A 68725-nucleotide genomic window follows, 5' to 3' on the forward strand; every position below is an offset into this window, starting at 1 on the left:
CCATGACCGATGATGTCGCGGCTCCGCACGCAGCAGAAACGCACTCAGAGGCCGGGCCGGCTTGCGATAGGGCGGGGCCGGGACTGGGGGCGTGGTCTCGGTAGGAAGGAAAGGGGCGGGGCTTTGAGCGAGATGGGGAGGTGCCTGGAGAAGATAGGGCGGGGTTTCTTGGGGGAGGGGAGGGGTCTTTGTAGGAAGGGGCAAAGCCTGAAAATGAGGGGGAGTGACATAGGTGGGAGCAGACTATGGCTCTCCGGGAAACGTTTATTGGTATGTGGGCGGGGCTTATACAGATGGGGGCGGGGCCTCTAGCTACGCGGCTTCTCCTGCAGCTGGGTAACCGGTCCCCGCACAGTACACGGGGGTCAGGCTCTGGCTGCTCCACCGGGCACCGGCAGCTGCTCCAGCCCCCTGGGTAGTCCCCTGGCCCAGCCACCCTGGTAGCCGGCCCAGCAGCAGCCATGCACCTAGTCACTGTACCAGGGTTAGTGGGGGGCAGGACTTTTCTGGCTTTTGGGGGGGCAGGGGGAAGGCCAGGATCAGGCCCCCTGGAGTGTGGGGAGAAGGATCGGGACCCCCGGGGAGGGGAATCGAGCCTTGGGCAGGGGTTAAGCCCTTACCTCACAACAGTGGGGGTCCAGCATGCAGCAAAGTGGGGCCAGGCTGGAGTGGGGGGTAATTGCACCCCAGTCGCCCCAGCGGAGGGGCGGTTCCCCCCCCCGGGGAATCTCACCCAGAATCCACCCCATCTCCGCCCCCCCTCCCCCCCCCCCACAGCCAGGGGTCTCTGGGACTGGGACACAGGGCGGGGAGGGTTCAAGGGGCCCCACAGCGCCTCCTTCCAGGGGCGCGCCCCTCAGTGCTGGGGAGCTCGGCTGGGATTAGCTGTCAGAGGAGAAGAGGAGACCAGGGGCTCGCCCACCAAGCCCCCCAGAAAAACATTCTTGGCTTGCTAGCTGCAAGACAGGTGCTGCCGCGCTCAGCCGCCTCCCCGCACTGTCCAGCAGAGGGCGGCAAAGAGCAGCGCTGATTTTTCAATGAGCGTGTCCCTCAGCCGCTTTCCTCTCGCTCTCCAGCAGAGGGCGGCAGAGAGCAGCGCTGATTTTTCAATGAGCGCGTCCCTCAGCCGCTTTCCTCTCGCTCTCCAGCAGAGGGCGGCAGAGAGCAGCGCTGATTTTTCAATGAGCGCGTCCCTCAGCCGCTTTCCCCTCGCTCTCCAGCAGAGGGCGGCAGAGAGCAGCGCTGATTTTTCAATGAGCGCGTCCCTCAGCCGCTTTCCCCTCGCTCTCCAGCAGAGGGCGGCAGAGAGCAGCGCTGATTTTCAATGAGCGCGTCCCTCAGCCGCTTTCCCTCGCTCTCCAGCAGAGGGCGGCAGAGAGCAGCGCTGATTTTTCAATGAGCGCGTCCCTCAGCCGCTTTCCCCTCGCTCTCCAGCAGAGGGCGGCAGAGAGCAGCGCTGATTTTTCAATGAGCGCGTCCCTCAGCCGCTTTCCCCTCGCTCTCCAGCAGAGGGCGGCAGAGAGCAGCTCTGATCTTTCAATGAAGCCCGGAGGCTGAAGGGCTGGGTGCTCACCCTGATGGGACATTATGTCAGGGCCGCCCAGAGGATTCAGGGGGCACGGGGCAAAGCAATTTCGAGGGCCCCTTCCATAAAAAAAAGTTTCAATACTATAGAATACTATATTCTCGTGGGGGCCCCTGCGGGGCTCGGGGCCTGGGGCAAATTGCCCCACTTGCCCCCCCCCTCTGGGCGGCCCTGCATTATGTTTGCCGAGGTGGGGTGGGGGGGTCCTGGGGCAGGGCCGGGAAGCCAGGCAGAGATAACACATTGTTGGTAAATGGGCGAAGACGATTTCTCTGATCGGTGTGTGTGCTTTAAGGAGGGTGGAAAAGCCACTGGTTCTTCTGCTTTTCGAACGAGCCGGAGCTGGGCTGTGTGTGTCAACGACAAAGCTGCCAAATCTAGGATCGGGTCCAGCTGCGACTCCGAGCTCTTTGAATACCGGAACTCCGGCTTCGGGCTCGATACTCGCCAGTTCCTCCATCTCTCCCCTGGAGGGTCTCCAGCGGCTCGGCGGCGCAGCGTCTGCCATGGATCGACATCATCTCAGCACGACAGCCAAGCGGGAGGATCTACTGGAGCTGTGTCCTCCCCGTACCGCTGTATGGCTGCGAAACACGGACACGCCGCCGCTCAGACTGGGCACAAAATGCCAATGTCGTATACTGGGCGTAAAGTTTAACGACTTCATTCGTAACACAGGTGTTTATGGTCGCTCCGGTCTACAGACAGACGGTGTCTTATGCTTTTCGGCCATGTCGTGAGAATGCCACAAGACATTCCAGCGAACGCCGTTCTCTGAGTGGCTTGTACCATCCAGGATAAAATCCCACCAACCAAGGCGTGGGGGTGGCCCAGAGGCAGACCCCCAGTACATGGGAGCATCAACTCTGCTCCGATGTTGGACTCTCGGGCCGTCATGGGCGGTGGGTATCGAAGGCAGGGGAAGGCTGAGCCTCCCCAATTGGCCTTGCATGGCCCTGCCCCCAGGTTCCTTTCTGATTCCCACTGCTGTGCTGCGGGGGGCTCTTCCCCCATGGCTGGGGCGGGCTGGCCTGCGCTCCGGGGCTGGGAGAGGAGGCTGCTCTGCCTGCCCGGTGTGCTGGCTGGGGAGAGCGGGCGCCAACCGCCCAGCGCTCTGGGGCTGGAGGAGCAGGACTGCACCCACCCAACTGGCGCACAGGGGGGTGCACCACCCACCGGGTGCTCCAGGGCTGGGGGAGGAGGGCTATGCCACCCACCCAGTGCGCTGTGGTGGGAGCCGGGTGGCCTGGGGCTGAGAGAGGGGCCTCTGGGCTTCAGTGGGAGGGGCAGGGCCTTGGGCAGAAGGGGCAGGCCGGGGGCTAGCCTCCCCGAGTCTGTTTTTTTTTGTTTTTTAAATAGAATATCAGGGTTAGAAGGGACCTCAGGAGATCATCTAGTCTAACCTCCCCTGCTCAAAGCAGGACTAATCCCCAGACAGATTTTTACCCCAGTTCCCTAAATGGCTCCCTCAAGGATTGAACTCACAACCCTGGGTTTAGCAGGCCAATGCTCAAACCACTGAGCTATCCCTCCCCCCATGCAGGCCGTCAAGCCCTTGTGGCCCCGCAGGAACAGACCAAAGGCGAACAATTGCTATGGCCGACCGCTCGGCTAAGTGCCGAAGTAAGTTGCTTGGGTCGCACTCGCCGCATTTTTCTTTGTCTTAAAACCATGCTGTGGGATATTGGCGGTGGCTGCATACGCTTGCTAGGAAGGAAGCAAAGCATCCATCCGGTGCCTGGGTGAGCGGCTGGTATGATAAGGCATTGCTATGTGTATGTTCAGTTACAGAGACTGTATGGCTGGTGTCTCCGTGAGTTGCTAGCCATTGCTCCCCCAGGAAAGGAGATAGGCTTGTCCTGGCTACCAGTCACCGCTGCAGCATGCCGAGTGGAGGGATACCCAGAAGACACTGCCTCGCTTAGCAGCCAGGTGTCTGTATGGGGCGCCATCTGGATCCGGCCCTGGGGATCCTTTTATGTGGCTGGGGTCATGTACTCAGAATCTCGGCTTTCACTTCAAAGAGGATGTTTCCAACCCTCACCATTGCAAAGAAAACCTTCCAACCCTGGCCTGGTGTGATGGACGCTGCCTGAGTCTGCAGCCAGCCTGAGCCCATTGCTGGGTGTGAGCGACACCGCAACGCTGCCTGTGTCTGCAGAGGGCCTGAGGGCTGGGCTACACTAGAAAGGTGGGTCGACCCAGCTGCATCGCTCAGGGGTGTGAAAAATTCATACCCCTGAGCATGGTAGTAAAACTGTTCTAAGCCCTAGTGTAGACAGTGCTAGGTTGATGAAAGAATTCTTCCGTTGACCTACCTAGGGCCTGTTGAGGGTAGCTGGGGGAGAGACCAAGGACGGGATGAAATGTGCCCTTGGGAGGAATGGGAGCTGGGGGCAGGGGAGGATCCTTCATTTTGAAAATGTATGAGAAATGTTATGGCTGAAAAGTCACATGTAGCTCCAGGCACTGACCTGGTGCTTTCCAGTCCCAGCTCCACAGCCCTCCCCACCCCATCACTCCCTGCAGCTCAGCCCCCACGCTGAGCCCAAGTGCGATTGCTAAGCGTTGCTGTGGGCCTGCCGGGCGCACGCCACCCCAGAGGTGGCTGTGTGTGAATGCCGACAAGGTGGCCTAGTGGCTGGAGCAATGGTCTGGGACCCAGGAAACCTGAGTCCTAGTCCCAGCACGGGCACTGATCTGCTGGATGACTTTGACCAAAACCCTTTCCCTCCCCGTGCCTCAGTTTCCCCATGTGTAAAATGGGGATAATGAGACTGCCCTCCTTTGTAAAGTGCTTTGGGATCCACTATTGAAAAGAGCTAGGTGGTGGTGCTATTAATGTGGGCTCTGGGCTCCTGGGAGGCAAAACACTTTATAGTTACACTGTTGCTATCTAGTCTCTGGGCCTGGCCACCCCTGTCCCATAATGCACCTGGCTATCTGTTCCACACGAGGTCAGGGGAGAAGGCGGCTCCTGGATGTAAGGTCAGGTCGTGCCCTGGTACCTGAGGGCCTGGCTCCATCTGCTGAGGCCGTATGTGGGTTTAGAATGTGTTACAAGTCGCCCTCTAGTGGCTGGGCCACATGGGGATAATAGCCTACTACTGCTGACAGCTATTGGAGATGCACTTCCAGCGCTGCAGGTCCCGGGTTGGATCCCCGCTGACCGTCCGTGTATCTGTCTGGCTGCAGTAGTGCCGGTGCTGCATCTCATCGCCACCCCCTTCCCGTGGGTCTGTCACACGATGGAGGATATGGAGCAGAACCCGACCGTGGAGAACCTCTGCAAGATCCTGGCTGCCTTCCTGGCCGAGTACCCGTGGCTGTGACTGCCCAGAGCCTCCCCTGGCGAGGGGACCAACCTCTCCTTGGGCCTTGAGGGATCCTTCGCCCCTCCTGGGCCGAGCTCCATGGGGCCAGTGGCCAAAACACCCCAGGGACCAGGCAAGGCGGCTTGGGGGGCCCGGGCTGTGGCAGCCCCGCAGGGGCCAGGGGAGCTGTTACGATGGTGGTGTCTCAGAGAGGACGGGAAGGGAGATTGTGCTGAGACTCTGCCTGGGCCAGGGTCGGGGGCTGCAGCGGGGCTGGGGCCGGCCCTCTTGCTTTAGCCCCTGGAGGTCTCACTCTCTGAAGAGGCTGAGGGCCTGGGCTGGGCCTTCCCTTGTGGGCTTTCCCCCATTCTCTGGAGCTCCAGCCCCCGGGGCCTGGACTAGCCTCCTCCCAACGAGGAGCCTGGATCCCAGCTGGTCAAGTCCCCCGGGGGCCACAGCTCAGAAGCAGGAATAACTGGGCTGAACCCGGACTGTGCCAGGGGTAGGACTCCGGGGGCTGCGGGGGGTCCAGGCCTGCGCTCTCTGCAGCTCTCTGCAGCGCGGCCTCCAGCTGCCGGCCCACCAGGGGTTCCTCCTGTTTCTGGGGCTCGTTCAGCCCTGGGGGCACCGGGCTCTCAGCCTCGCTCGGGGGCTGCTCCACAGCGACTCTGGTAACAAAGAGCTGCCCCGTAAGGGCTGCTGCCCCCTCCCCATAGCGCCCCCTCATGCTGGACAGCCCTGGGCACTGTGGGGCTGGGACACTGCTACTGGCATGGCTGTTTCCTCCGCTCTGGCCCCCTCCTGCCGGTCTCCAGCCGCAGCCCCAGCTTCCATCACCAGGAGCCAACCCCAGCTCCCCTCCCCTTCCTGCCGGGCCTGTCTGTGTGTAACCCGTGCAGAACCAGCGCCCCCTTGGTTTCCCTCCACCTCCTCCCTCTGGACTGACAGGCAGCACAGCCTAGTGGGCAGAGCACTTGACTTCAGCCCTCGGGTCTGTTCCACGCTCTGCCACTGACTGGCCCTGGGAGCTTGGGTAAAACCCTTTCCCCTCCCTGTGCCTCAGTTTCCCCTCCCACCCTGTGTCTAGTTAGACTGTGAGCTCTTTAGGGCAGGGACTGTCTGTCTCATGCTCTGTGTGTACAGCACCTAGCGCAAGGGGGTGTCTTAGTACTAATCTGACAGACCATAATCTCACCCTCTGGGCTCTCCCAGCTCAGACCAGCGGTGGGGGGTGGTTATGGTTTAACAGGAGATGAAATGATTCACGGCGCTTCAACTTTTCATGGGCTAGAAGCTGGTTTCTTGTCACTGCTCAGAAACTCCCAAGCAAAGCAAGCGCTAAGCCGCCGGGGCGCTGGGTTAGAGGCAAATTGCACTTGAATTAAAAACCCCTTTGTGGGACTCTGCGAACCACCCGATGGGTCCTTCCCAGGCACCTGCCGTGTGAAGATCCAAACACTTCGCCCCCCCTCGGTGAGAGAGGCTGGCGGGAATGGACTGTCGGGGCGAAAGGTGCTGGGGCCGAAAGCTTTGAGAGCCAGACCCTGCGGGGGCCAGGCCGAGCTGCGGGTCAAGGCTCGGGGACACTTGGGTTCTGTACTTATTGGGTTCTGGGAAGTGGGCGGGCGAAGCCCGCCCACTGCTAAAGGATCCCCCCCCAGCCTAAGGGGAGGACCCACAGGGCCTAAAACCCAAATGATTACGGGGGACAACTAATGTAAAAACAGGGACAGGAGTGCGATTAAAGGGTCAAAAGAAGGGAACCTGACGGGGACACCGAGCAGAGAACCCCGGACAGCGCCCACTGCTCCTCAAAGGTGGCAAGGGAGCCAGTGGACGCCGCCCAGAGGAACTCTGCCCGGATACGTGAACGGACAGAGGATCGGAAACAGGCCCCACAGTCACAGGAACCTCCATCGGCCAACCTCCTCTCCCTGGTTTTATAGATGGCCTGTTTAGCCAGGGCCAAGAGGAAGTTGACCAGGAGGTCCCGTGACTTTGTGGGGCCACGGATAGGGAGTGCGTAAATGAGAAGGTGAGGAGAAAAGTGTAACCAAAAACGCAACATAATGTCGGTGAGGAGCCGGTGTAGGGGCTGCAAGCTGGCACACTCTAAGTAAACATGAGCCAGGGTCTCCCTCACGCCGCAGAAAGGACAGGTGTCAGGGACAGGGGTAAACCGCGCCAAGTACACACCCGTGCTCACGGCCCCATGAAGGAGCCGCCAGCTGATATCCCCGGCGGGCCTCGGGACCAGGGTGGAATAGAGGCTGGCCCACCGGGGCTTCTCACCCTCGACAGGTGGCAGGAGGTCCCGCCACTTCGTATCAGGGCGGGACACGAGGGTGAGGAAGTGAAGAGTGTGGAGCACGAGCGTGTATAGATGTTTCCTTGGCGCGGTCAGGAAACGAACCGGCTGCAAGTTGTGCAGCCGGCTCACGGACTTGGGTTCTGTAGCAGGGTGGTTACCCTGCTCCTGCCCTGAAGGGCTTAAAACAGCCCTAGGACAGGGCTGTGGCTGGGAGCCTTGGCTGGGGGCCATGCCCCAATCAGGCCACAGCTGGCCTGTATATAAAGGCTGTGAGCCAGCGGCCTAGAAGTCTCTCTCCAGGCTGGGAGAGAGCAGGGCTTGGCTGCTTGCAGAAAGGGTACTGGAAGTGAAGTAGGGCTGGGGAGCTTTAGGCTGGCAAAGCAGGGCCTTGTCCAAGGCCCCAGAGGTACTGGGTTGCAGAGAAAGGCAGCAGGTCCAAAAACCCCTTGTCTGTGATGAGTGGCTTATACTGCAGTCTGCCCCAGGGAGCAGGGGCTAGTTGGTGACTGGCAGTAGCCTATGACTGAGGCGAGGTGGGGAGAGGGGGTAGGAGTTCCCTAGGGAGGGGAGACCTCGAGACTGAGGGGTGTACTGCCAGGGGCAGCACCCCAGATAATGGAGCACTGGACTCCTGGAAGAGACACGGGGGCCAAGCGGCATCGGGACACCAGCCTGCGGAGGGCGCTCCGGAGGCTGGATGAGCTAATTCCCAGAGATGACCAGCAGGAGGCGCCACAGGGGTGAGTCCTGCCTCGCTACAGGTTCCCTTTCTAGGGTGGGGTAAATAGCGACCAATTTCTGGGGGATTCCAAATGAGTTTCGCTGCAGATGTCAGGGGGGCTGGGGGCAGAGGAGGTTTTGACTCTGGAACTGAGAATTGCTCAGACGTTTAACACGGGAATGGAGGCGACATTTCCTGAGCTGCCCAGGGATTGGCAGGGCCGTCGCCGCGGAGCTCGGCTGAGGATTGGCCCCACCCCCTGGATGCTGTCAGACCCTGGGCCTGGCTGTGTGTGGAGCCGGGCTGAGCCGACGTGCCCGTTCCGGGCGGGAGCGAGGGGCTAGGCCTGGCATCTGCCAAATGAAGCAGCCTGGGGGAGGCAGGTGGCTCCCAGGTACCATTAGAAATCTGAGCCCCCTGGTGGAGGGGAGCAGCAGAGCCCAGGGGAGACGGGAGCATAACCCCAACTCTCAGATCCCTGCTCTCCAGGCCCCAGGAGGCAGCAGGTGGGTGGGAAGCGCGAGGCTGCCCCCTGCTGGGGGGCGGAGGTGCTGCTTGGGCAGGCAGAAGCCGTGGGCAGGGTCAGGGGCTGCCCCAAGGCTGCAGGGACTCAGGCTTTGAACCTGGGCCACCGGCTGATGACCCTGTAGAGGGCGTTCCCGGGGCAGCTGGTCGGGTTCACGTTGCGATGCCCCTTCAGGGTGTAGCTGCGGCTCAGGAAGCCCTTGGAGACGGCGCATTGGATCAGGCTCCTGGCGGCGTTCAGGGCGGCGTTGTTGGGGACTCTGCCTGCAGGATAGAGCAGCCCCCTGTTAATCTCACCTTGGCCCTTGGCCCCTCTCTGCTGCCCAGGGGATGTGACTGTGGCCTGAATAAATAACCCCCCTCTGCCCACGCTCTCCATTGGCCACGTCGATGTCACTCCCTCCCTCCCACCCCGCATTCAGTATTGCATCTCCCCTCTGCACCGCTGCATTTGCTTACCAAGGTCCCTCCCCCCACCCCTATCCTGGCCCAGTGCCCCAGCCTGGTACCCCATGGAGAGGGAAGGGGAACTCCACGGGGTGGAGCCCAGCGGGATGGTGGTGAGGCCAGCTGGGTGTCAGGTCAGCAGGGGAGAGCAGCTGTGGGCGGGAGCCCTGCAGGAGGGATTCCCAGCTCCCCTCAGGGCCTAGCTGGGGAAATCCGTACAGACGGGACCCACGTACTGGTGAAGCTGCCCAGGAAGCTGAATCCCAGCGACTTATGGTTCCAGTTCTTGGCGTGGGCCCCCACGGTGCTCCAGCCTCTGCCCTCATAGACATTGCCGTCCTCGCCGATCAGGAAGCTGCAGGTGGAGCGCAGTGTGAGACCCGCACAGGCACGTCGGCCGCAGCCTCCCCTCCCCATCGCTCCCGGCAGCTCCCCCAGGGTTGTCGCTAGCCCTGCCCGGGTTTGAACCCAGGACCCTCGGAGCTAGAAACTCAATCCTCTGCCATGGAGGTAAAGACCAACTGAGGAAAGGGACTGGATTGGCGGGGCCCTAACCCGTATTGCACTGTTTGGCCATTAGGTGGCGCTGCGTGTAACACCCCTTATGGAAGCAGCCCTGGGCCCCAGCTGGGGGGCAAGCGAGGGCTGTAGCCGGCCCAGATGTGGGGCAGGAGAACAGCGCTGGGACCCGCCGCCCTGCAGGAAATTCCCAGATGGGTTTCCATCCCCCGACGTCACCATCTCAAAACATTTCATGGAGCAAAATCTCCGGCCAGGTTTTCGTTGCGGGGCGTCAGTCCGACCCCAGGGAAAGGCGTCGATAACGCCGGCACGGGGCAGTGTCAGAGACGAGCAGGGCGCAGGCCGCGTGGCGTCTGTCGGCCGAGCTCCTGGCACAACCCAGGGGCTCCCTGCGGCCCTCCATTCCCCCACCAGCTCCATGACTGCCCCTTCCCATCCCCTGCTCTTCAGGGACTCCCTCAGCCCCCACCCAATCTCCCCCTGCCAGGGGCTCTGTGCCCCCACTCCCCTCCCCTTATGCCAGGGTCCCATTCTCACCCCATGCCAGGGGCGGTCTGTGCCTCCCATTCCATCCAGCTGGGGCTCTGAGCGCACCCTCCCCAATACCCTCCTTTCAGCCAAAAATATTAAATATAAAAATCAAATCTCTTCTGTGGAGAATCCCCCCCTGCCCCCAGCTCTACCCTGAGTGTGGTCTCTGCTGCCCCCCTGTGGATGCTTGTGGGCAGTGGCCCCGAGTCTCCCCCATAGTTGTGGCGAGGCCCCCATCCTGCCCCGCTCACTTGTAGCCGATGTCGGACCAGCGCTGGGTGTTCATGTGGTAGTTCTGGATGCCCTTGACCTGCCGGCTGCAGGAGGCCTGTGAGGTGCAGGGATTCCCTTCCGTGTGGTGGATGATGACGAAGGGCACTGGGGTCCTCAGCCGGACCCTGCTTTTTGGGGCCCGGGCCCCCCACTGGGAGCGGGAGATGATGCGGGGGCAGCCTGTGCCATGCGGGGGAGGGGAGAAAGGGCTGGGTTAATGTGGGTGCCCCCCACCTGCCCCAGCCCACGCAGCAGGATCGGGCCCAGGACTGGTGCTCTGAGTGGGGCCGCGGCAATAGGGTGGGGGGAGCAGCCCAGCAAAGGCCGTGCACGGCGCAGGGGGGACGCGCAGCCCTGCGTTAAATGTGACGGGGCTGGGGAGAGGCCTGGCCGGGAGCCTGCTCGCCGTGAAGCAGCACCCGCCCCGGCAGCAAAGGGGCGAACGGGGAGCCAGGCCGGGCTGGAGGGAGGCCAAACAAGGGCTGGGCTGGAGATGGCAGGTGGGGCTGGTGCTTTGAACTCACCCCGGGCTGGGGAAGCTCCCGCCCAGGGTGTGCGGCTCAGCGCCCGTCGGTCTCCTCTGTCCCCTCCGGTCATTTGCATCCCTCCAGCCTGTCCCCTCTGCCCTGCAGCCTTTCTGTTCTCTCTCTGTCCCTGATCCTTCTGCCGGGTCCCTTCAGAGACGGGGCGGCCAGGACAGACCCCGATGTCCCAGAAACTGAAAGGTCAGAACATCTGACCCTGAGAAAAGGCTCATTGTGCACAATCAGCCTCTGGAATTCATTGCCACGGTATGTTGCTGAGGCCAAGTGCAGGATCCATTAAAGGTGTGTGATGCTCTGGGATTGGCTCCCCGTGGGCAGGGCCAGGGGTCTCGTCCCTTGGGCCGATGAACAGTAGGGCTCTGGGGAATGGGCGGCAGGGGACAACCCAGCTTTGCCTTGCGGAGGGATGGGCTGGACAGGAGCCGAGGGACATTTCCTGGTCTGCAGGGGCAGGTCCAGCCCAGGCACCAGGCCAGGGCGTGGGTTAGTTGGGCGCCTCCATCGTTAATTTCCCACGCCTGCGTTTCCGCCCCCTGGGTTCTGCGCTGCATCAGGAATTCCCAGCCCTGCCCCCCGTCCTGGGGGATCCGAACTCACCGAGCGCCGCGGCGCAGAGCGCTGAGAGCAACACGACCCGCGTCAGCAGCAGCATCTTCCTCTCGCTCGGCCCTGTGGGGACACGTGACCGTCACAGCCGCCTGCCACCCCCAGGAGGGGGCGCTGCTGGGCCGGAGCCAAACACCCCCAGAGCCCCTGGGTAGCAGATCCCCCTGCGCTCAGGCTGCCCCGGGCTCCCAGCCCAGCCTGTCGCCTGAGGGCAGCATCCCAGCCCTGCCCAGATCCCCCTCCCCCCGAGCTCCCCGGGTCCCCATGGCAGCCCCTTGAGCTGCAGGCTCGGCGCTGGCCCTGGCTGTACTAACACTGCCCAGCTGGGGCTGCGGGGAGAAGAGCTGGGCTGGGGGCAGAGGTGGTCCATGGAGACCGGCGCCCTGAGGGGTGCAGAGGGGGGCTGGCAGGTGCCCACCTGGATTCCTGCAGAGCCGGGAGCAGAGTGAGCTCCAGGCACCGGCACCTGCTGCTCTCTATAAGCGCCTGGGAGGATGATGTGGGGTGGGGGCCAGGTAGTTGGTCAATAAACTGTCGTGTGGATGCTGGCAGGAGCCCAGCCACCGAGGAGGAAGGAGTTGGGGGGTGGGGTGGGATTTCACCAGGGCTGCGGTTGCTTGAGGCCAAGCCGGGCTGTTGCAGTGTGTTTCAGCAATACCGGTGCCGAGTTCGTGTGCCGGACACTGACTTGCAGGCAAGCCTCTGCTTGTGACAGGGCCTGACTGGAGGGAGTTTGGGTGCAGGAGGGAGCTCAGGGCAGGGGCTTGGGGCATGGGAGGGAGTTCGGGGTGTGGGCTCTGGGTGGCGTTTACCGCAGGCGGCACCTGGGAAGCTGCCAGCATTACCCTCTGTCTCTTAGGCGGTGGCGTGGCCAGCCGGCTCTGCGCGCTGCCCCTGCCTGCAGGTGCCGTCCCCCTGCAGTTCCTGGGCAATGGGAGATGCGGAGCCGGCGCTGGGGGTGGGGGGAGCAGCGCACAGAGCTCCCGTGGCCACCCCTAAACCTAGGAGCCAAAGGGAGATGCCAGCAGCTTCCTGGGAGCTGTGTGGAGCCGGGCAGCCAAGCGGACTTTTAATGGCCCGGTCAGCAGTGCTGACCAGAGCGGCCAGGGTCCCTTTACAACCCAGCGTTCTGGTCAAAAACCGAACACCTGGCAACCCTTGCGTCAGGCGCTGTGAGCCTCACGGCACAGCGGGGAGGGGGCTGTAGCCGCCCCCAGCTAGGTGATGGCCGGAGCTCCGTGTAGCTGAGGAAGGGACAATGACGGTGTCACCGCTCAGGGTAACTGCACCGGCCCTGCCCCTCTGTGGGCCGGCCAGGCACCCACCCTGCACTCCTGGCATGCCAGCCGGCACCTCTCGTGGGCGGGGACCCGCCTCGCTCTCCCTCCTGCCGGGTGCTCCAGGCTGCTCGGTTTCCTGCTTGCACTGTGATATCCCCAGCAAGTCAGACTGGCTGAGCCGGCCGCTTTCCCGCCCCCTCAGAGGCTACAAGCCCTGTGAGCCCCACAGCTCCGGCCCTGCCCAGCTCCCCCCAAACAACACCTTGGTGCTTACGGTGCCAGCAGTGCCAAGAACACGCGTTAAACCAATCAGCGAACCCACCCGCCTGCTAATGAGCTTTCCGGGATCCCCCTTCTCCTGGCCAGCTGTTCATGGGCATTTCTCTCACCCAGTCCCATGCAGCCTGGAGCTAACTGAGGGGTCTGATCCCCGCCCCCCCGTCTGCTTTCAGAGCCCTAATAGCACCCCCAAAGCACAGAAGAGTGGGTGGCAACACCCACACCCAGCCCCCAACCCTTCTCAGGGCTGTTACCAGCTTTGCCAGTTACTTTGGGGTACGCTCATTTATTAGGGTTACTCTTCTGGGGGGGGGGGGAAGGTTTCTGTACTTCTGTCAATGTACTGCTTGTGTCACTCGTGCTCTCATACGGAGCTTAACTTCTCCCTGCTGCAAGTTCCCTCCCACTGGAGTTATCTTGCAGGACCTCCATTCCCTCCCACTGGAGCTATCTTGCAGGACCTCCGTTCCCTCCCACTGGAGCTATCCTGCAGGGCCTCGGTGCCCTCCCAATGGAGCTATCTTGCAGGACCTCCGTTCCTCCAGCCCCAGACTCAAGACTCTCACACATATTAACAGAGCGCGTCTGAGAGCAGCAGGTTAATCATGTCCTAGGGTCAGCACGTCTCTATCCCCACTTTCCCGTTACAATTGTTCTGGTCGTAACCCACTTGATGAGGAAACCCCACAGGATTTTGGGGTGCTGCAGGGATCTTTTAGCTTAGGTATGAGGAGCGTTGAGGAGAGCGAATGAGGAAACCCCCCACCCCCAAAAAAAACACCCATGAGGGGGGAGAAAGAGAGAGAGAAGCAACCAGCTTAATCATGAAAGTTATTTATTGCCAGGTAATAACCACAGGGAGCCAAACAAAACAGCTATAATATTAAATCTAACTTAAACTTGATTATAAAAGTCAGGTTTAGAAAACTATAACTGATCCCACAAGTCAGGGTCAGAAGGCTATACAGTACCGAGAGAGAGAGAGAGCGCTGGGTTCTCACCATTCCATGAAGCTCGAATCGAGCGGGGGTCCCAGGTGGTGGTGGTGGTAGCTGAGGGTCCGGAGTGCTGGAGACAGGCAGAACCCCCAGCACGATCAGTCAGGGGAAGATGAAGCCCCAATGAAACTGATGCAGATTTTGGATCCGGGCCTCAGAACACTTACTTGAGCAGGGGTAGGATGTTTTGTAGAGAAACAACAATGGTTCAAGGGAGAACACTAGATTTGTTTATGTGTAAACAAGGGAGGATACCAAAGTTGTTTTGTTCAGGCTAGACAATAGGAACTGATCATTCCTGGCTATGGACGGTGTTCCTTTGAGGGAACTCTCAATGCAATTAGGCAGCTTCAGTATTTTGGATCCCAATAAAGGATTTATTACTAGAATTGGTCTGGTAACTGCTGAGCTGGGTGTGTGCAGGCCTGGGTTCATTAACATCTGGAGCAGAGATCCCCCATCATGCCGTGCGTCCCTGCTTTTCTGGTCCCAGAGTTCCCTGCAGTTCTTGCCTTGGAATCTCTGTTCTCCAGTCTGTATGCTAATGGAGATGCCTCCCTGGCCCATCTTCGATGCAAATGAGGCTAGGGGAGTTTCCTTAATTCTGTCACCCTTGTCCCAGGGGCTTAGGTGTGTCTCCCATGGCCTTTCCATTGCTTTTTGTAAGTCAGATGCAGATTTTGGTTCAAGCAAAGGGTGGGGGGGAGACGGTCTTTCATGAGTCAGACAGTTGGGTACTGCGCCCTGGTTCCCCAGGAACACAGAGCGGCTTGGTAACAGGGCTGCCCAGAGATCTGGGCTGTGGCAGAGCGAAGGGTTCTGCGCTGGGAACATCAACCCACATTTCCCCCCGGGGGGGGGGGGGGCGTTTGAGGGGCATCGCGACATGAGGTTAATGACCGTCTCGGCAGTGCCAGGATCATTCCATCCAGTGTGCGTCTCCCCTGAACTCCCACCTGCCGCTCCTGGGAGTTGATGGAGCTGCCCGCCGAAGGGAACATCATGAACGTGGAGGGTGGTTTGGGGTGTGAACACTCAGCGTCAGTATCCTACGCCAGCGTCGCGCTGCTGGGTGACCCCTCACTCTGGAGGCTCAGTCACACGGGGAACGCTGTGGGGGCGGGGTGCAGCCGGCCTTCCCAGCACTGCGCCGGGACTCAGGGGCAACCCCAGGCAAAGTGAGCCGGGGGGCCACATATGGCACATGGCTCTGCCCCGCCCACCACAGAGTTTCTCGGGGTGGTGTCCCCCCCGCCCAGGTGTGGGTCTCGGCTTGGGCCCTATCCCCGTCCTCTGCTCCCGTTCCAGCCCTGTTAGGTTTTCTATCAAACCCTCGCTCACTATCTGCACATTGGTCAGCCTGTTTCCCAGCTCTGGTTACATCTCGGGGAGTTTTGCTATTAACCCTGATTTCAGGTCATGGGGGCAGTGTTTATAGAAGTGTCACACTAATGGTTTTGGTTAGGAGAGGGTTAATATTACAGCTTCCTTCTCGGAGTTGTCTCTGGATCTCCCATTGGGCTGAGTTGGGTTTAATCCCTGCCCTGATGCCTGCCCCCAATGCCATCGCCCCCCAGTGCCTCATCTCTGTCTGTGCCTGGGGGGGGGAGGGGTTCTGCTTGGCTTGCCCCATGTGCTGGCGCAGTGACAAATGCAAGTGATACAGAAATAACTGCGAGAGGATGCACTGCTGAGTGCAAGTCCGGGCGCTGTCCAGGATATGGGATGCTGGAGGGGTCAGTCAGCACCAGTGTGTGATATGTGGATACTTGGCCATGTGGGGACTTCCCAACTGCCACCCAGAGCTGGGAACAGAACCCAGGAGTCCTGGCTCCCAGCCCCTCCTGCTCTAACCACTGCACCCCACTCCCCTCCCAGACCTGAGAAGAGAATCCAGGAGTCCCTGTTCCCTGCTCTCACCACTGGACCAACTCATTTCCCACCGGCCCTGGAGCAGCTCTCACCAGGTGCTGACGCTGCCCCTCCTGCCCTTGGCTGGATCCCTCAGTGACCTAGAGGTGACAGTTCAAGCTCCAGACCCGCCTCTGGGGAGCGATGCTGATTTCCACCAGCTCAGGAGATGGGCCTGACAAACCCTGTCTTGTTCCTTCCCCAGCTCCTCCCATCTCACCCCTCCACCCCCCCCAGCTCTCTAAAAATTCCTGGTATTAAAAGTCGGGGTGGAAGGTTCCCGGCGTGTCAATTATTGTATTTGTTACAATCAGGTAATTTTTTTCCCCCAGTTCATTAAAATCAGTCAGTTAAACTCTGACAACAGTCGATGGTGGAAATTCACTGAGGGGAAATTGCCTTAGAAGAAGAAAAGCAAAGCGCAATGGTGCGAAGAGGGTGACCGTTGCTGTCCCCAGCCCTGTCCCCAGGGGAGTTGGGCACCTAAATGCCTGTGAGGATTGGGACTGAAATCTTGATTCCGTTGCCGGTGCAGGGGACGCTGCCCGAGCAATTGGGGACCAATGAAAGGAGCTGGAGGAAGTGGCTGTCGTGCGGACAGAGGGGGCGTCTGCGTTTTCCTGGCTTGTCGGTTTGTGATCTTTAGGTTTAAAGAAAAAAAGATCAGACCAAATCTTGTGCTTTGCTCACTGGAGGCTGCGGCTTCCCCTGCCCCCCACATAACCGTTCTGGTGACAGGATGCCGGGATCTCCAAGAGGGGGAGGACAAGGTGAGGAATGTCACTGCGGAGGGGGCAAGGGGCAGTTGCGTAAGACAGAGGCAGGGTCTTGCACCAAGGCTCACGCAATACCGGGAGCGGCTGTTTTGGGGTCAAGGGAAGGAAGTGGAGCCTAGTGCATAGAGCAGGCGGCTTTTGCTGCAGAGTTGTGAGGAAATTACCCAAACCTCTTTGAAATTACAAGTGAAACAAACTCTGGGGATTTGAAATTGTCGCCTGGCTCTGACGCTTCTTGGCGGGTTTCTGGGTCGTTGCTGAGCTGAGCTGGACACACCCCGGTGAAGGGCACTGTAGCCCTACAGTGGTGAAGGGTACTGTAGCCGTGGTGGGAGGGAGTGTGGCCCAGTGGGTAGATCTGTGGTGTGGCACTCAAGAGCCCTGTGTATAGTTACTGGCCTGCTGGGTGACCTTGGACAGATGACCCCGTTCTGTGCCTCAGTTTCCCCATGTATAAGAGGTGGATACTGGTTCTTTATGAAGCACTCTGAGCTCCGCTGGCAAAAGGCGCGGTGTGAGAGCTGGGTATTACTTACACCTGCCGAGGATGGGGCCTGACAGACGTTGTCTTATTGCTAATTCCCTGGCCCCTCCCGTTTCACACCCACAGCCTATTCTTATTATTCTGCAGATGGGAAGATTCCCTGCGCTTTCCTTTTCATTTGTTTCAAATCGGGGCAGTTCTTTCAGTGCGTTTAGCTCAGTGGCTCCAGAACAGGGAACAATCCCCCGGGGCATTTCACTGGATGGCACCTGAAGTTAAAAACGCTTTTATGGGGCAGCAGAAAAACAGAACATGCCAAAGGGCGACCTTGAAACTAGCCAGACCCTTCCCTCTGCATGCCCTGGGCACGCTGGGGAATCACAGTCTGTATCCCCGGTGCTGGGAGAGGGGCCAGCGGAGCAGACTGGAAATGACACCGGGATGACAGATCTGTAGGAGCTCGAGGCCCAGCTGAGATCTAAACTCCAGACCTGGGCCTGGAGCCTGACAGCTGTGGCTGGGCTCCGTAGCCAAGCCCCCAGGTTCCAACCCCTAACCAGAGACTGGCCCAGCTGCTCCAATGCAACCGGCAGCTCCCAGGCCAGGCTGGCGCGGCAGCACCACAGGAACGTGGATCTGCCACACGGATGCCGCTGGGACCTGCCGAGCTTTGCCCCCAAGCGAGGGCAGCCAGTGTTAGAATGGCCCCTGACTGACCCTGGCTCAAAGCCGTGGGGCTCAAACCATGTGTGGGGCTGGGAACCAGGACTTCTGGGTTGCAGTCCCAGCTCTAGGAAGGGAGCGGGGGGTTAGAAGTTGTTGGGGGAGGCCTGGCGTCCCGGACGCCGGGGTTCTATTTCTGGCTCTGACAGAGCAGGGGGGCCCTAGTGGTTAGGGTCGGACCCTCTCAAAGTCCAGACCTTTCTTGTGTGAGTTTCTGCTGGGCAGGGCCCTCTCCGTGCTGCAAAATCCTAGCAACCCGGCGTCCTGCCTGGATCCTGCCATACGCTGGGGCTCCCCAGGTTGTTCCTCCATTTGCTCATTTAATGTATTGCCCTGAGGGGGGCAGCTGGGCAGCCGGTCGCCCTGCGCCCCCATTTATTCAGCTGCAACAACAGGGTCACCGCTGCCCATCCGTCCCCACAGAGGAGCAGTCGGTGCTGCCCCAAAGTACACTTCAATATTTAGTTTTCTATAACTAACGTTTATAAAACACAGATTATAGCGAGCCCTGCTGGGTCCTTACCTTTTTTAATCTTAATAAACTATTTATTAACAACCATGTTTAACACGTTTTGGTTTAATAAGCTTTTACGTTAAAGGCACACAAAACTGAAGGTTTTCAATTATTTGTTGTTGTTTTTTTTATTTTAAATTGTTGATTTTTTTAAAAATTTTGATGAGCAGAAACTGCAAGCCTGCAAATGCGTTTGAGTTTGCGTTCAGAACCCTGCTTGTTCAAATGAACTCCTAAATAGGTGGTGTTTTACTTCATTAATTCGTGGTAGCTGAATGCACATATCATGGTTGCCCTTAGCTTGATCAAATTCTGGGGTACACCCCCCTCAAATCCAGGGCAACAGAGGGGAGGGTGTGTTCTGGGAGGGAGGTATTGCGGGGTGCTGGAGGGGGTACCTGCGGCCTCACTCTCGAGGTGGGGGGCAGTGTCGCACTCCCTGTCATGGTGGCAGGGTGGCTGGCGCAGGCCCCGGACGCAGCACCAGCCCATCAGTCAGCGCCTCTGTGCTGGCCTCTCCCCCTCCCCAGGGCGAGGAGCCGGGACCTGGCCTGTCACCCCTCCCGGCTGGGCTCTGAGGTCCCATGGTGGAATGGGCAGCCCAGCCAAGAGGCATTCGGCAGCTCTGTTTACCTGGTGGGCTGGGCCAGGGCAGGCGGGATCCGGCAGCTGGGGGAGGGACTCGGGCCGGGGGCAGCGCGCAGAGCCGTGTGGCCCCCCCGACGAGGAGTCAGACTTGCTGGCCGCTTCCGGGGCGCAGCGCGGTGCCAGGACAGCAGGGACTAGCCTGCCTTAGCCCTGCCGCAACGCCGACCGGACTTTTAATGGTCCGGTCAGCGGTGCTGAATGGAGCTGCCAGGATCCCTTTTAACCGGGTGTTTCGGTCGAAAACTGGACACCTGGGAACCCTACTGCCCATGCAGGGCATGTTTGCCGGGTACAGGGGTACTGGTGAGTGCCAGCTGCGGGATTTAATGAGCCCACGCGGGGTGCGGTGCTTTGGGCTAGTTGCCAGCCATGACCACTGGCATCCACCAGCAGCTCGAAAACGCGGCTCAGCAGCACGGCTGCCCTGTCCCAACGCCAGGAGAAAGGGGACGGGCCGAAGAGAAATCAGGATCCTGGGACTGACAGTCCCCAGGGCCAATGGGGAGCTGCCAACGCTCTATGTTAGTCCAAATGCCAGGTCAGCAGACCAATGAGAGAGGCAGGAGCCCAGGGGCCCATCCTCTGTGTGAGCTGGGGCTGCCTGAGGCAGAGCAGGGCAGAGCTAAGGGGAGCGCAGCTGGGCTGGGCTGGGGGCAGAGCCGAGCCAGGGGGCAGAGACCTGGGGCAGCGCAGACCAGCCATTCCAATGGGCAGCCAGGGCCAAGCTGCAGGGGGAGTCGCGGGCCCAGAGCCGGGACAGCGGGCACCGGCCATATCACACGGTACCCTGCAGCCGAGCGGCTGGGGACAGCCAGGGGGCCCTGGGCAGAGGCGTGGCCAGACAAGTGGTCTTTCAGGCTGTCTCGGAGGGGGGTGTGACCCGATGGGGGGGCTGATGCTGGCGAGAAGGGTCCTGCCACCTGAGGGTCCGTGGCCACCACCAGGGCACGTGTCTGACCCGTGATGTCACCTCAGTGGAGCCAGGACCTGGTGGGGAGGCTTGGGATGGGTGAGGAGCAGACTTAGAACTTCCCTTATATCCCAGAGAGGGCTGGTTGTGGTGTCCCTGTGCCCACCGGGCGGAGCCCCTGTGTCCCATAACCCTTTCCATTTTTTGAGAGGCAGCACAGCCTAGTGGGCAGAGCACTGGACTGCAGCCAGGGGGTCTCTTGCCCGCTCTGCCACTGACTGACCTGTGAGCTGGGACAAATTTCGTTTCCTGTCCCTGTGCCTCAGTTTCCCCTCCCACCCTGTGTCTAGTTAGACTGCAAGTTCTTTAGGGCAGGGACTGTCTGTCTCATGCTCTGTGTGTACAGCACCCAGCGCAAGGGGGTGTCAGTACTAATCTGACAGACCATAATCTCACCCTCTGAGCTCGCCCAGCCCAGCCCAGCAGCGGGGGGTGGTTATGGTTTAACAGGAGATGAAATGGTTCACGGCGCGTCAACTTTTCATGTGCTAGAAACTGGTTTCTTGTCACTGCTCAGAAGCTCCCAAGCAAAGCAAGCGCTAAGCCGCCGGGGCGCTGGGTTAGAGGCAAATTGCACTTGAATTAAAACCCCCTTTGGGGGACTCCGCGAACCACCCAACGAGTCCTTCCCAGGCACCTGCCGTGTGAAGATCCAAACACTTCGCCCCCCCTCGGTGAGAGAGGCTGGCGGGAATGGACTGTCGGGGCGAAAGGTGCTGGGGCTGAAAGCTTTGAGAGCCGGACCCTGCGGGGGCCAGGCCGAGCTGAGGGTCAGGGCTCGGGGACACTTGGGTTCCCTTTGTGGGGTGGGGTAAATAGCGACCAATTTCTGGGGGACTCCAGACGAACGTTTCGCTGCAGATTTCAGGGGGGCGGGGGAAGAGGAGGGTTTGACTCTGGAACTGAGAATTGCTCAGACGTTTAACACGGGAATGGAGGTGACATTTCCTGAGCTGCCCAGGGATTGGCAGGGCCGTCGCCGCGGAGCTCGGCTGAGGATTGGCCCCACCCCCTGGATGCTGTCAGACCCTGGGCCTGGCTGTGTGTGGAGCCGGGCTGAGCCGACGTGCCCGTTCCGGGTGGGAGCAAGGGGCTAGGCCTGGCGTCTGCCGAAGGAAGCAGCCTGGGGGAGGCAGGTGGCTCCCAGGCGCCATTAGAAATCTGAGCCCTGGGCGGGAGGGCAGCAGAGCCCAGGGGAGACGGGAGCGTAACCCCAACTCTCCGATCCCTGCTCTCCGGGCCCCAGGAGGCAGCAGGTGGGTGAGAATCGCAAGGCTGCCCCCTGCTGGGAGGCAGAGGTGCTGCTTGGGCAGGCAGAAGCCGCAGGTAGGGTCAGTGATGGGCGCAGGGGCTGCCCTGAGGCTGCAGGGACTCAGGCTTTGAACCCGGGCCACTGGGTGATGACATTGTAGAGGGCGTAGGATAGAGCAGCCCCCTGTTAATCTCACCTTGGCCCCTCTCTGCTGCTCAGGTGATGTGACTGTGGCCTGAATAAATAACCCCCCTCTGCCCACGCGTTCAGTATTGCAGCCCCCTCCCCGCATTTGCTTAGCCAAGATCCCTCTCCTTCCCCCTCCCCCTCCCTTTCCTGGCCCCATGCTCCAGCCCTGTGCCCCACGGAGGAGGAGCTTGACAGCGGTGGAGCCCAGCGGGATGGTGGTGAGGCCAGCTGGGTTGGTCCCCTGCCCTGGGTGTCAGGTCAACAGGGGTGAGCAGCTGTGGGCGGGAATTCCCAGCTCCCCTCGGGACCTAGCAGGGAGATCCGTACAGATGGGACCCACATACTGGAGAAGGTGCCCAGGAAGGCGAGTCCCAGGGACCTATCGTTCCAGCCGGAGGCGTGGGCCCCCACGGTGCTCCAGCCTCTGCCCTCGTAGACGTTGCCGTCCTCGCCGATCAGGAAGCTGCAGGCAGAGCGTAGTGTGAGACCCGCACAGGCACGTCAGCCGCAGCCTCCCCTCCCCATTGCTCCCGGCAGCTCCCCCAGGGTTGTCGCTGGCCCTGACCAGGTTTGAACCTGGGACCCTCGGAGCTAGAAGCTCAATCCTCTGCCATGGAGGTAAAAACCCACTGAAGAAAGGGACTGGAATGTGGGGCCCTAACCTGTATTGCACTGTTTGGCCATTAGGTGGCGCTTTGTGTAACGCCCCTTATGGAAGCAGCCCTGGGCCCTACCTGGACCCAGCTGGGGGGCGAGCGAGGGCTGTAGCCGGCCCAGATGTGGGGCAGGAGAACAGCGCTGGGACCCGCTGGCTTTCGTGTAAATCCCAGTTGGATTTCCATCCCCCAACGTCACCATCTCAAAACGTTTCATGGAGAAAAATCTCCGGCCAGGTTTTTGTTGCGGGGCGTCAGGCCAGCCCCAGGGAAAGGCATTGGTAATGCCGGCACGGGGCGGTGTCACAGACGAGCAGGGCGCACGCCGCGCGGCGTCTGTCGGCCGAGCTCCTGGCACGGCCCAGGGGTCCCCCATGGTCCTCCATCCCCCCACCAGCTCCATGACTGCCCAATCCCATCCCCCGCTCTTCAGGGACTCCCTCAGCCCCCCCCAATCTCCCCCTGCCAGGGGCTCTGTGCCCTCCTCCCCCCTCCCATTATGACAGGGTCCCATGCTCACCCCATGCCTGGGGCGCTCTGTGGCCCTCCATTTCCCCCCTGTAGCTGGGGCTCACTTGTAGGCGATGTCGGTCCAGCCATTCGAGTCCATGTGGTAGTTCTGGATGCCCCTGACCACCTGGCTGCAGGAGGCCTGTGAGGTGCAGGAACTCCCTGCCGTGTGGTAGATGATGACGTAGGGCACTGGGGTGCTCAGCGGGACCGTGCTTGTCGGGGGTTGGGCCCCCCACTGGGAGCGGGAAATGATGGTGGGGCAGCCTGTGCCATGCGGGGGAGGGGCAAAAGGGCTGGGTTAATATGGGTGCCCCCCACCTGCCCCAGCCCATGCAGCAGGATCGGGCCCAGGGCTGGTGCTCTGAGTGGGGCCGCGGCAATGGGGTTGGGGGACAGGCCAGCAAAGGCCGTGCACGGCGCAGGGAGGACGCGCAGCCCTGCGTTAAATGTGACGGGACTGGAGAGAGGCCTGGCCGGGAGCCTGCTCGCCGTGCAGCAGCAGCCGCCCCGGCAGCAAAGGGGCGAACGGGGAGCCAGGCCAGGCTGGAGGGAGGCCAAACAAGGGCTGGGCTGGAGATGGCAGGTGGGGCTGGTGCTCTGAACTCACACCGGGCTGGGGAAGCTCCCGCCCAGGGTGTGCGGCTCAGCGCCTGTCTGTCTCCTCTGCCCCCTCCGGTTATTTGCATCCCTCCAGCCTGTTCCCTCCGCTCTGCAGCCTTTCCGCTCTATCTGCATCCGGGAGGCTCTCCAGGCCCCTGGTGCTTGTTGTCTCCCACTGCTGAGCCCCTTGTCTCTTCTGCCAGGTCCCTTCAGGGTGTCTCAGCAGCCTGGGGAAAGCCCCGCCTCCATCAGTTGGGTCATTTGCATTCTCACAAACCACCACCTGGCAATTTTCAGGTCTCAACTCCTCTGCTGTCACATTGGAGCTGCATCTTGGTTTCAAGAGACACAGTTACATTCCAAAAGCGTATCAGAAATAGCATCCTGAAAAACTGGGACCTGGAATGGGGGATCCTCCATCACCCCTTTCTCAGTCCCTGAGAAGTCAGCTGCGTGACTGCTCCTCACAAGGAGGTCGGTTACACAATTCCCTCTCAAAACCTGGGTCACAGGCTGAGTGCCTAGGTGCACAGATGCTGACTCAGCCATTCGGTCCTGGGGATCCTCTCCCGAGTGACCAATGAGGAGACATTCCTGTCCTCCCACTATTCCTTCCCCAGTTTCCTCCTCTGGGCCCCCCTCTCAGACACATCTCTGTGCTCCCTAGAATGGGGTCCATCCCTTCTTCAGCTGCAGAACTCTGCTAGCTAACAACTGGGACAATTTCCTTAATCACTGACAACACCTCTCCTGCCCCCGATCCTGAGGGCGTGTTGCCTTCTGCTGGAAAGGAGCTAGTGTCAGCCCCTCCCATATTTGGAAGCACCCTGCTTCCCTGTGTTACAGAGTCACAGGAATCCTCACCCACCTCAGTGGTTTCTGAGATCCCCTGCCCCTTCTCTGGGCTCTCCTTTGGGACACCTCTCCCTATGGTCCCTAGAGTGGGGTCTGTCCCTGGTTCACGTGCATCCTGCTGGCAGCTAACAACCTGGACAGTTCTCTCCCTGGCAGGCATTACACCCCCGTCCCTTCCTGAGGCGGTGTTGCCTACAGCTGCATTGCAGGAGCTGGTCTCAACCAACCTCCCACCTGGAAGCATGTGGCTTCCCCCAGCTGCAGAAGAATCAAGGAGACTCTCTCCCATTCTCTCAGCAGTTCCTGTGACCTTACCCTTTCCCTCGGGGGTCCCAGCATAAAACTCCTTCTTGCTGCGGGCAAATACCTTAACCAGAGCAACACGGAAAAAATATTACCAAGGCCTGGTCTACACTATGAGTTTAATTCGAATTTAGCAGCATTAAATCGAATTAATCCTGCACCCGTCCACACAACGAAGCCATTTATTTCGAAATAAAGGGCTCTTAAAATCGATTTCTGTACTCCTCCCCGACGAGCGGAGTAGCGCCGAAATCGATATTGCCATTTCGAATTAGGGTTAGTGTGGCCGCAATTCGATGGTATTGACCTCCGGGAGCTATCCCACAGTGCACCATTGTGACCGCTCTGGACAGCAATCTGAACTCGCATGCACTGTCCAGGTAGACAGGAAAAGCCCTGTGAACATTTGAATTTTATTTCCTGTTTGCCCTGCACAGGAGAGCACAGGTCACAACAGAGAGCTCATCAGCACAGGTAACCATGCAGGCCGATAATCGAAAAAGAGCACCAGCATGGACCGTACGGGAGGTACTGGATCTGATCGCTATATGGGGAGAGGATTCAATGCTAGCAGAACTTCGTTCTAAAAGACGAAATGCAAAAACTTTTGAAAAAATCTCCAAGGGCATGATGGAGAGAGGCCACAATAGGGACTCAGAGCAGTGCCGCGTGAAACTCAAGGAGCTCAGACAAGCCTATCAGAAAACAAAGGAGGCAAACGGTCGCTCCGGGTCAGAGCCGCAGACATGCCGCTTCTACGCTGAGCTGCATGCAATTCTAGGGGGAGCCGCCACCACTACCCCACCTCTGACTGTGGATTCCGAGGCCGGGGTAATCTCATCAGCCACACCTGAGGATTCTGCGGACGGGGAAGAGGAGGAGGAGGAGGAGGACAAGCTTGCGGAGAGCACACAGCACTCCGTTCTCCCCAACAGCCAGGATCTTTTTCTCAGCCTGAGTGAAGTACCCTCCCAAGCCTCCCAAGCCAGTATCCAAGACCATGACCCCATGGAAGGGACCTCAGGTGAGTTTACCTTTTAAAATATAAAACATGGTTTAAAAGCAAGCGTTTTTTAATGATTACTTTGCCCTGAGGACTTGGGATGCATTCGCGGCCAGTACAGTTACTGGAAAAGTCTGTTAACGTGTCTGGGTATGGAGCAGAAATCCTCCAGGGACATCTCCATGAAGCTCTCCTGGAGGTACTCCAAAAGCCTTTCCACAAGGTTTCTGGGCAGTGCAGCCTTATTCCGTCCTCCATGGTAGGACACTTGACCACGCCATGCTAGTAGCAAGTAATCTGGTATCATTGCATGACAAAGCCTGGCAGCGTATGGTCCCGGTGTTTGCTGGCATTCAAGCAACATCCGTTCTTTATCTCGCTGTGTAATCCTCAGGAGAGTGATATCGCTCGTGGTAACCTGGTTGAAATACGGGAATTTAATTAAGGGGACAGAGGTGGCCGTTCCTACTGGACTGTTTGCCTGTGGCTGAAAAGAAATCCTTCCCTGCAGTTAGCCAAGCGCGGGGGGTGGGGGGTGGGGTAATTGGCGCTGAGCTTTTCGCGTTTGGCTAGCAGGGATCTTCCCTGATACCAGCCACATGGTGGGGGGCGGGGTACAGCGATCATCCCAGATAATTCATGGCGGGGAGGGTTAGTTTGGTTTCTGCAGGGATCTTCCCTGATACCAGACACACGGTGGGGGGAGGGATAAAGCGATCATCCCAGATAATTGGATGCGGGGGGAGGGTTAGTTTCTTTTCTGCTGCTGAAAGTTAACAGGAAAACCACAGCACTCAACGGGCTTTGCTTGGTATGTGGGAAAGGAGGGCGCAGAAGCCAAAAGACAATGGCTTACCACGGCCACATGCAAGCCGAATTCTGTTGCCTGGACCTGCGTCTGTGATCTCTAACACCAAAGCCACAGGCACTCAATATTAAGATGCAAAATGCGACTTTGTACTGAAATCACACGTGCTATGTAATGTGACTAGTGTTGTTCACTGTGAAAGAGTATAAGCATTGTTCTGTAAAATGTATCTTTTTAAAAACTTCTCTCCTTTTTTCCATCCCTCCAGCAGCTGCAAATTTTTCAAGCCTCCCTCCTCCGTCCCGAAGGCTATCTCAGATAAGGCGGCGGAGAAAGAGGACGCGAGACAAGATGTTCTCGGAAATAATGGAATGCACCCGCAATGAAAGAGCTCATTTGAATGAGTGGAAGGACATGGTATCTAAGTACAGGAAAGATGCCAGTGAACGTGAGGTCATGAGGGACGCTCGAGATGAGAGGTGGCAGGCTGCAACGCTGGGGCTGCTGCGTGATCAAACGGACATGCTCCGGCATCTGGTGGAGCTTCAGGAATGGCAGCAGGATAACAGAGTGCCGCTGCAGCCGCTGTATAACCTCCCTCCCCCCTCACCATGTTCCATAGCCTCCTCACCCAGACGTGTAAAAACGCACGGGGGGGGGGAGGCTCCGTGCACCCTCCCAGTCCACCCCAGTGGACAGCCCAACCAAAAGGCTGTCATTATATTGAATTTTTTCAGTGTCCTTTTACTTCCCTCCTATCCTCCTCCCAAACCCCACTCGGGCTACCTTGTCGGTTCTCTCCCTATGTTTATAATCAATTAATAAAGAATACATGATTTTTAAACGATAGTGACTTTATTTCCTTTAAAAGCAAGCTGTGATTTAAGGGGGGAGGGTGGTTTGCTTACAGGGAATGAGTCAATCAAGGGGGAGGGTTTTCAACAAACAGAACTTTCACACCGTCAGTCACATGGCCAGTCATGAAACTGGTTTTCAAAGCTTCTCTGATGCGCAGCGCTTCCTGGTGTGATCTTCTAATCGCCCTGGTGTCTGGCTGCGCATAATCAGCAGCCAGGCGATTTGCCTCAGCCTCCCACCCCACCATAAAGGTCTCCCCCTTACTCTCACAGAGATTGTGGAGCACACAGCAAGCAGCAATAACAATGGGGATATTGGTTTGGCTGAGGTCTGACCGAGTCAGTAACGAGCGCCAGCGACCTTTTAAACATCCAAATGCACATTCTACCACCATTCTTCACTTGCTCAGCCTGTAGTTGAACAGCTCCTGATTCCTTTCCAGGCTGCCTGTGTATGGCTTCATGAGCCATGGCATTAAGGGGTACGCTGGGTCCCCAAGGATAACTATAGGCATTTCAACATCCCCAACGGTTATTTTCTGGTCTGGGAAGTAAGTCCCTTGCTGCAGCCGTTTAAACAGAGTAGTGTTCCTGAAGACGCGAGCGTCATGAACCCTTCCCGGCCAGCCCATGTTGATGTTGGTGAAACGTCCCTTGTTATCCACCAGTGCTTGCAGCACCATTGAAAAGTACCCCTTGCGGTTTATGTACTGGGTACCCTGGTGCTCCGGTGCCAAGATAGGGATGTGGGTTCCATCTATCGCCCCACCACAGTTAGGGAATCCCATTGCAGCAAAGCCATCCACTATGACCTGCACATTTCCCAGAGTCACTACCTTTGGTAGCAGCAGCTCAGTGATTGCTTTGGATACTTGCATCACAGCAGCCCCCACAGTAGATTTGCCCACTCCAAATTGATTCCCGACTGACCGGTAGCTGTCTGGCGTTGCAAGCTTCCACAGGGCTATTGCCACTCACTTCTCAACTGTGAGGGCTGCTCTCATCTTGGTATTCTGATGCTTCAGGGCAGGGGAAAGCAAGTCACAAAGTTCCATGAAAGTGCCCTTACGCATGCGAAAGTTTCGCAGCCACTGAGAATTGCCCCACACCTGCAACACTATGCGGTCCCACCAGTCTGTGCTTGTCTCCCGGGCCCAGAATCGGCGTTCCACGGCTATAACCTGCCCCATTAACAGCATGATCTCCAAAGCACCGGGGCCTGCGGTTTGATAGAATTCCATGTCCATGTCCTCATCATTCTCGCCGCCGCGCTGCCGTAGGCTACTCCTCATCGCCTGGTTTTGCACGTTCTGGTTCAGCATAAACTGCACGATAACGCGCGAGGTGTTTACAATATTCATGACTGCTGTCTTGAGCTGAGCGGGCTCCATGCTTGCCGTGGTATGGCGTCTGCACTGTTCACCCAGGAAAAAGGCGCAAAACAGTTTTCTGCCGTTGCTTTCCTGGAGAGAGGGGGAGGATGTACCCAGAATCACCCGCGACAATGTTTTTGTACCCATCAGGCATTGGGATCTCAACCCAGAATTCCAATGGGCGGAGGAGACTGCGGGAACTATGGGATAGCTATGGGATAGCTACCCACAGTGCAACGCTCCGGAAATCGACGCTAGCCCCGGTACATGGACGCACACCGCCGAATTAATGTGCTTAGTGTGGCCGCATACATTCGACTTTATACAATCTGTTTCCAAAATTCGAATTCTGTAAATTCGGATTAATCCCGTAGTGTCGACATACCCCAAGAAGCAGGTAAACTAGGGGGTGTTCCATCACCCCCACAGTCAAAACACTTTCCAAAACTTCCCACCCCACATGGATTTTAGCTAGTGGTACGAGGAATCTGGTTTCACCCACCCCCACAATCTCTGCCATTTGGCCAGGTAATATACTGGTCCTTGGGGCCACACTCTGCTTAACTAGAGAAATCTGGGGCCCTGTATCTCTCTGCCCCAAGTATTCCCTGCCATTAATTCAGACAGCCTTAATATGCTCCATATTTGGTTCTGCAGAGGCTAATCTCACAAAACCAATATGATAGGTTTTGATCACTTGGAGGGTTTCTGTGTTGAGGACAGCAGAACTAACATGAGCTCTTGGTTGCCTGCTTCATCCTAGCAGATGGTCAGTGGAATTTCAGTGATAGCACCTTTTGGGCTCTTCTGTTTTTACAGGAGGTTTGGGATGAGGGTTAGAGGACTGGTTCTGGAGAGGTGAGTACCCAGCCTACCAGCCACGCTCCATCTTCCTAGGGATAAAACAGGATCCCCCCTTCCCTCCAAGTTCAAACCCCTGTTTTGGCGGTTTGCTTTCAATAGATGCCTGGGTCTCTTCAAAGGCATCAGCTAGAGATGCCATCTCATCCACAGACTTTACATCTTTGTCCCATAAACACTGCTTTACATCTGCCTAGGAAATGCTCTAGAACAATAAGATCAAACATTCCCTCAAAGCTTGTAACACCTTTGTCCCTCCCCCTCTTTCCCATCAAATCTTTCATTTTGTTCACATATTCCCTGTTACTCCTACCAGTATCCCTCTTAAGATTCCTAAATATATCTCTATATGTTTCAGGGGTAATCTAAACCTTTGCAAAACAGTATTGTTGAATTTACAATAGTTTAAAGCACCTTCTATGGGCATTTCATTGAATACACTTAGGGCTTTACTGGTTAATTTTGCAATCAGAGTAGGTACTCTCTTGGCATCAGGGATTTCATGCACTGCACACAGCCTTTCAAATGTAGTCAGATATTCAGCAATATTGTCTGTCTCATTGTATGCAAGACATAAATGGTCCCAATTATGTATTTTTGGAGTAATGGGAATCACTGGGGTTGGTGGGCTTTGGTTCTGCTTCGCTAGCAGGTCCAGTTGGTGTTTTAGCCCTGTTTCTCTTTTCTCCTAATGTCTTTCTCTTTCCTCCTGCTAGCTTTCCTTTATCTCCAGCTCTTTCAGTTCCAATAATCTCTGGTGCTCTCTCTCTTTTTCTGCAACCTGCACTCTAAAAACTCCAACCTAGCAATGGCTTCATTGTTTTCACTCATTTTCCTGCTTTTCTGTCCCTACTTCCCCTTCCCAAAATAAGCAAACAGAAAACAACAAACCGGTAGCCTCCTCCTGACTGTCCTTAGCCACCACACTTAAAATCTTCACACCAGTGTATGAAGTGCACATCTTGCTCAGTACAACAAGCTGTGTATTTCACCCTGCCGACTATGCCACTGTGACGGGATCCCTGGGGTGCAGCCGGGGCCTGTGGGACCACTGTGCCTCCTTAACTCTCCAGCCTGGGCTGTCTCTCACAATGCTTTGCTAGTGACAAGCAGCAAACCCCTCCAGGCGCTGTGATCACTCAGCACAACCGCCTGTGGAGCTCCACACCCGGCTGGATTGCATGAATGCTCCCAGAGCCACGCATGAATCACACAGAGAAAGGCACGAGAACCAAATCCCCCCCAGCTCCAAGCCTTGTACCTCAGGAATATACCGTCTTGCACTGTTCAAGACGAGCAGTGCAAATTTATTAATTAGTTCACCACTTCATCAATGGAAAGCAGATTATACACCAGCCTTTGTAAACCTGAGCAAACACCCTTACCAAACACTTCAGGCAAACTCACTGGTAAAGATAAACAATTAAACAAATGTATTGACTACAAAAGGTATATTTTAAGTGATTATAAGTGGTAGGTAAAAGGTCAGACTAGTTACCAAAGGAAAATAAAATATAAGCACGCAGTCTAAACTTTCAACCCTATTAGATTGGGCAACATCTAGATTAAGCAGTTTTTCTCACCCCCCTGGATATTACAGTTCATAGTACACAGGTTTCACCCTTGAAACCTGGGCCAGTTCCCTCCGTTGGAGTCTTCAGTCTTCTCAGTGTCTTTGTTGCTTGTAGCCCTCAGTCCACGTGCTTAGAGAACACAAATCCAGGCATGTCTGGGGGGCATTGCTGAGTCCCCAGGGAAGGTTGAGCAATTCCCCTGGTGTGGCCTTATGCAGGTGAGTCATTGAACTGTAGCTCCCTTGCTGGACAATGGCTGTTGATGGTTGTTTGACACTGGCCCAGGCGTTGGTTACTTTCCTTGCTGTTGTCTGTGGGGAACTAATATCTGGCTGATTCCCCAACTTACAGCATGTTTTACTGACAACCCTACAACACAATCTCATAACTTCATATGAATTAATGATACATATATTTAGATGGAACTGTGGGTTTCAGCAGATCATGACATTTTCCCTGATACCTTACATGCCATGCTTTATATGAAAGATCACAATTGTATATAAATAAGGAGTATGGGGTTTACAAGGCACTCCCCCAAGGTATAGAATGTCACACCAGACACACGAGAAGTCACCAAAGATGAACGCACTGCATTTGAGACGTTCATTAACAGAGTTGTGCAAAATTACAAGAAGAAACCAGAAGGATGTAGATGTAGTGCTTGAGTAGCCAACTTTAATTTGTGTGATGATTTTAAAACATGAGTTAAATCTAATACGAGTGTGAAACATTTTTCAGTTTTCATTATGGTGCCATACAGCCCACCTTCACCCTCACAGTCTCGCCCCTCATTGGCCCTCACCCCCCCCTGAAAATTCAACTCCCCCCCCCCCTAATTTCAATTCCTGGGGAAAACCGTGGACTTTCCTGTATCTCTGCCTCTTACACCTTTCTATTTGCTTGCCAGTGTCCAGCTGGCAGCATTGTTTCCATATCGCCAAGCCCTATTACAGGGCGTTATGGAAGCCAGTCCCTGGGCCAGTGATGCCCCCCACCAGCTTTGCGTTGGCCTTTCTTCTCCTTTTTCTCTTTCTCGTTCCTAGGGTTGCCAACTTTGTAATTGCACAAAACCGAACACCCTTGGCCTGCCCCATACCCCGCCCCTTCCCACAGCCCTGCCCCTGCCCCACCCCTCTCTGAGGCCCCAGCCCCCACTCCCTCCAGCCCCCCTCCCTCCATCGCTCACTCTCCCCCACCCTCACTCACTTTCACTGGGCTGGGGGAGGGAGTTCAGGTGCGGAGGGATGCGGGCTCCAGCTGGGGGTGCGGGCTCCAGGGTGGGGCCAAAAATGAGGGGTTCAGAGTGGGAAGGGGCTTCGGGCTGGGGCCGGGGGTTAGGGTGTGGGTGAGGGCTCCAGCTGGGGGTGGGGCCAGTGGGGCCAGGGATGAGAGGTTTGGGGTGGAGGAGGGGATTCCAGGCTGGAGGCCAAGGGTTTGGAGTGCAGGAGCAGGCCCAGGGCTGGGACAGGGGGGTTGGGTACAGGGGGCTGAGGGCTCTGGCTGTGGGTGTGGGCTCTGGGCTGGGGCCAGGGATGCGGGGTTTGGGGTGCAGGAGGGGGCTCAGGACTGGGACATGGGGTTGGGATGCAGGAAAGGGTTCAGGGTGTGGGCTCTGGGAGGGACTTTGAGTGTGGGATGGGGCTCAGGTCGGGTGACCAGCTAGCAAGCGTGAAAAATTGGGATGGGGGGAGGGGGTAATAGGTGCCTACATAAGAAAAAGCCCCCAGTATTGGGACTGTCCCTAGAAAATCAGGATATCTGGTCACCCTAGGCTCAGGCCTGGGCAGGGGGTGTGGGTGGGGGTGTGGGGTGCGGGGTCTGGGAGGGAGTTAGGTTCTGACCAGGGGCAGAGGGTACGGGGTGCAGGTGGCTCTTACCTCAGGTGGCTCCTGGTTGGCAGCCCAGTGGGCTAAGACAGGCTCCCTGCCTGCTCTGGCTTCACGCTGCTCCCGGAAGCGGACGGCATGTCCGGCTCCTAGGCGGAGGCATGGTCAGGTGGCTCTGCGCAGTGCGCACTGCCCGCACCCCACCCATGCAACTTCCATTGTCTGCGGTTCCTGGCCAATGGGAGCTGCGGAGGTGATGCGAAATTTCCCTGGCTGCGCCTCTGCTTAGGAGCTGCAGGGAAATGCCGGCCGCTTTTGGGAGCTGTGCGGAGCCAGGGCAGGCAGGGAGCCTGTCTTAGCCCCGCTGCGCCACCAACAGGACTTTTAACAGCCCGATCAGCAGTGCTGACAGGAGCCTCCAGGGTCCCTTTTCAACCAGGTGTTCTGGTTGAAAACCGGACACCTGGCAACCCTACTCGTTCCCCTGTTCGGTCCTGCTGCGTTTTGCGGCAAACAGGAAGTCCTGTTTAATGGTTAACGCCGGAGGCACCGCACTGACAGGTGCGGGCCAAGGACATGGAGAGAGAACAGAACAGATGGTGGTAGGGGTGGGATTGCACTGGGGACCCGCCCCTGCGATAACACGTGGCTGCCCCGGTTAACTCTTCACTTCCCTGCGCCGAAAGGGCTGAGAGTGGGGAGAAACGGGCGCCCGGCTGGATCGGGGCCTAGCACTCGGGGGGATCCAGCTCTAGCCAGACGGGCACTAGCGCCAGGCTGGGCTGTTAAATGCATCAGGCGGGTTAGCGGATGGGCCCCACCTGCCCACATGCACCCGCTCAGCAGCTGTCACCAAAGGCTCCTGCCCTGCAATGGGCTATCGCCCCCTGGTGGAGTCAGGAGGGAACTGCGTACCCACACTCATTCCCTCCTGGGGAGAGGCCAGCGCAGATCCCAACATGCTCAGCTCACCCGGGTAAAACTGCCCCTGCCGCACCATGGCAAAAGCCGGCACAAGAGCCTGATGCTGCTTAGGTCCCATTTAAACCAGATGTGCCAGAAAGTCCCATTCGAGCCGTCTGTGCCGGGCTGCCTTTCCCCCCAGAGGCTGGTTATTCCAGCAAAGGTCTGAGCCCCCCCAGCACACAACCCTGTGCCCGGCGACCGGGGACTCAGCCAACCATCCTGCCGGGGCCCATGTCACTGACTCTTATGCGTTTCCTGGCGCTGTTATTGCGGGGGTGCTGAAAAGCCCCGGCTCCCGGCGCACAGGAAAACACTCTTGAACAATTCACAGGACACTGGACATGGGGAATGTTCAGACGTCAATTATAAAGACCCTATGTCGAATTGGCCAACACCTGTCACATTCAAAAACCAGTCGGAGACACTTCAGCCTCCCTGGTCACTCTATTACAGACCTAAAAGTGGCAATTCTTCAACAAAAAAACCTTCAAAAACAGACTCCAATGAGAAACTGCAGAACTGGAATTAATTTGCAAACTGGACACCATTAAATTAAGCCTGAATAAAGACTGGGAGTGGCTGGGTCATTACACAAACTAAACTATTTCCCCTTGCTAATTTTCTCCCTACTGTTACTCACACCTTCTTGTCAACTGTTTGAAATGGGCCATCCTGATTATCACTACAAAAGTTTTTTTTCTCCTGCTAATAGCCCACCTTATTCGATTAGTCTCGTTAGAGTTGGTATGGCAACACCCATTTTTTTCATGTTCTCTGAATATATCTATCTATATCTGCCTACTGTATTTTCCACTGCATGCATCTGATGAAGTGGGCTTTAGCCCACGAAAGCTTATGCTCAAATAAATGTGTTAGTCTCTAAGGTGCCACAAGGACTCCTTGTTCTTTTTGCTGACACAGACTAACATGGCTACCCCTCTGAAACCTCTCCCCTCCCAGTTCTCCAATTCATGCATGATGCAGAGCCGAAAGACACTCTCAGGATTCTGCTCCCACGGCCGGGCACAGTCGCGCGTGGTGGGCGCAGTTTTTCAAAACTCAGGTTCATTACAACATGTCTTGGATGGACGATGGCTGAGGAGAGACTGGCCTCGCCGGCTATTTTATCGCTGGAAAATGCCTTTGGCCAATCTTGGGATCTCTCGGACGCTGAGCGTCCGTTTGCGAGGGCAGAGGCGAGAAAAGCGCCCTTGGGAACTAAAGGATGAGGGTTTCCATTGGAATGCTCCCACCTGAAGTAACACTATTTAATACTGGCCCACCCAAGACTGGGGCACAGATCAATTTCCTCATGTTAGTACATTTCAGTTATTCTTAAACTAAAAACAGTTTCTATCAGCTTAGATAAAAATGAAGCCGAAGACGCTGCTCACCTGGGGCGCTGTTTAGTCTAGGGCCGGCCCTGCCCAGAGTGTGGGGCCCTTGTTTCCCTTAAACTTTTCTATTTTTCCCCTTATTTGTCTTACAGTTGGACTGAGAGGCAGCACAGCCTAGTGGGCAGAGCACTGGACTGCAGCCATGGGGTGTGTTCCCTGCTCTGCCACTGACTGGCCTGGGAGCTTGGGCAAAACCCTTTCCCCTCCCTGTGCCTCAGTTTCCCCTCTCACCCTGTGTCTAGTTAGACTGTGAGCTCTTTAGGGCAGGGACTGTCTGTCTCATGCTCTGTGTGTACAGCACCTAGCGTAGTGGGGCCTTTTAGTGCCACTCTGACAGACCATAATCTCACCCTCTGAGCTCTCCCAGCCCAGCCCAGCGACGGGGGGTGGTTATGGTTTAACAGGAGATGAAATGATTCACGGCACTTCAACTTTTCATGTGCTAGAAGCTGGTTTATTGTCACTGCTCAGTAGCTCCCAAGCAAAGCAAGCGCTAAGCCACAGGGGCGCTGGGTTAGAGGCAAATTGCACTTGAATTAAAAACCCCCTTTGGGGGACTCTGCGAACCACTCGACGGGTCCTTCCCAGGCCAGTGGGCGAGAAGCGGGAGGCTGCCCCCTGCTGGGGGGCGGAGGTGCTGCTCAGGCAGGCAGAAGCTGCAGGTGGGGTCAGTGATGGGCGCAGGGGCTGCCCCGAGGCTGCAGGGACTCAGGGTTTGAACCTGGGCCACCGGCTGATGACCCTGTAGAGGGCGTTCCCGGGGCAGCTGGTCGGGTTCACGTTGCGATGCCCCTTCAGGGTGTAGGTGCGGCTCAGGAAGCCCCTGTTGACGGCGCATTGGATCAGGCTCCTGGCGGCGTTCAGGGCAGCAGTGTTGGGGACTCCGTCTGCAGGACAGAGCAGCCCCCTGTTAATCTCACCCTGGGCCCTGGCGCCTCTCTGCTGCTCAGGGGACGTGACTGTGGCCTGAATAAATAACCCCCCTCTGCCCACGCTCTCGATTGGCCACGTCGATGTCACTCCCCCTCGCCCCATTGCGCTGGGTAATGCAACCTCCCGCCCGCTGCATTTCCTGGCCCCGTGCCCCAGCCTGGTGCCCCAGGCACGGGGAGCTCGACCATGGTGGAGCCCAGCGGGATGGTGCTGAGGCCAGCTGGGTTAGCCCCGGGGCAGATCTCTCGCTGAATCCCATCCCCCGCCTCCGAGCTCTGAGCTGTGAGGGGGCACCGGGTGCCCAGTACCCCCAGCTGCAGCCGCCCTGTGAGTGCCCAGCTCAGGCGCTCTCTGCCCGGTGAGGCCAGGGCCGTGCAACAGTGCGAGCTGTAACCAAAATGCATTTTATCCAGCCCCATAGACAGTTACAGCTGGAGGGATGCAGGCCCCACCTCCAGCCCGGGGGCTGCACTCTGCAGAGCCAGGCTCTGGGCAGGGTCTAGGGGTCACAAGCCACACCCGAGCTACCAGGGTGATGCGGGGACATGCAGGGCTCATGGGATCCTGGGTGGGACAAACAGAGGAGTGGGGGGCAGGGGCAGGGAGGGGATTTTCCCCGTGTCCGGCTGTGGGGACGTGGAAAAATTGTCCAGGGGGCAGAAAAGAGCCAAAAATGATCCCTGGGCTGGAGAAATGGCTGCCAGGGCAGGACGGGCAGAGCTCAGCCCACCCGGGAGGAAACACAGGACCTGCCGGGCGCGTCAGCCGCGCGGAGAAAGGCAGAAGAGGGGCCAGGGGCCGGGAGCTGAAGCCAGACACGTTCCCCTGGGCAATAAGGCCCAAATTTCAAACAGGGAGGGCAATTAGCCAGTGGAGCAAACGCCCCTGGGCCACCAGAGCCAGCCAGGGGATCCAGTGACGGGCCCAGTGATGCCGTATACAGGTGACCCCCCCCCCCACTCCTACTCGCTCTCCCCTCCCTGTACAGCCAAAGGTCATTACAGCTCCAGGGTCCTACGGGCTGCCCCTGCTCAGTTGCTTTCCCTGGCCCTAGATCCTTTCTGGGTCGCTGCTTTCCAGGCGCCAGGCCGTAGGTCTGGCCTGCGTTCCTTGGGCCCCATCCCTGCCCTTGTGCTTGGCTGGATGAAAACCCCACGTTGTTTGCTTGCAGCCAGCCAGGTCGCTCTGCAGCAGTGACCCGTCGTCATTTGTTACCAATTCCTACATCACCGGAGATGGTCCCTGGTGCAGCTGTGGGCGGGAGCAGAGCCGGCTCCAGGCACCAGCTTAACAAGCAGGTGCTTGGGGCGGCCAAGGGAGAGGGGCGGCACGTGCGGCAATTCGGGGGCGGCAGGTCCCTCGCTCCCTCTAGGAGCGAAGGACCTGCCGCCGAACTGCCGCCACCGATCGCGGCTTTTTTTTTTTTTGCTTGGGGCGGCAGAAATGCTGGAGCCGGCCCTGGGCGGGAGCCCTGCAGGAGAGATTCCCAGCTCCCCTCGGGGCCTAGCTGGGGAAATCCGTACAGACGGGACCCACGTACTGGTGAAGGTGCCAAGGAAACTGAATCCCAGCGACTTAGAGTTCCAGTTCTTGGCGTGGGCCCCCACGGTGCTCCAGCCTCTGCCCTCGTAGACGTTGCCGTCCTCGCCGATCAGGAAGCTGCAGGCAGAGCGCAGTGTGAGACCCGCACAGGCACGTTGGCCACAGCCTCCCCTCCCCATCGCTCCCGGCAGCTCCCCCAGGGTCGTCGCTGGCCCTGCCCGGGTTTGAACCTGGGACCCTCAGAGCTAGAAGCTCAATCCTCTGCCATGCAGCTAAAGACCCACTGAGGAAAGAGACTGGAATTGGGGGGGGGGGGGGGGGAAACCTGTATTGCACGTTTGGCCATTAGGTGGCGCTGTGTGTAACACCCCTCATGGAAGCAGCCCCGGGCCCCACCTGGACACAGCTGGGGGGCGAGCGAGGGCTGGAGCCGGCCCAGATGTGGGGCAGGAGAACAGCGCTGGGACCCGCTGGCTTGCGTGTAAATCCCAGCTGGGTTTCCATCCCCCGACGTCACCATCTCAAAACATTTCACGGAGCAAAATCTCCGGCCAGGTTTTCGTTGCGGGGCGTCAGGTCGGCGCCAGGGAAAGGCGTCGATAACGCCGGCACGGGGCAGTGTCACAGACGAGCAGGGCGCAGGCCACGCAGCATCTGTCGGCCAAGCTCCTGGCACGGCCCAGGGGCTCCCTGTGGCCCTCCATCCCCCCACCAGCTTTATGACTGTCCTGTCCCATCCCCCGTTCTTCAGGGACTCCCTCAGCCCCCACCCAATCTCCCCCTGCCAGGGGCTCTGTGGCCCCCGTCCCCCTCCAGGGCAGGCAGGGCTCGCAGTGCTGGGAGGGCTGGGGGTGCAAACACATCTCTGCACCGGCCATGTTTTCCACCTGCCCCCTTCCCCCAGTGACTCATGGGGGGGCAGGACGTGGGGGAGGGTCTGGAGCCACAGCCCAGCCTGGTCCCGTGTTCCAGCCCCCCTGGGTCCCGGCCTGGGGGAGGGGCAGGAGCACGTGCGGCAGCTGCTGGGGTGGGGCGAGGGATGGGACAGGGCACCAGCACTTGGGCAGGGCATGGCGGGGGGGGGGGGCACACGGGGTGCCAACTGCTGAGGAACTGCCTGAGAAACAGGGTCAGGAACTACTGGGTTGGCCCTTCCCAGCCTGGACCCGGTTCCCGCACTTCCAAGTCTCAGCACCTCCCCTGGCTCCCCATCATCCCTCAGCCCCCCCTTCACAGGGCGCTTCCCCCCCCCCATTTCACCCCTCCTGCCCCCCATGGCTGCCTGGGGGCAGTGGCCCCGAATATGCCCCTCAGCTCTGTAGAGGCCCCCACCCCACCCTGCCGCACTCACTTGTAGCCGATGTCGGGCCAGCGCTGGGTGTTCATGTGGTAGTTCTGGATGCCCCTGACCTGCTGGCTGCAGGAGGCCTGTGTGTAGCAGCGATTCCCTGCCGTGTGGTGGATGATGACGTAGTGCACCGGGGTCCTCAGCGGGACCCTGCCTCTCGGGGGCCGGGCCCCCCACTGGGAGCGGGAGATGATGCGGGGGCAGCCTGTGCCATGCGGGGGAGGGGAGAAAGGGCTGGGTTAATGTGGCTGCCCCCCACCTGCCCCAGCCCACGCAGCAGGATCGGGCCCAGGGCTGGTGCTCTGAGTGGGGCCGCGGCAATGGGGTGGGGGTGGGGCCAGCAAAGGCCGTGCACGGCGCAGGAGGGACGCGCAGCCCTGCGTTAAATGTGATGGGGCTGGGGAGAGGCCTGGCCGGGAGCCTGCTCGCCGTGAAGGAGCACCCGCCCCGGCAGCAAAGGGGCGAACGGGGAGCCAGGCCGGGCTGGAGGGAGGCCAAGCAAGGGCTGGGCTGGAGATGGCAGGTGGGGCTGGTGCTCTGAACTCACCCGGGCTGGGGAAGCTCCCGCCCAGGGTGTGCGGCTCAGAACCCGTCTGTCTCCTCTGTCCCCTCCTGTCATTTGTATTCCCCACTGCCTGGCTCCTCTGCCCTGCAGCCTTTCCGCTCTCTCTCCATCCGGGAGGCCCCTGATCCTTCTGGTCTCCCACTGCTGACCCCCCTGCCCCTCCTGCCAGGAACTTCAGAGTCGGGGTGACCAGGATGGAGTCCAGTGCCCCAGAAACTGGAAGGTCAGAACATCTGACCCTGAGAAAAGGTTCATTGGGCAAAATCAGCCTGTGGAACTCGCTGCCACTGGCTGTCACTGGGCCACGAGCAGGATCCAGCAACGGATCAGAGGTTTCTATGGAGAACGAGAACAGCCAGCGTCACAGTGGGTGGGACTGGATGGGCTCCCGCCCCAGGGCTTGGGGCCATTAACTGATGGGAACAGAAAGGAAATTGCCCTGTGGATGGGTTATTCCATCATGGGCCACTAGGGGGTGTCAATCACCTCCCTCTGGAGCATCTGGCACTGGCCACTGCTGGGGCCGAGACACCAGGGTAGATGGGCCCTGCTCTGATCCAGGGGGCGATTTCTAGGCTGCATCCTGCTAACGGGGCCTTGGTGGGAGCTGGGGACCAGCTAGTGTTGTTACTGCTCCCCCACCGCCACCTCTGCCCCTGCTCTCCCCCTCCCGAGCCCCCTTTCCCCTGCCCTCCCCACACAGCCTCAGCTCACTGCCCCTCTGCATGCTGGAGCTGGCACTTTCTGGCTCTTGGTTGCCCCAGGGCAGTTCGGATGGAGCTGGGCTGGCAGGGGACACGGCCTGGGCGGGAGGTGTGCGACACTCTGGGATCGGCTCCCCGTGGGCAGGGCCAGGGGCCTCGTCCCTTGGGCCGATGAACACTAGGGCTCTGGGAACGGGCGGCAGGGGACGACCCAGCCCTGCCTCATGGAGGGATGGGCTGGACTGAAGCCGAGGGGCATCTCTAGCTCTGCAGGGGCAAGCCCAGCCCCAGGCACCAGACCAGAGGGCGGGTTAGTTGGGCGCCTCCATCGTTAATTTCCCACAACTGCGTTTCCACCCCCTGGGTTCTGCGCTGCATCAGGGATTCCCAGCCCTGCCCCCCCCCACCGGCCCGGGGGATCCGAACTCACCGAGCGCCGCGGCGCAGAGCGCTGAGAGCAACACGACCCGCGTCAGCAGCAGCATCTTCCTCTCGCTCGGCCCTGTGGGGACACGTGACCGTCACAGCCGCCTGCCACCCCCAGGAGGGGGCGCTGCTGGGGCGGAGCCAAACACCCCCAGAGCCCCTGGGTAGCAGATCCCCCTGCGCTCAGGCTGCCCCGGACTCCCAGCCCAGCCTGTCGCCTGAGGGCAGAATCCCAGCCCTGCCCAGATCCCCCTCCCCCCGAGCTCCCCGGGTCCCCATGGCAGCCCCTTGAGCTGCAGGCTCGGCGCTGGCCCTGGCTGTACTAACACTGCCCAGCTGGGGCTGCGGGGAGAAGAGCCGGGCTGGGGGCAGAGGTGGTCCATGGAGACCGGCGCCCTGAGGGGTGCAGAGGGGGGCTGGCAGGTGCCCACCTGGATTCCTGCAGAGCCGGGAGCAGAGTGAGCTCCAGGCACCGGCACCTGCTGCTCTCTATAAGCACCTGCCAGGGGGACGGGGGACGGGGCCAGGTAGTTGGTCAATAAACCATCCTGCCGATGCTGTTTGGGAGCCCAGCCACCATGGAGCAAGGAGTGGGGGGATTTCCCCCCGGGGCTGCGGTTGGTTAAAATGAAGCCAGGCTCGTGCAGCAGGGCTCAGGGATCTGTAGCAGCACCAGGGCCGACAGACTGCGTCCGAGGGGGAGGGAGCGATTCTGGCCTGGCAGCGCGATCCCAGGGGCAGAACCTTCATCCCATCCTGGGCAAGGCTGGGCACAGAGCACAGCCCGGCCTGGAGAGCTGGGCAACGCCGCACCGGGGGGACAGCACGTCAGCCACCGTCCGTGCCACCATTTCCTGCTCCGACCGATCCAGAGACGCTGTGTGCCCCAGCTCCCGCTGCATTAAGGCAGGGCCTATAGGTCCCAACCTACATCAGTCCCGCATTGGGCCGGGCGCTGCCCAGACACACAGTGACCAAGGTCAGGGCCCCGTCGCGTCGGGCGCTGCCCAGACACACAGTGATCGAGATCAGGGCCCCGTCACACTGGGCGCTGCCCAGACACACAGTGACTGAGATCAGAGCCCCGTCGGGCCGGGTGCTGCCCAGACACACAGTGACCGAGATTTCTAGTTTTTTACATAAATCTCTAGTGCCTAGGACACTAGCGACAACTTTGCCAAGTACATGAACTGCACAGCAAACTTGTCAGCATTTGCTCTAACTCATGGCCTGACTTTGGTTCACAGCCTCTGGTTCAAGCCTCAAATCTTGCCCCAGGCCCAGTCCTCCAGGCTCTCTGTACTACCCCGGTCGCTGCAGACACACAGTGACCGAGATCGGGGCCAGGAAAGGGATCTGAGCCCACAGCTCCCACCTAGTGGTCAGGGGAGGGCATGACAGATGCTCTCTGTCCTGGTGCCCCCTGTTGGTAGCCGCTCCCACCCTGTGCTGTCTGTCCCCTCCTGTCTCGCCCTCTGGCTGGGTCACAGCCTGTGTCCAGCCCCTCCGGGGTATGTAAAGGGTCCAACAAATGCTAGTTCTGCTGCCTGGCAAAGGGCTTTGGGCATCGCCCGGCCAAAGCCCCAGAGTTGGGACTCTCTGGGATGGGGGATCTCCCTAGCCCTGAGTCACTAGCGTCAGGGACAGGCCGTGTGCCTCCAGCCCCGGCCGGGGAGCCCTGGGCCAACCTCTGCCCCGGGCTCCAGCAGGGCCCCAAGACTGGCAGCTGAGCCCTGCCCATGGAGAGCTCTGTGTCACCCACACACACACACCCTCCCGGGTCACTTCCCGCCGGTCTCCCCAAGCCAGAGGGAGAAGCAAAGACCGGAACAAACCCGAGGAGACGTCTCTGACCTGCAAATGCCCAGAGTCCTTCCCCTCAACAGCTCAGGTGGAGCATCAGCTGGGCCTGCCGCCGGCTCCCGATCCCAGCCCTGCTCACCTCCGCTGGCGCCTTTCAAGGGAGCTGCTCTCTGCTCTCTGCCAAGCTCCTCCTCCGGCCGGGCAGGGCCTGCAGGTGGGGCAGGGCAGAGCTGCCAGGAAGGGTGGCCCATCGCCTACATTGTATTTCTCAAACAAGGGGTGTTTCCTTAGCATCCCCGCCCCACCTCGCCTCCTGAGATTATCATCAACATCATCGACATGCAGGACTCACCTACCTTCGCCGGGCGACTTTCTTGCTGCTTTTCGCAGCACTCAGCAGCTCCCGGTCTTGTTGGACGGAGATGGAAAGATAAGGGACGTCCCTTATAATAAGGGACTGTTGGCAACCCTGCCACCAGGGCCCAGGGCAGTTCCGTGACCCCCACCCTCTCCGGGGGCTGTTTGTGCATCCATCACAGGGCCCCGTCACGCCAGGTGCTGTACAGACACACAGTGACCGAGATCAGGACCCCGTCACGCCAGGCGCTGCCCAGACACACAGTGACTGAGATCAGGGCCCCATCACGCCGGGCGCTGCCCAGACACACAGTGACCGAGATCAGGGCCCCATCGGGCCGGGCGCTGCCCAGAGACACAGTGACAGAGATCGGGGCCCTGTCACGCCAGGCGCTGCCCAGACACAGAGTGACCGAGATCGGGGCCCCGTCGCGCTGGGCACTGCCCAGACACACAGTAACAGAGATTGGGGCCCTGTCACGCCAGGCGCTGCCCAGACAGAGAGTGACCGAGATCAGGGCCCCATCGGGCCGTGCGCTGCGCAGACACACAGTGACCGAGATCAGGGCCCCCTCGGGCTGGGCGCTGCCCAGACACACAGTGACAGAGATCAGGGGCCCTGTCACGCCAGGCGCTGCCCAGACACACAGTGACCAAGATAACGGTCCTGTTGTGCCGGGCTCTGCAGACACAGTCACTCTACCCCATACACTTTTGTCCGGGTGTAACTGTGGGGTCGGTTTTGCCGACACAGTTATACCAGTACAACAGCAGTGTGTGTGCAGTGACACCAGGATAAAGGTGCCTGGTACCAGGGTTAGACCCGTCTACCCTCCTCTTCCGGGAATAGTTCTAGCCGAGTTGCAAGGGTATAATTGTACCCCCACTGGGGCTGTAATGTGTTAACTAGCCTGGTGCAGTTACACTCCTACAGCGTTTGTGTGTGGATGTGGCCGGCCAGTGGGGTGACCTTGGCCAAGTCCCTGCCCCACCCAGTGACTCAGTTTCCCCCTCTGAAGTGGAGATAACGACACGGCCTCCCCTGCACAGCGCAGTGAGATCGCTGGGGCACCAGACACAGTGCGGGGGGCTGTAGTCGCCCCAGGCTACGTGATGGCCGGAGCTCCATGTAGCTGAGCAAGGAACAATGATGGTGTCATCGCTCAGGGCAACTGCACTGGTCCTGCCCCTCCGTGGGCTGGCCAGGCACCCGCCCTGGGATCCTGGCAGAGCAGCCGGCATCTCTCATGGGCGGGGACCCACCTCGCTCTCCCTCCTGCCAGGTGCTCCAGGCTGCCCGGTTTCCTGCTTGCACTGTGATATCCCCAGCAAGTCAGACTGGGCGAGCCGGTCGCTTTCCCTCCCCCTCAGAGGCTACAAACCCCGTAAACCCCACAGCTCCGGCCCTGCCCAGCTCCCCCCAAGCAGCACCTGGGTGCTTACGGTGACAGCACTGCCGAGAACACGTGTCAAACCAATCAGTGAACCCACCCGCCTGCTGATGGGCTTACCAGGGATCCCTCCCTCAACTCCAGCCAGGGCTCTGGCCGGGGTGCAGCCCGTCAAACCCCACCCAGGGGCTTTTCAGTGCTTCCAAACTCAGCACAGCTTCTGCTGCGAACACGTCCCGCCGGGAATCTGTGAGTGCCACAGGCCGGTCCCTCGATCTGGGAACAGGTCATTCGCAGGCAGTGGCTCACTCCTCAGGGCGTCGCTTCGAAAGGTCGGGGCCGGTCGGTTGCTTTACAAGTGTCCTGTGAAGGTCCTGACCCCTCCCAGGGTTTGCTGGAGTCACTTCTCCCCCAGAGGAGTCACGGCCGATCCCCCCAGACTCCAGACCCATTCGCATTTGTAATACAATCAACTGCGAAAACACCGACACTTCGTCCAGCCAGCTTTGTGCCGGGTCTGGCAGGGAATCGCCGGCTCTGGCCCATCTCCCCCTACAGAACTGGGTGGAACCAGGTGCTGTCCGGCACCCATGGGGAGCCCACTGACTTAGTGCCTGGACAGGTTTCTCCCCGGCCTGGCGTTTCTGCCATGGCCTGTCACAATGTCATGTTTCGACATTGCGTTTAAGAAACATTCTGCCATCACGCCAGCACCCGGCCTTCACAAACCGCCCGGTCAGCCGGCAGTCTCCTGCCTCAGTTCTCTCTAGAGCCCCTGGGCCGAGCTCTCCCACGCCCCTCCTTACCCCGGGTGCCCCCAAACCTTTTCCTTCCAGCACCCGGTTCATTTTCTTAACTTCCTACACGTCTCGGCTGCCTTATTAATGCTGAGACTTGTCCTGCTCCATCACATCCTCCGGGTCCTACGTGCGCTCAGCAGGCTTTCCCGGCGCCCCCAGCTTCACCACAACCAATTGCTCCTGTGCTGGCCGATAAGCGCTTCCACCGTCCTCGTCCCGTTTCTGACAACCCCACTTCTGCACCGTCTCCTTGGCTCCTTCCCCTCGCCCGCCTTCCCCTTTCCTTGGGTGACCTGCTGCGCTCACCAGCTGCCCTTTGACTTCCCCATTTTGCTGCTTCTCTTTCTGAGCATTTTCTGTCATTTCCTTGAGCTTCGGATTAAAAGCCTCACACGCCCGATACTGAGCTGCCGTCCCGTTTCACGCTTTCCCCTCAACTTTCTGTTCCGCCTCAGAGACAAGCAACGCACACGTGTGATTCCACGGGCCGGCCTTACCCATTGCGGTCACAGAACCTTCACAAACAATCCAAGCGCTTCTTGATTATTTCTACCATTCTTAGCCCGCATTTTACTCTTGATGGAGTTTTCCCAAGTTAACATTTCGCTGGATCTATTCTTACATCTCTTCTTCAAACTTTCCCCCTCCTCTCAAGGCCCCTAGACCGTCCCAGCCAGAGTCTCTGCACACGGCTCGGTCTTTATTCCCGACACAGAGGTTGTGACCCTGCCCTGTGTGGTTCCAGCAGATTTATTACCAAGTCAGGTTCAGTCTTACTTCCTACTTAGAGAGACCTCAAGGACCCAAGCCCCGGCCAATATTTATTAGTTATTAGTACAGCGCCCAAAGAGAAAGGCATATCCATTACCAAGTCTGCGGGACCAAACCTTGCAGCCGTTGACATAAACGACAGACTGATCCCAGTGATGTCTTTTGCCACTGCTTGCCTACAGCTGCTTGGACTACTTATAGGTAACTTATTTCCAGCTTATCACTTCTTCTTTCCCAATGCAAATCTACAAATCCATCTGTGTCTGGTAAATTTCATAGACGTCTCAGCACACAATCACACATCTGCCATATAGGTATGAACTTTTACCATCACTATGTTATTTATACATTTCCGTTTCTTTGCGGTTAGTACATTTCTCGCACAGTCGCGTGGCAACGCAAATAACAGGGCGCTGGGCTACAAAATTTAGCAAACTGGCATTTATCACAGCCTGGGAGAGTTTAGCAGCATTCCCAAAGCATCTTGGGAGTTTGGGTCACCAGTAGGCCTGAGGTCTAGTAGGAATTTGGCCTACCAGTTAACAAATCTTTGTACTCGTATAACGGCATCCCCATGGGGGTGGGGAGTTGTTTGTAATGTTTTAACTAGACCAGTACAGTTAAAGTCCTCAGGCATTTGCATACAGACATGGCTGGCCGGTGGGGTGACCTTGGTTAAGTCACTTCCCCCCCCATGCGCGCCTCAGTTTCCCCATCTATAAAGTGGGAATAGTGATGCCAACTTCCTTTGTGAAGTGTGTTGAGATCTGCTGGTGCAAGGGGCTAGCTCAGGGCTAGGTGTTATAACTGGAGAGTAAGAGGGTCTGTCGCTGCCCCAGGGTAGCAGGTCGTGGGAGCTCCGCGGAGCGGAGAAACAGTGGTAGACATGGGCGGGGGAGGGCGCTGCGCTGTGCTCCTGTGGGGCTGGCTGGTGGCAGAAGGGGTACGTCTTCACTACCCGCCGATACGGCGGGTAGCAATCGATTTATCTGGGATCGATATATCGCATCTTGTTAAGACGCGATATATCGATCCCTGAACGCACTCACCGTCGACTCCGGAACTCCACCAGAGCGAGCGGCGGTAGCGCAGTCGACGGGGGAGCCGCGGTCGTTGATCCCGCGCCGTGTGGACCCCAGGTAATTCGATCCAAGATACTTCGACTTCAGCTACGCTATTTGCGTAGCTGAAGTTGCATATCTTGGATCGACCCCCCCCCTCCAGTGTAGACCAGCCAAGGGGAGGTCTCTCCAGAATCCAGCAACACACCCAACAGCCACTTGCCCTGATGCCTGCCCCTGTTGCCATCACCCCAGCACCTCTCGTGTGTCGGGGGAGGGGAGGGGATTTCTGCCTGGGCTGCCCCCACGCGCTGGTGCAGTGGCAAATGCAAGCAGTGCAAGATAATCGTGAGATGGTGCCCCAAGGCAAATCCAAGGCAGCCTCCACACTGGGGTGCTCACTCTGAGCCAGGGGTGGTGGGTTTTGTGATATGGTGATGTATCCAGGTAGGGGCTTCCTATCCCCCTCCCAGGGCTGGGATAGAATCCAGGAGTCCTGGCTCCCAGCCCCCACCACTACCCTCCCTTCACCTCCCCTCCCAGGGCTGAGGATAGAACCCAGGAGTCCCAGCTCTCGTCTCTAACCACTAGACCAATTTATTTCACACAGGCCCCATCACAGCTCTCCCCAGGTGCTGACGCTGCCCCTCCTGGCCGTGGCTGGAGCCCCGCAGTGACCCAGCGGTGAAAGTCCAAGCTGCAGATCCGCAGTTGGAGGAATCTGCTGCAGTGGAGTTGATGGAGCGAGGCTGATTTGGGCCAGCTGAGGATCGGGGCCTGACACACTGCGATGGCAGTACGTCTACTCAGCGAGTCTCAGGGTCAACTGGGGCTAAAACAGCGAGGCCGGCATTTGGGCTGGGGCTGGAGCTGGGGCTGTAAAACCCAGCAAGGGGGCAGGTCTCAGAGCGCGGCACAGCCTGAGCCCGAATGTCTACACTGCTACTGTGAGCCCCGCCAGCTACAGGCAGTTGATTGGGGCCCTGAGACTTGCAGCTGTGGGGTTTGGGTTTTGTTTTTTTTTCTGTGTAGACGTATTCTTAGTTCTAATTCCCTGTTGTAACCGTGCCTTAGTGGATCACAACTGAGGATGCCAAATTCAGGACGAACTGCTGAGAAATAGGGCAAACACAACCCCAAACTGGTGGTTATTCTTTTATAAGATAGACCAAACCAGCTGTGACGTTATGAGTGTAAAATAATATTTCATTGAAAGATGACAGGGCCAGAAAGAGTTTATTAACTCAGACTGACCTGACCCATGGGTGAATTGTAGAAACTGGTTAGGAAGTTTGTTAGAGATCTCAAGGGTAGATGTTTGCTCAGGTCTTGTGATGTAAGCAAACAAGTCTTGTCTATTGCTGTAACTTTAATTCGAAGATCAAAAAGGAATATTAACATTTATGATGTCAAGTATCAGAGAGGTAGCCGTGTTAGTCTGAATCTGTAAAAAGCAACAGAGGGTCCTGTGGCACCTTTAAGACCAACAGAAGTATTGGGAGCATAAGCTTTCGTGGGTAAGAACCTCACTTCTTCAGATGCAAGAAGTGAGGATCTTACCCACGAAAGCTTATGCTCCCAATACTTCTGTTAGTCTTAAAGGTGCCACAGGACCCTCTGTAACATTTATGATGATACTTGAGTGACATAGTATTATTGTCTCTATGTCTCTTTGAAGGTCGTGGTAACCTGTATCTGAACAGTTTAATGGATAGATTAACCTGTGCTAATTGCCAGGATGTTTGAGAGAAGGAGAACTAAGCCTATTGTTTTCTCAGGCCGAAAGGCTGCTGGAAATGTATAAGAACCCTGGGACAAAATCATACTTCATCTCACATCTGCTTTGGGTTTCAAGAGGGGGAAACCTTAAGCCACAAGGATTGAGATCCCCAGTCATTGACTGGAGCCACCCTGAATATAGACATTGGACTATAACCTATGGACTATTTCTAAAAGGACTTTTGGCAACTAGAAGCTCACCTCTGCTATGTGCCTGAACCTCAAGAATTGAATTTAAGTCTGTCTGTATATTGATCTTTTAACCAACACTCTCTCTCTTTTCTTTTTTAATAAATTTTAGCTTAGTTAATAAGAATTGACTATAGTGTGTATTTTGGGTAAGATCTAAGTTATAATTGAACCTGGGTGTGTGGCTGATCCTTTGGGATTGGAAGAACCTTTTCTTTTATATGATGAGATAAGATTTTCAGTAATCATCATCATATCTGACAGGTGTGTCTGGACGGAGGCCTGAGGCTGGGCACTTTAAGGAACTGCGTTGTTTGGACTTCTGAGTAACCAGTGAGGTACTATAGAAGCTGTTTTGTGCTGGTTGGTAAATCGAAATCCTGGAATATCCACCAGCATTTGGGGTTTGTCTGCCCCGTTTTGTTTGCAGTTCGCCCTGATTGAGTGACCTCAGCTGGCTCCCACGGGCCGCATCGTCACACCAGCCACAAAAGTAAACTCCTCTTTCACCACACTGGCTAACAAGAGAACATAAAGGCAGTTTATAAAGGCAACAAGATGGAGGTTGGAGTCACCTGGGCAAGTCACATGTCCATGCATTTCGCCTAGTCACAACAGGAAATGTCATTAAGTGTAGATAGGTGTCTCCCATGGTCTATTGGGAGGTAAATGTTCTTTTGATGAGCTACTTAATTTGAATGGTCCTTCCAAGATGTGCTGGGCGTTACCCCGTGGGCGTTACCCCAGGAGCCAACATTTTAATTCCGAGTATAGAGCCAATACTTACAACTTCAACTGGGTCAGACTGACTTTCCCAAGCTTTACTAGCCAATAATGTATCACTCACGACTGTCCCCCTTCCTTCCTCAGTTAGGGCTTTAACCTGATCACCAACTTAAATTTGCGCTAGAGAAACATCTTCCTGAACCTTATCTAATGCCAGATTCACTTCTGAGATACCAGACAGACACTCAGAACTGTTTTCCTCATCTGCACTGCTTCTTTGCACAGACAAACAGCTATTTTCCACATACAAACATTTGGAGAAACCCTCCAAAACTTGCCCCTAGTAGACACAGGTTCAGGACTATTTCTTTCCTGTGACTGGTTTATGTCATCAACTTGACTGAACAAAGCTTTAATGTCATCCCCAATCAAAAGGTCCGTAGGCAATAACTTCCTTACACCAGCTATAACTTCATGTTTAACACCATTCCATTCAAGATGGATTCTGGCCAAAGGCACATTTACAGCAAACTCATCGAGGATTACAATATCTGGTAAATAATCTTCCTCTTTGACAAGATCTGCTTTAACAAGAGTGATGTTAGAAGCTGTAATTTGCCCTAAGCAGCTTTTACCATTGACTTTTACATTCTCTGCACAAGTTATGGGGTCACCTTCACCTGAGCTCACAGTAAAAGCATCTACATAAAAGGTGGCAGTGTTGGGGTAAATTTGGTTACACACAGACAACTGCTTAGAGTCAAACAACCTACCAACGTTGTTACAAACTGGATAGATTCTATCCCCAGCTCTGTTGTTGAGAGGAGCTGGCTTTCCAGGATGATACAAGTATCAGGGGGTAGCTGTGTTAGTCTGTATCTACAAAAACAACAAGGAGTCTGGTGGCACCTTAAAGACTAACAGATTTATTTGGGCGTAAGCTTTCGCGGGTAAAAACCTCACTTCTTCAGATGCATGGCTATGCAGGAATAAGCTGCAGGTTCAAATCAAGTCTCTGGAATATCCCCAGCTGGGATGGGTCATTCAGTCCTTTGTTCAGAGCTTCAGTTTGTAGCAAGGGTCCTCCAGAGGTTAGAAGCAGGATTGAAGACAAGATGGAGGGGTTTCCAGGGCCGTTTATAGCTTTTGCCATGTGGAGGGCAACCCATTGTTCTTACTGTGGAAAATTACAGCAACAAGATGGAGTTTGGAGTCACCGGGGCAAGTCCCATGTCCATGCATTTTGCCTAGTCACAACAGGAAATCTCAAATCAAATCAAAAGTGTAGATAGGCGTCTCCCACGGTCTATTGGCAGGTAAATGTTCTTTTGATGAGCCACTTAATTTGAATAGTCTTTCCAAGATGTGCTGGGCGTTACCCCGTGGGCGTTACCCCAGGAGCCAACATTTTAATTCCAAGTATAGAACCAATACTTATAACTTCAAATACAAAAATGATACAGCCGTACAGATAGCATAATCATAACCAGCCAATCATAGCCTTTTCATAGACACCTCACTCGACAACCTTTGTACAAGATTTGCTGCAAATATATAACAGTGGTTGCAACAATGATCGATATGGTCATATTTTAATCAGATAACGTCCCACCTGTCTCCTCCCATCCCGCACCCCAGAGCGCTTTACAAAGTATTGGTATGAAAAACCAGGCGGAAAGATTCCCGGCTCATCGATTATTTTTTTTGTGCAAAGCAGTTTCAGTTTTTTCAGTTCCTTAAAATGCAGCACTTAAGCTCAGGCACCAATCAACTGTGAACCTCACTACGGGCAGATTGCATTAGCATAAGAAAAAGCCAAGCCGGGGGAGGAGAAGGGGGGGGACTTTCCCACTGCTCAGCCCTGTCCCCTGGCAGCCCCTAGGTGTGTGGATACCATGGGAATTTGGAATCAAAATACTTTTGAGGATTGGGCCCAGAATCTTGATCCCGTTGCTGCTGCCTGAGCAATTGGGGAACAATGGACAGGAGCGGCGCCAGGGTTTTTGGCGCCCTAGGCGGGGGTCCTTCTGCGCTCCCGGTTGTCGTCGGCAATTCTGCGGCGGGGGGGTCCTTCCGTGCTCCCGGTCTTCGGGGCACTTCGGCGGCGGGTCCCGGAGCGAGTGATGGACCCGCCGCAGAATTGCCGCCGAAGACCCGGAGCGCGGAAGGACCCCCCACCGCCGAATTGCCGCCCCCCCAAATCCTGGAGCCTAAATGGAAGTGCCGGCCCTGACAATGGAACGAGCTAGATCAGTGGTTCTCTGACTTTCCAGGCTCCTGATTTGGCTCGTGTACCCCAAGTTTCACCTCACTTACAAACGACTTGCTCTCAAACTTGCTTACAAGGCGATGGAGCGACAGCCACGGTTAGGTTTTTCTCCACACTGAGTCTCTTCCTGCTCCTTGGCTTGCTGGCAGTCAGAGCCAAAAAAAGAGACTTCACATAGATATGTTGACCCAAAAGGTAACAGACCCTCCAAAGCCTGGTTCCCAAGGTCAGTGTCCTCCCTCTGGGCTCAGGGCCGGCGTTAGGGGGGGCAAGCAGGGGACCCTGTGAAGCTAAGTTGCTCGGGCTCCGGCTTCAGCCCTGCGCAGCGGGGCTGGGGCTTCGGCTTTCTGCCCCGGGCCACAGTGAGTCTAACGTCGGCCCCATTAAAACGAACTCTGGACCCACTTTGGGGTCACAGCCCACCGTTTGAGAACCGCTGAATATAGTGCATAGAGCAGCATGAATGTCATTGTCTGTACGATCAGCAGGGCCGGTGTGACGGATTGGATCACAGAAACCCCCTTGGGAGCTGCCACCTGATGTGCCAAGACTACCCCTGCTCCTGTTTTCCCTGCCAGCTCAGGACTCCAGCACCCTGTCTTGCTGAATTAGACACTCCAGTCTGCTCCAACACAGACCCAGGGTCTGAATCACTTGCCCCAAAGCTGCAAGTTTACCTGAAAACAGCTCACAGAAGTGTGCTTGTCTGTAGCACTCAGATGCTCAACTCCAAATGGGGTCTAAACCCAGATAAATCCGTTTTACCCTGCATAAAGCTTATGCAGGGCAAACTCATAAATTGTTCGCCCTCTATAACACTGATAGAGAGATATGCACAGTTGTTTGCTCCCCCAGGTATTAATACATACTCTGAGTAAATTACTAAATACAAAGTGATTTTATTAAATACAGACAGTAGGATTTAAGTGGTTCCAAGTAGTAACAGACAGAACAAAGTAAGTCACCAAGTAAAATAAAATAAAATGCGCAAATCTATGCCTAATCAAACTGAATACAGATAATCTCACCCTCAGAGATGCTTCAGTAAGTTTTTCTCAGACTGGACACCTTCCAGGCCTGGGCACAATTCTTTCCCCGGTACAGCTCTTGTTCCAGCTCAGGTGATAGCTAGGGGATTCTTCATGATGGCTCCTCTCTCCCCTCTGTTGTCTTCCACCCCTTTATATATCTTTTGCATAAGGCGGGAACCCTTTGTCCCTCTGGGTTTCCACCCCCCTCACTGGAAAAGCACCAGGTTAAAGATGGATTCCAGTTCAGGTGACATGATCACATGTCACTGCAAGACTTCATTACTCACTTGCCAGCACACACATATACAGGAAGACTCACAGGTAAACACAACCATCTGCAGACAATGGGAGTCATCAAGATTCCAAACCATCATTAATGGCCCACACTTTCCATAATTACAATAGGCCCTCAGAGTTATATTTCATATTTCTAGTTTTAGATACAAGAGTGGTACATTTATACAAATTGGATGATCACACTCAGTAGATTATAAGCTTTGTAATGATACCTTACAAGAGACCTTTTGCATGAAGCATATCCCAGTTATGTTATATTCACTTATTACCATATTTTTCTAAAACTATCCCAGTTACATTATATTCACTTATTATCATGTTTTTATAAAACCATATAGACTGCACAACGTCAGAGCCGGCTCTGGCTTTTTTGCCGCCCTAGGCAAAAAAGCCTCCCGCCGCCCCCGGCCCCCTGACGGGGAGCATGGCAGGGGAGGGCAGCTAGCCCGGCCGTGGCCCCGCTCTTCCCGGCTCGCCGGAGTGCCGCGGGGAGGGCGGCGAGCCCAGCTGGGGCCCCGCTCTCCCCGACCGGCCGGAGCGCCGGGGGAGGGCGGCCCCGCTCTCTCCGGCTGGCTGGAGCGCCAGGAGGGGGGCGGGGAGCCCGGCCGCGGCCCCGCTCTCCCCGGCCGGCCGGAGCGCTGGGGGAGGGCGGCCCCGCTCTCCCCGGCCAGCCGGAGAGCCGGGAGGAGGGCGGAGAGCCCGGCCGCGGCCCCGATCTCCCCGGCCGGCCGGAGCGCCGCCCCTCTCCAGGTTCCGCCCCAAGCACGTGCTTGGTAGGCTGGTGCCTGGAGCCGGCCCTGACGATCAGTCATCGTCTGTATGAAATTTGGGTTTGCACTGACTTCGCTAGTGCTGTTTATGGGGCCTGTTGTAAAACTAGGCAAATATCTCAATGAGCTGACGTGCCCTCCGCCGCCCCCCCCCCCCCGGAAACATGTACCCTGGCTGAGCGAGAACCACGGCGTGAGATGACGCGGCTGGTGTGTGGGGAGAGGGGGCATCTGAGTCTTCCAGGCTTGTAATTTGGTAATATATGAGGTTAAAGAAAAAAACTGATCAGCCCAAACCTTGAGGTTTTACCAGCTTGCCCTGCACCTCACATAACCGTCACCGTGGCAGGATGCCGGGAATTCAGGGGGGACGAGGGCGGGGTGAGGAATGTCACTGCAGCGGTGGCAAGGGGCAACTGCTTAAGACCAAGGCAGGTTCTTGCATCTGGGCTCATGTAGCTGTAGTAACAACAGGGATGGCTGTTTGGGGCCATGAGAACCTGGGAGGAGAGAGGGGTCCAGTGGTCAGAGCAGGGATGCTGGCAGCCGGGTCGCCTGGGTTCTTTTCTCCGCTGTGGGTGGGGCGTGGCTAGAGCAGGCAGGGGGCTGAGGGTCAGGACTCCTGGGTTCTATTTCTGCATCTCGGGAAAAGAGTATATCTAAACATTCAGGCGGAAGCCTGTACTAGCTAGGACCTCGCTGCTGTGAGCCTCCTCGGAACAGTGCCTTGGCCGTTGTGGACACAACGTGACAATTGCTCCAGTGACTCCCTGCATTGCTTGCTCCCGACAGGCAGAAGGTTCCCCCAGCCACAGGCCAGCCTCCCAGCCTCCCCTCAGCTGCAGGGACACCTGCCTGCTGTCCTACTGACACTGCCCTGAAGGGAGTAAGGAGGCCACTGGGGAGGTGGCAAGTGAGTTTCTTTTGCCGGCGGATTGTGCCCCTGGCGGAGCGAGTTCCCGAGCAGCAGGGGGGTTTCGGGAGGGATGGAAAGATGGCAGCGCCCGTGGCTGTCTCCCCGGGGGTAGAAGCTGCAGCCAGGGCTGCTGGGACAGTTTGCACAGTGGGGGGTGCTGCGAGCCATTGAGGCAAACCCTGGCAATCATGAAAACCACTGCAAGCCCCGGGGGGCCTCAGCAGCACCCCCAGTTCCAGCCCCTGTGGCGGCAGCCAGCTTCCACCAGCAGCTGCAGACGGTCGGTTCCGCCTGTCCTGGGGCTCCAGCCGGCTGCTCTGTAGCGTCTGTCCGCGCTGCGGGGATGGGGGTGCCCCGTATGCCGCCCCCCCCCCCACAGGCGCAGCCGGCGCTGAAGGAGTTAACGAGTCTGGTTCCCAAGCGGAGGGGGGGGGGGGGCGCCGCCGCTGGCAACGCACGAGCCGCAGCAGCCAGCGGGACGCTCGGAACCTGCCCGGGGCTACTCAGCCGGCGGGACCCGCCTGCCCCAGCCCCGGGAGCAGCCGCCCAGGTACGAAGCCGCGGGGAGAGTCTCCGGCGCTTTCCCAGCCCCGGGGTTCCGGGACTCTTGGGGGGGGTGATTGACAGCTGTCAATCAGCATCGGCCCGGCTCCGGGCAGGGTTCTGAAGGGGGGTCGAGCTGGGACGATCCGGGGCAGAGACTGGGGGGATCCGCGCCCCACGGGAGCCGGGCTCCGCCCTCCTGTGGGGCTGGTCAGTGCATTGTCAGATGCGGGGGAGATGCTTGGCTTCGTCTGTCCTGAAACCCAGAGCGTCTCGGAGAAACCTGCCCTGGCTAGAAAACTGGATGTGGAGCTGGGCGCCCGGACGCCTGGGTTCTATCCCAGCTCAGGGAGGGGGATCGAGAGGTTACTGCAGATGGGGGCTGGGAGCCAGGACTCCTGGGTTCTCTCCCCAGTTCGGGGAGGGCTGTGAGGTCTAGCGTTTGACCAGGGTCTGGGAGTTCGCATGTCTGGGTTTTAGTCTTGACTCTGTGCCTCCGTTTCCCTCTCTGCCAATGGGATCCTGAGATTCTCTTGCCCGGGCGGGGAGTTTAACTCGCTAACACTTGCAGCCGGGTTGTGCTCCTCGGCCATGGGGCACTGGCAGGAGGTGGGGGGTGGGCACCGTGCGGCGGGACAGCAGATAACAGGTGGTATCTGCCAGCTCTATCAAAACCCGGGGCTTTAGCAAACGGGGGCGTGTTCTGTGGGTGAAGGGCAGGGTTAGGGGCAGAGGAGGGGAGTGGGGCTGATTCAGCCCTGGGCCCACAGCCCCCGCCAGGTGCTGGCACCGGCTGGGCTCCAATCTGGGCCGACTCTCGCTGGGGCGGGGGGAGATCCCGTCCTTGGGCAGGAGCTATTTGCCTCTGGAGCTGCCAGGCTGGGCTCCCTCCCATATGCACCCCTCTACCATCCATCCAGCCCCCTGCGATCCATCCATCCCATATGCACCCCTCTACCATCCATCCCATCTTCTATCTATCTATCCATGCATCCATCCATCACCATACACATCTATCTATCTAATCTATCTATTTATCTATCTATCTATCTATCTATCTATCTATCTAACTATCTATCCTGTCTGTGCGTTTTTACTGCCCTCACCCCACTGAATTTCTCCCATCCCCCTTGTCCTGTTCCCACCCCTCCCCGGCCCCGGCTCTCTCCTCGCTGTTACACCCGGCGGTTGAGGTTTGGCCGGTTGAGCCTGACCCTGGCCTGGGTGACAGAGCAACTGCAGCCGAGCCGGGGTGACTCTGGGTTGAGACGGGTCCGGGGCTCGGGGCAGGGGCTGGCCCCAGGGGCTTTGCTGCTAACGCAGTCGGTTCCATAGGCTCTCGTTTCCCTGGGCTCCCTCATTCCCACCCGGCAGGATGTGAGGGGCGATGCTTCCCCCCTTTCCATGCAGCCAGAGCGGGGGCTGTGATCTCGGGGGGCTCTAGGAGTCCCTGGTTAACACCCCCCAACTGGCCAGAGAGTGGGGGGATTTCTCCAGCTCTGGGGGGTGTGTGTGTGTGGAGACACCCCCATGTGGAGCCGGAGACTCACCCCCACCTGCTGCTTTGTCTTTTGAAAACACGAGTTAGAGGGAAAACTGCGCCCAGGCAGAGACTGCGCGGCTGATTGAGTCGTGCTCCGGGCCGGCTAGATGGCTGTATGGGGACCAGGGAGCCAGGACGCCTGGGTTCTATGCCCAGCTCTGGGAGGGGAGCGGGGTCCGGTGGTTAGCGCAGAGGGGCTGGCAGCCAGCCTAGACCCACTTGTTTGTCAAGCTGGTTGAACAACAGTCACACTCCTGCCTCCCTGGGGCTTTGGGAGGCTTCCTCCGTCAGTCTGTAGCACTCCCAGGTCCTTAGATGAAAGATGCTTTAAAACCCCAGCCCCACCCCTCCTCCCCCCGGGAGAGGCTGGCACTGGAGTAGCCAGGAGCTCCCGCCACAGCCAGCTCCTGCACCACTCCCCACAGCGCCCCCTGCTGGGAGAGGCTGGCACTGGAGTAGCCAGGAGCTCCCGCCACAGCCAGCTCCTGCACCACTCCCCACAGCGCCCCCTGCTGGGAGAGGCTGGCACTGGAGTAGCCAGAAGCTCCTCCCACAGCCAGTGCTCCTCAGAGCCCCCTACTGGGAGAGGCTGGGACTGGTGTAGCAGGGAGCTCCCCCCACAGCCAGTGCTCCCGCCCTGCTCCCCACAGTGCCCCCTGCTGGGAGAATCCCCCACCCATGGGTGACTGTGAACCCTCTCTCCCAGGGTGACCCCATGGAGCCCAATGTCAGCAGCCCCCGGCCGGGGAACACCAGCCACCCCAAGGATCTCTTCGCCGGCCTGGAGCTGCTGCTGCACTTCAAGCCGCTATTCATCCCCCTCTACTGCCTCCTGGTGGCCGTGGCCTGCCTGGGCAACGCCTTCCTGGTGGGCTGCATCGCTGCCAACAAGAAGCTGCACAATGCCACCAACTTCTTCCTGGGCAACCTGTCGCTGGGCGACCTGCTGATGTGCCTGACCTGCGTGCCCCTGACGGCCTCCTATGCCTTCGAGGGGCGGGGCTGGCTCTTCGGGCGCGCCATGTGCCACGCCGTGGCCCTGCTGCAGGCTGCCACCGTCTACGTCTCAGTGCTCTCGCTGGCGGCCATCGCCGTGGACCGCTACGTGGTGGTGGCCTACCCCGTGCGGCGGCGCATCGCCCTGCGCTACTGCGGCCTGGTGGTGGCCACCATCTGGGCCCTGGCCCTGGCCCTGGCCGCCCCGCCCGCCTGGCACACCAGTTACGTGGATCTGCGGCCCATCGGACATGACTTGATCATCTGCGAGGAGTTCTGGAGGCAGATGGAGAGGCAGAGGCTGGCCTACTCCTGCGCCATGCTCCTCCTCTCCTACGTGGTGCCCCTCCTGGCCGTCACCGTCTCCTACTGCTCCATCTCGGCCCACCTTCGCCGGAGGAGCCTGCCTGGCTCGGCCAACCTCAGCCAGGCCCGGTGGGACAAGAAGAAGCGCAAGACCTTCCTGTTGCTGGTGGTTTCTGTCCTGGTCTTTGCCCTGTGCTGGCTGCCCTTGCAGGTCCTCAACCTCCTCCGGGACCTGGACCCCGATTTCACCCTCCTGGGCAAACGCTACATCAACCTGGCCCAGGTCTCCTGCCACCTGGTCGCCATGAGCTCGGCCTGCTACAACCCCTTCATCTATGCCTCGCTGCACCGCAAGTGCCGAGCCCACCTGCGCGGCTACGTCCGGCACAGGCAGCGGCACAACGGGCAGTGCGCCCGCGCCAACACCTGCCTCAGCCTCCTGCCCGACGCCCCGGGACTGGGACAGGGCGATCGAGCTGCCGGGGACAACGCGGTCTAGGGAAGGGCCCTGCAACCCCTCCCACTGGGAGCAGGGTCCGGCTGCCGTGCCTTGGGTGCGCCCTAGGGCTTAGGGCATGGGGACGGGGATGCACCGCGGGCATTAGGGATCGGGGAGGGGGAACCAGAGAAGAAAGGAGCGGGTGGTGCATTGGGGTGGGAATCAGGACTCTTGGGTTGTGTGCTGCTTTGGGAGGGGAGAGGGGTCTAGTCGGTTGGAGCAGGGGGATGCTGGGAGCCAGGACTCCTGGGTTCTATTTTTAGCTCTGCCACTGATACCTTGTCTGACCTCAAGCCCTAACTGCGTTCTGCCCGTGCCTCAGTTTCTCTCTCTGTTTAATGGGACTACAGACCCCGACCTACTTCCGATCACACTTGCATCTGCTGTGTGAGCGCTGCACGATTGTTTGTCACTTTAATGCCATTATCCAAATCCCGCCGTCACCCCAGCCCGTCACCTCCTCTCCCCTGCCTTTTGGGAGGCAGCCGCTCCTCAACAGACATCGTCATCCACAGTACGGACCCACCAACTCAAAGCGGCACCAGACCCTGCCAGAACAACAAATGAAAAACCTGCCGCCATATCTCCACCGCTGCAGTGATCAGCGCCCCCCACAACACACCGTTCAAGGTCCATGGGTCCTGCACAGCATGTGGTGTAACCTCAGTCAGTGCACTAAACACCCCCATCACAACCACGTGGGTGGAGCCAGACAGTCCCTGCGCTCACAAATGAGCTCTCACAGGAAAATGACAAAAGACAACCCCCCCCCCCCGTCCCCTGTGGGCGAACACTTTCCACAAAGCGATCGCTCCATAACTGACCTCTCCTTCCTCCTCCTCAATGGAAACCTGCCCAACACTTTCAAACGAGGAGCCCGGGAGTTTAAATTCCTAACTAGTGTGATGTTGCACCCCATAATGCTTTACAGAAATATGCTTATGAGCGTAAATATGACATAACTGGCATATAGCAACAGAGGGTCCTGTGGCACCTTTAAGACTAACAGAAGTATTGGGAGCATAAGCTTTCGTGGGTAAGAACCTCACTTCTTCAGATGCAAGTAATGGAAATCTCCAGAGGCAGGTATAAATCAGTGTGGAGATAACGAGGTTAGTTCAATCAGGGAGGGTGAGGTGCTCTGCTAGCAGTAGAGGTGTGAACACCAAGGGAGGAGAAACTGCTTCTGTAGTTGGATAGCCATTTCTCACTGAAGGACTGTCTGGATATGTGGACTCCCTACTCAGACCCTACGCCACCAGCACTCCCAGCTATCTCCGTGACACCACAGATTTCCTGAGAAAACTACAATGCATTGGTGACCTCCCAGAAAACACCATCCTAGCCACCATGGATGTAGAGGCTCTCTACACAAACATCCCACACACAGATGGAATACAAGCTGTCAGGAACAGTATCCCTGATGATGACACAGCACAACTTATTGCCGAGCTCTGTGACTTTATCCTCACGCACAATTATTTCAAATTTGGTGACAATATATACCTCCAGACCAGTGGCACCGCTATGGGCACCCGCATGGCCCCACAATATGCCAACATCTTTATGGCTGACCTGGAACAACGCTTCCTCAGCTCTCGTCCACTCACGCCCCTTCTCTACCTACGCTACATTGATGACATCTTCATCATCTGGACCCATGGGAAGGAGACCCTGGAAGAATTCCACCATGATTTCAACAGCTTCCACCCCACCATCAACCTCAGCCTGGACCAATCTACACGGGAGGTCCACTTCCTGGACACCACAGTACAAATAAGCAATGGCCACGTTAACACCACCCTATACCGAAAACCCACCGACCGCTATGCCTACCTTCATGCCTCCAGCTTCCACCCCGGACACACCACACGATCCATCGTTTACAGCCAAGCACTGAGGTACAACCGCATCTGCTCCAACCCCTCAGACAGAGACCAACACCTACAAGATCTTCACCAAGCATTCTCAAAACTACGATACCCACACAAGGAAATAAAGGAACAAATCAACAGAGCCAGACGTGTACCCAGAAGCCTCCTGCTACAAGACAGGCCCAAAAAAGAAACCAACAGAACTCCACTGGCCATCACCTACAGCCCTCAGCTTAAACCTCTCCAACGCATCATCAGTGATCTACAACCCATCCTGGACAATGACCCCTCACTTTCACAGACCTTGGGAGGCAGGCCTGTCCTCGCCCACAGACAACCTGCCAACCTTAAGCATATTCTCACCAGCAACCACGCACCGCACCATAACAACTCTAACTCAGGAACCAACCCATGCAACAAACCTCGATGCCAACTCTGCCCACATATCTACACCAGCAGCACTATCACAGGACCTAACCAGATCAGCTACAACATCACCGGCTCATTCACCTGCACGTCCACCAATGTTATATATGCCATCATGTGCCAGCAATGCCCCTCTGCTATGTACATTGGCCAAACTGGACAGTCACTACGCAAGAGGATAAATGGACACAAGTCAGATATCAGGAATGGCAATATACAAAAACCTGTAGGAGAACACTTTAACCTCCCTGGCCACACAATAGCAGATGTTAAGGTAGCCATCTTACAGCAAAAAAACTTCAGGACCAGACTCCAAAGAGAAACTGCTGAGCTCCAGTTCATTTGCAAATTTGACACCATCAGATCAGGATTAAACAAAGACTGTGAATGGCTATCCAACTACAGAAGCAGTTTCTCCTCCCTTGGTGTTCACACCTCTACTGCTAGCAGAGCACCTCACCCTCCCTGATTGAACTAACCTCGTTATCTCCACACTGATTTATACCTGCCTCTGGAGATTTCCATTACTTGCATCTGAAGAAGTGAGGTTCTTACCCACGAAAGCTTATGCTCCCAATACTTCTGTTAGTCTTAAAGGTGCCACAGGACCCTCTGTTGCTTTTTACAGATTCAGACTAACACGGCTACCCCTCTGATACATAACTGGCATATGTTTTTGTGACGAAGTGGGACTGTTCTTAATGTTTTCTCTGAATACTGTGTGGGTGCCTCAGTTTCCCCTATGCAGTTCTTAAGTATCTAGGTGGTGGGAGAAGGGGGTGTGATTGTTGTAGAGCCCTAGAGGGCAGATGTGATGCTGTCTGGACAGAAAATGACCGACACTCTGTCTCTTGGCAACTAATGACCTGGGCCCCTCCTCTACAAAGGTGCCAGCTGAAGGTGTTGGAGAACAAAGGGATCAGGTGACCTCCTGGCCCGGGAAAGGGACAAAGGGAGAGGAGGGGCTGGAGAGTTTCAGTTTGGAGCTGGCTGGGGACATGGAGTGAGTGCAGACATGGGTGTCTGGCTCACTGCCCCCCAAAATAGACCCGGCTGAGGGGTCCTCTTCTCTGTACCCACAAGCTCTGTTTTAGACTGTATTCCTGTCATCTAATAAACCTCTGTTTTATTGGCTGGCTGAGAGTCATGTCTGACTGCGAAGTTGGGGTGCAGGGCCCTCTGGCTTCCCCAGGACCCCGCCTGGGCGGACTTGTGTGGGGAGCGCACGGAGGGGCAGAGGATGCTGAATGCTCCAAGGTCAGACCCAGGAAGGTGAAGCCGTGTGAGCTTCTTGCCCTGAAGACAGTCTGCTCATAGAGAGGAGACTTCACCAGAGTCCTGACTGGCTTCATAGGGAGCAGTTCCAGAGCCTCGCCATGACAGTTTTATGCTAGATACGCCATGTAACATATCTCTGCAAAGGTTATGATCTACTGGATATATTCATCCTATTTACATGCATGTATCATTTTTGTATTCGAAGTTATGAATATTGGCTATGTACTTGTTTGATTTTAAGTAGCCTCAGTGAAGCGATTGGCCAGCTTCTTGAGAATAGACTATTCTCAGTAAGTGCCCAATCAAGAAACACTTAAGCTTACAATGAACTTTGAGAGATGCCAATCCACATCTGAGCTTCCCTGGGAATGTAGCTCGGCCTGTAAAGTTCTGAGTCATGCATGGACATGTGACTTGCCCATATGACTCCAAAACTCCATCTTGCAGCTGGATTCTGCATATAGGAGAGGGGAGGGGGTTTCCACCCACAAGAGAGAGTCTATTTAAGCCTCTGGAACCCCCCTCATTTTGGTCTTCAGCTGGTTCAAGAGATGGCCTCTCCACCCCAAAGGATATCTGAAAGAAACTGGAACAAAGGAAAGTAACTACAGGGGGTGTGAGTGATTGCTAGACCCAGACTAGAAGGAGGCTAGTCTGTAAAAGAAGCCTATTGAAACATCTCTGAGGGTGAGGTTTTATCTGTATTCAGTTTTCCTACTGTATTAGGCATAGGCTTGCGTGTTTTATTTTATTTTGCTTAGTAATTCATTTTGTTCTGTCTGTTATCACTTGGAACCACTTAAATCCTACTTTTTGTATTTAATAAAATCACTTTTTACTTATTAATTAATGAGTATGTATTAATACCTGGGGGGAGGGGGCAAACAGCTGTGCATATCTCTCTATCAGTGTTATAGAGGGCGAACAACTTTTGAGTTTACCCTGTATAAGCTTTATACAGGGTAAAACGGATTTATTTGGGGGTTTACCCTGTATAAGCTTTATACAGGGTAAAACAGATTTATTTGGGGTTTGGACCCCATTGGGAGCTGAGCATCTGAGTGTTGGAGACAGGAACACTTCTTAAGCTGTTTTCAGTTAAGCCTGCAGCTTTCGGGGGACGTGGTTCAGACCTGGGTCTGTGTTTGCAGCAGGCAAGTGTGTCTGGCTCAAACAAGGCAGGGCACTGAAGTCCCAAGCTGGCAGGGAAAAGAGGCTCAGAGGTAGTCTCAGTACGTCAGGTGGCAGCTCCCAAGGGGGTTTCTGTGACCCAACCCATCACAACTAGAAATCCTGGTCTGAGCGGAGAGCCTGGATTCATGGCTTATTACAGCAATCGGTAGCCCACCAACCCCTCTTTGTGTCCTGTGACTGCAGGGGCCTTAACGGGCCACTCTGCCTTGAACAACTTTGAAATCTGTGTTCACTCCTTAATCTTGTATGGAGCTGGGATGCTCTGTACCTTTCCCAGCCCTGGAGAAGAGCTCTGTGTAGCTTGAAAGCTTCTCTCTCATCAACAGAGGTTGGGCCAATAAAAGATATCCCCTCCCCCATTTTGTCTCTCTAATATTGTGGGACCGGGACGGCTACAATCATACTGCACATGCTCAGCATTTGGGCTCGCACTGAAAGGCGCCGGTGGTGCCCCGGGCGTTCTGCTAAATCTGGAAGTCAGAGAATTTCAGCCCCACCCTCCACGCTGTGGGGTTGAATGTCTCCGGGCAGAAGACCAAGATCCAGACCTGGGAGCTGGGCCAGCAGAACCCCAGGTGCAGGTGGGGCCAAGCTCCATGGGGAGTGGGGATGAGTTCATCTACCTAGACTGCTGGCAGAGTTCGACCAGTCACAGCGAACGGGACGCTCCCCCACGGAGAGGTCTCGCCACTTCCTGCCTGAGTCCAGGTCTCACTACGGACATGGTCTGACTTCATGTGAAATGTCCCAGTCCCACAACGATCTGTCCTTCCTCCAGCCGCTCATTATATTCAAAAGCAGCATTGCCTGTTCTCCAGCCACATCGCCAGGATGGACAACCTCGCCCACTCAGCGCACCGTGCTCTCCAATGCTGCACCGACGTGCGATGGGAGAGGCCATGCCCTGACCTGACGGGGCCGCCCCGAGGTTCGTGGCACCTCAGGACTGAGCCAAATCTACACACTGTCTGGTGTGACACCATCAGACGTGGTCACTCTGGCTGGCGCGACGGTGCTCCACAGACGGTGCGCGTTTGTGGACGATTTGGGGACGCTGTGCACGAGGCAAAGGAAACAGCTCATCTCCCCCTGACACCTGGGGTGCCCCGATGCACTTTCCAGCTCCAGAAACCTTCCAATTGGACATGGCATGGAAATGAAGGGGGGAAGGAAAAGAGCATCTCCAGGGGAAATTGAAGCCTGATCTCCAGGGCGCAGGGTGGCTGTGAGAGGAGCCAATCGGAACAAGAAGGGCGTGTAGTGAGGCCGAGTGGCCCCCCTCAGAGCAGGAGAGTGAGGGACCATTACATGCCTCTTGGAGGGCGGAGCCTAGATCGCCCCGTCCCCCTCGCCGGAAGTACCGGGGCGTGGCCGGAAGTAGAAAAGGCAGCACAGTTGGAGGGAAGCCCGTGGAGGAGAAGGACGCTCTGCCGGTTCGGCCGTGTCCCCGAGAGGAACCCTCGCCGAGCGGTGCCCCATCCGCAGACGCCGACGAGGACTGGCCCGGAGTGCCTGCTGCCGTCTACCCCGAGGAGCCGGAAGAGGACTGGAGGCTAGAGGGACCGAACCCCGGGGTGGCAGGAAGTAGCCCGGGGCAGCCACGGAGCAGCCGGCTGCAGAGCTCGGCGTGGCTCAGTCGGCGTGTTGGGGCTGGATCCCCACCGACGCAGGGGCAGCCAATCCTGCCCCTGCCCGGGCCCTGGGCTGGGACGCGGTGGAGTAGGGTGGGCCCGTGTCCCCCTGCCGCCCCACCCTGGGGTGGCTGACTCCTTACTGGGCAGGGAAGTTCAGGCCCTGAGGAAGGAGCTTCCCTTACCAGCTCACCTGTAGACTGTTCGTTTGCTGGCTGCCTGCGCCCCGCCCAGGCTAAAGCCAGACTTAAGACTGTTGCTTGCTGGCAACCTGAGCCTACTCAAGCTCAGGCCCAGCTCACTGGGAGACTGTTTGTTCGCTGGCTGCCTGAGCTCCGCCCAGGCCAAAGCCAGCCCGGATAGGTTCTGTTTAAGGGTTGCCTGGCGCGACAGAACCAGCCTGAGTGGCCCCCCTCCGAGCGGAAGAGCGACGGACCATTACAGGCGGTCTAATTGAAAGTCAATTGCCTGCTTGGGCTTCTGTAGCACCAGCAGAGCCAGCCGTTCAAAGCTCCTTGGGGAGTCAGCTGAGCCGGAGCTAATGGAACTGGGAAGGTTCGGTCTCTGCAGACGCCTGGCCCGTGTTTCCATTAACCCTCGGCCCCAATGCGGACGCAGCGGGAGAGAGCGAGCTGGCCTCGCGTCGTCTCTTCCGCACGCTGATTTCCCTGCGCCCAGCTTGGGCGGCAAAGCCAGCGGCGTCAATTTCATGTTCCGTGTGTAATTGGTTTCTGCTTTGATTAAGGTTACTGAACGACAGCAGCGTCGCTAGTTCCACCCGAGAGCAGAGCAGAGCTGCATTGCGCCGGGCGCTGCCCAGACACACAGCAAACGAGATCGGGGTCCCATCGGGCCACGCACTGCCCAGACACACAGTGACCGAGATCAGGGCCCCATCGCGCCGGGCGCTGCCCAGACACACAGTGACCGAGATCAGGGCCCCATCGCGCCGGGTGCTGCACAGACACACAGTGACCAAGATCAGGGCCTCGTCGGGCCGGGCGCTGCCCAGACACACGGTGACCGAGATCAGGGCCCCGTCGGGCCACGCACTGCCCAGACACACAGTGACCGAGATCAGGGCCCCATTGCGCCGGGTGCTGCACAGACACACAGTGACCAAGATCAGGGCCTCGTCGGGCCGGGCGCTGCCCAGACACACGGTGACCGAGATCAGGGCCCCGTCGCGCCAGGCGCTGCCCAGTCACACAACAACCGAGATCAGGGCCCTGTCGGGCCGGGCGCTGCACAGACACACAGTGACCAAGATTAGGGCCCCGTCGCGCCGGGCGCTGCCCAGACACACAGTGACCGAGATCAGGGCCCCGTCGCGCCGGGCGCTGCCCAGACGCACAGTGACCGAGATCGGGGTCCCGTCGCGCTGGGCGCTGCCCAGACACACAGTAACTGAGATCGGGGCCCCATCGGGCCGGGCGCTGCCCAGACACACAGTGACTGAGCAGCACCCAGCACCCGGCGCGAGGGGGCCCTGATCTCGGTCACTGTGTGTCAGGGCAGCGACCGGCCCAACGGGGCCCTGATCTTGGTCACTGTGTGTCTGGGCGGCGCCCGGTGCGAAGGGGCCCTGATCTTGGTCACTGTGTGGGCAGCGCCCGGCCCGACGGGGCCCTGATCTTGGTCACTGTGTGGGCAGCGCCCGGCGCGACGGGGCCCTGATCTCGATCACTGTGTGTCTGGGCAGCGCCCGGCCCGACGGGGCCCTGATCTTGGTCACTGTGTGGGCAGCGCCCGGCCCGACGGGGCCCTGATCTCAGTCACTGTGTGTCTGTGCAGCGCCCGGCGCGACGGGGCCCTGATCTCGGTCACTGTGTGTCTCGGCAGCGCCCGGTATGACGGGCCCTGATCTCGGTCACTATGTGTCTGGGCAGCGCCTGGCGCGACGGGGCCCTGATCTCAGTCGCTGTGTGTCTGTGCAGCGCCTGGCATGACGGGGCCCTGATCTTGGTCACTGTGTGGGCAGCGCCCGGCGCGACGGGGCCCTGATCTCGATCACTGTGTGTCTGGGCAGCGCCCGGCCCGACGGGGCCCTGATCTTGGTCACTGTGTTTCTGGGCAGCGCCCGGCCCGACGGGGCCCTGATCTTGGTCACTGTGTGGGCAGCGCCCGGCGCGATGGGGCCCTGATCTTTGTCACTGTGTGGGCAGCACCCGGCGCGATGGGGCCCTGATTTCAATCATTGTGTGACTGGGCAGCGTCCGGCGCGATGGGGCCCTGATCTCAGTCACCGTGTGTCTGGGCAGACTCCGCACAGTGGGGTTCTATGTGGTCCGTCAGTCCTGCCGTGCTGGAGATGCAGATGTTCGGCTAGACAGGAACAAGCAGAGACACGGTAGGAAAAGCCCATTCAGCACAATGAGGGGCTAGCGGCTTTCTTTGCACTCTGAATTTCCTCTGAGAGGGAGCAGAGGGGGAAATAGGCTCTGGGGTCTCCCGCCCGTCCCTGCTGTGCGGGTTCCCTGCAGGGAGCAGAGCCTGGCGGGCGGCTGCCTCCCTGTGCAATTCATTGAAGCCAAATTGGGGGGAATTATCCCCAGCAGCTGCAATTACACCGGCCAGCAGCAGGAAATCGTTGCCTGCTCCCCTCTCGGCTCCAGCAAATTGCCTGTGATTAGCCCAGGATTGATCAACTCCCTGTTCCTAGCCACGGCAGGGAAAGGACAAAAGGGCCATTCTGGATCCGGGGAGGGAGAGGGGCAGGGTTTAATCCCGGGAGCAACTGGCCGGGGTGGCACAGGTACAAGGGGCCCAACAGCACGGGATGGGGAGCAGCAGGGCAGGTCCTGAGCAGCCACCGAGCCCCTGAAGAATCGCTGTGGTGCTCAGCGGTATCTGCTTCCAAAACAGCCTCCCCACTGCTCCCATCACCCCACCTCCATCAGCGCCTGCCAACAGAACCCCTCAACCCCACACCCAACCTCCATCCCCTGCCACCAGAACCCCTCAACTCCACCCCAACCCCCATCCCCTGCTACCAGAACCCCTCAACCCCACACCCAACCCACATCCCCGGCCACCAGAACCCCTCAACTCCACCCCAACCTCCATCCCCTGCCACCAGAACCCCTCAACCCCACACCCAACCCCCATCCCCTGCCACCAGAACCCTTCAACCCCACACCCAACCCCCATCCCCTGCCACCAGAACCCGTCAACTCCACACCCAACCTCCATTCCCTGCCACCAGAACCCCTCAACTCCACACCCAACCACCATCCCCTGCCGGCAGAACCCCTGAACCCCACACCCAACCTCCATCCCCTGCTACCAGAACCCCTCAACCCCACACCCAACCCCCATCCCCTGCCGCCAGAACCCCTCAACTCCACACCCAACCCCCATCCCCTGCCGCCAGAACCCCTCAACCCCACACCCAACCTCCATTCCCTGCCACCAGAACCCCTCAACTCCACACCCAACCACCATCCCCTGCCGGCAGAACCCCTGAACCCCACACCCAACCTCCATTCCCTGCCAACAGAACCCCTCAACCCCACACCCAACCCCCATCCCCTGCCGCCAGAACCCCTCAACTCCACCCCAACCCACATCCCCTGCCACCAGAACCCCTCAACTCCACCCCAACCCACATCCCCTGCCACCAGAACCCCTCAACCCCACCCCAACCCACATCCCCGGCCGCCAGAAACCCTCAACCCCACACCCAACCCCCATCCCCTGTCACCAGAACCCCTCAACCCCACACCCAACCCCCATCCCCTGTCGCCAGAACCCCTCAA

General features: G+C 57.8%; 4 protein-coding genes across 4 annotated transcripts; 1 reads left to right on the plus strand and 3 right to left on the minus strand.

Moving 5' to 3' along the window:
* Positions 1 to 8541: 8541 nt before the first annotated feature.
* PGLYRP1 (peptidoglycan recognition protein 1) lies at positions 8542 to 11426 on the minus strand. Its single transcript, XM_065421016.1, has 4 exons — positions 11372 to 11426; positions 10208 to 10409; positions 9140 to 9258; positions 8542 to 8720 (listed from the first exon to the last, which is right to left on the minus strand). The coding sequence occupies exons 1-4, from the start codon at positions 11424 to 11426 to the stop codon at positions 8542 to 8544; spliced, it is 555 nt and encodes a 184-aa protein (XP_065277088.1).
* Positions 11427 to 21662: 10236 nt separating this feature from the next.
* On the minus strand, positions 21663 to 28360 carry LOC135893300 (peptidoglycan-recognition protein SC2-like). The gene is made up of 3 exons (XM_065421099.1): positions 28219 to 28360; positions 22636 to 22837; positions 21663 to 21867 (listed from the first exon to the last, which is right to left on the minus strand). The coding sequence occupies exons 1-3, from the start codon at positions 28358 to 28360 to the stop codon at positions 21663 to 21665; spliced, it is 549 nt and encodes a 182-aa protein (XP_065277171.1).
* Positions 28361 to 35707: 7347 nt separating this feature from the next.
* Positions 35708 to 40576, minus strand: LOC135893302 (peptidoglycan-recognition protein SC2-like). The gene is made up of 4 exons (XM_065421100.1): positions 40522 to 40576; positions 38826 to 39027; positions 37473 to 37591; positions 35708 to 35886 (listed from the first exon to the last, which is right to left on the minus strand). The coding sequence occupies exons 1-4, from the start codon at positions 40574 to 40576 to the stop codon at positions 35708 to 35710; spliced, it is 555 nt and encodes a 184-aa protein (XP_065277172.1).
* Positions 40577 to 57478: 16902 nt separating this feature from the next.
* On the plus strand, positions 57479 to 58564 carry LOC135893303 (prolactin-releasing peptide receptor-like). Its single transcript, XM_065421101.1, has one exon. The coding sequence runs from the start codon at positions 57479 to 57481 to the stop codon at positions 58562 to 58564; it is 1086 nt and encodes a 361-aa protein (XP_065277173.1).
* Positions 58565 to 68725: the final 10161 nt, after the last annotated feature.

The sequence above is a fragment of the Emys orbicularis genome, chromosome 21, assembly GCF_028017835.1.
Source record: "Emys orbicularis isolate rEmyOrb1 chromosome 21, rEmyOrb1.hap1, whole genome shotgun sequence".
Lineage (NCBI taxonomy): Eukaryota > Metazoa > Chordata > Testudines > Emydidae > Emys > Emys orbicularis.

Excerpts from the sequence above, each read along its gene's own strand:
- PGLYRP1 (XM_065421016.1), bottom strand. The coding sequence starts at position 11,426 with ATGCTGCTGCTGACGCGGGTCGTGTTGCTCTCAGCGCTCTGCGCCGCG. Across the intron at positions 9,259-10,207 it reads TGGTCCGACATCGGCTACAA|CTTCCTGATCGGCGAGGACG; the intron begins GTGAGCGGGGCA and ends CTCCACCTGCAG. Across the intron at positions 8,721-9,139 it reads CTTCCTGGGCAGCTTCACCA|GCAGAGTCCCCAACAACGCC; the intron begins GTACGTGGGTCC and ends TCTATCCTGCAG.
- LOC135893300 (XM_065421099.1), bottom strand. The coding sequence starts at position 28,360 with ATGAATATTGTAAACACCTCGCGCGTTATCGTGCAGTTTATGCTGAAC. Across the intron at positions 22,838-28,218 it reads GGAATTCTATCAAACCGCAG|GCTGCCCCACCATCATTTCC; the intron begins GCCCCGGTGCTT and ends CGCATGGCACAG. Across the intron at positions 21,868-22,635 it reads TGGACCGACATCGCCTACAA|CTTCCTGATCGGCGAGGACG; the intron begins GTGAGCCCCAGC and ends CTCTGCCTGCAG.
- LOC135893302 (XM_065421100.1), bottom strand. The coding sequence starts at position 40,576 with ATGCTGCTGCTGACGCGGGTCGTGTTGCTCTCAGCGCTCTGCGCCGCG. Across the intron at positions 37,592-38,825 it reads TGGCCCGACATCGGCTACAA|CTTCCTGATCGGCGAGGACG; the intron begins GTGAGTGCGGCA and ends CTCTGCCTGCAG. Across the intron at positions 35,887-37,472 it reads TTTCCTTGGCACCTTCACCA|ACGGAGTCCCCAACACTGCT; the intron begins GTACGTGGGTCC and ends TCTGTCCTGCAG.
- LOC135893303 (XM_065421101.1), top strand. The coding sequence starts at position 57,479 with ATGGAGCCCAATGTCAGCAGCCCCCGGCCGGGGAACACCAGCCACCCC.